A 72,089-nucleotide genomic window follows, 5' to 3' on the forward strand; every position below is an offset into this window, starting at 1 on the left:
TGAGGCTACTAGCTCAGAGATCTCTGAAGGCAAGATTTTCCCAAAGGAGTCAGGGAGTGAAGGCTTCTGGGTAAGTAGTCATGAAAGTTTTGAGGACTAAAAAGGGAAGAGTCCTTGCTTGTTGGCACTTTGGGAAAACAGGATAGTCTTTCCCAAGTCATATCAAGTGGGTTAAGGGTGAGGTATCCTAAACTGAGTGATTATAGGAGAAAAGTTTTTGCCTAAGCCCTGCCACACCCCGTAATTGAAAGGTAGAGAAGCAAATTATAGAGGGCTGAGAACAGCAGACTTGGCCAGCCAAGAAGGTTGTAAAAGAACCAAGAAAAGAACCAAGTTAGTAACAAGGCTAAAACCAGGAAAAAGAAAGTGAGTTGGAGTGAACTAAGTAGAGTCCAGGGTTCACTAAGATAAACATCTTGTAGTTGATACTGAGAAAAGATTAACTATAAGAATCTTTGTAATCTGTGAAATAGTATTTGTTCTTATAACACTCACTGCCCCTACTGCTGCCACCAGACCTGTGGTGCCTGCCTCATATAGTTGTGGTAAGGATCAAATGAGATAATGTATGTAAGGTGCTTTTCTGAATATAAAGCTCTATATAAATGTCAGATATTATGTTCTTCCTTATAGTACGTCTAGTAAATCCTCTTTTTAATCATGTTCTGGATTGGAAAGAGAGAGTAGAAGGAGGAAGTCCCTATGCCTTTCCTGTGTAGGCTATCTAAGGTTCAGGAAATCCAAGAAAGCTAGTAGAAATGATGGCAGCTATAATCATCAGCTGAGACACATCAGAGAGCTGAACCTGGAAGAAAATAGGATTATGGGATAAAGAGTATTGCCATTGCCCCTGTGGCAATACAACTAGTCATTTTAAACAGTTGAAAATTAGTGAGAAAGGTGATTCATCCTAAGGATCACTTTCCAGCTGTATATCTTATTTAAATATAATTCTGATTAATATTAGTTAATATTTATGCTTAGCTATTTTTAAATTTTAAAAATATATAATTAGGTGGGAAAGCATGCTAAGTTCTCTCCCTCAGCTTATGCCATAAGGAAGACACCACCATCAATCTCCTCACAGTTTACTTGCTGGCAAAATATAAAGAAGTAAATAAATAGCCTAATGTGGAGCTAAATAAACATCAAACAAAGTGCCCCTAGTTATTTTTTTCTGTAATTTACTTGCAAGTGATTTGAAAAAAAATCATCTTGTTCAGGGGTTCTTAAACCTTGGATGTACACATTTGTTTTTTAATATTTTGATAACTGTATTCTAATATAATTGGTTTCCTTTATATTCTTATATATTTTATGCATTCAAAAATATTCCAAGAAAGGGTTCACGACACACAAAAGGCTGGAATTTTTTATTTCATTCAATCCCCTCATTTTACAGATGAAAAAGTTGCAGCTCAGTGAAGTTTAACCAAGGTCAGGAACCTGAACTGAATAGAAGAAACTGAATCTGATATCAGTCAAATTGCACTTCAAGTACCAGGCTAAAAACAAAACAAAACAAAACAAAAAGTCTTCTTTACAAGACTACCTTTTTCCCAGGATCTCAGAAAAATAAAAATGACAGGTCAACTAAATGGCTCATAATGGGTGTTCATTGGCTGCACAATAATTATCAACAATAACTAATGTGATAGGCCAGAGCTCCCCCTCCACTTTATCATGGAAGTTAGGCTAGTTTTTTCCCAAAAATCCAAGAAAGCCATCCCCAAGACTGAATTGCCCCAGAAGGCCCAAGCTGTCTTAACTGTTGACAGCTTTCTGGTATACTCAGGCTATACTGATTTCACTTCCAGTTCATCTAAGGGCATAAATTTGGTTACCTACCCCATATTTTCCTCTTATTCTACTCTCAAAGGCTATTTCTGTCCCTGAAGGAATACGGATAGAAGATGAAGATTCTTATCTGCCTGTCAAAAGGAGCACACAGCTCGATTCCTCCTTCCAAGAATTTTCCAAGAAATTTGCCCCTGCTTAGTAAACTAGACCAAATATTGGAACAAGGAAAATGACAGAATCATAGAGTTAGAGCTGGAAAAGAACCTAGAAGTCATCTAGTCCAAAATCCCTCTTTTTACAGACGAGGAACCTAGTGAGATTGTGACTTACCCTGGGTAACAAAGCTATTAAGTGTCTGAGGCAAATCAGGACTTCCTGACTTCAAGAGCTCTATCCACAATACCATACTGCCTTTTCATTTGAAAAAAAAAAATAAAGCAAACTGGGAATTCTTTTTCAAAAACAAAAATTACACACCTAGAAAGGAGGGTGAAATATCCTATGGAATGGCTAAACTAGGGAAACTGCAGAAGGGGTGCCTGCTCCAAGCCATAAGCTCCCATTTCTGCAACATAGTAAGGAAAAATACTGCTTATGACCACCGGGAAATAGAGATTGAGGTAATGATACTGGGAAGTTATGAGGCCTAAAGTAGGGGAGCAAAGGAAATTCACAAATATTGATGACCTCAATCTTCTTAGTAAAATTAGAGGCTAAATTGCCATGAGTTTTGGGGTGGGGAACAGTGCAGTTAGGGAAAAGCCAAAAGGTTTGAACAATTACTGTCAGGAGTGATCTAAGGAACTAATAGGAATATAGGGAAAAGACTTGAGAATCAACAACAGGGCCCAGTTAATGATGTTGAAGTTGGGTTTTTTTGTTGTTTGTCCTTCCTTCTGAAAGGGAACCATGACATGGCACTGAGGTGATATGGCTTGCACTGAATTGGATTTAAGTGAGGGAGGGCTGTGCAAGGTCACCCACAAATCTCACTCTTTCCTCAACAGACTCCCTCTCCCTCCCTCTCCCCTCCCTCTCTCTCTCTCTCTCTCTCTCTCTCTCTCTCTCTCTCTCTCTCTCTCTAATATATATATATATATATATATATATATATATATATATATATATATATATATATACACTCCCAACTTCAGGGCCAGTGCTCTATGCACTGTGCAACCTAGATGCCCCTAAGGCCTATTAAGGTATTGAGGGGATCCCCAGAACTTCCTTTTTTGAGTTGCCGTATTTTTCAGAAACACTGGACTGAGAGCATGCAGGAGGCCCTGAGTGTGTCCAAGGATTAAGCTCCCCCTAAACTGACATAATTTGTTGTTGCACCCCAAGCTGGACTCCCTCTGTGTCCTTGGGAGGCAAGAAAGGCGCCAGCAGTATGTGCCAGGTTAGGATAATGCTTGTGCAGCTGGGGTCCTTTGCAGATAAGGGGACCCTCCTATCTTCTTAGTTTAGCAGTTCCCAAGGGAAAAGAACTAGGCTTTTGCCATCAGCCTGCTCCTCCCCATGGAGAGCGGTTTTGATGTCTCATGCCTTTGACAGTGCCTCCTCCCATGTTACATCCCTTCCTGGTATCCCCTCCTCCCTTCGTTCTATTATAAAAGTGTAAACTCTGTAAAAACTTCGAGCCCACTGGGTTCCCTTGCATGTTCATTTCTCTTGTAATAAACCTGGTTTTCACATGTCTCATGACATGATTGCCTATTTACAATCTTGAGGGGCATAAACTCATAATGGATACTATATCAAAGTTCCACAGTCCTGATGTGGGAACAAGGAAATAATATGTTGTGGGTTACCTAAAGAAGATGCTTTACATGTCTAGAGGCAGAGGATTCCAGTCTATTAACAGGTCGAACATTAAAGTAGCAGACCATGTGGTCATGCCTGATAAGGTGGCAAGGAAAATCAGAGCTGGACAAAGTTGTAATGAGAACCTTTTTAGTCCCCTGTGCTTGATTGCTGATCCTTCTCAAAAAGATACACAAGTAAACAAAAGCTGAGTGAATGCTAATCTGTATATTCACTAATATAGCAAGTTTTCAAGTTTAAATACTTAGCTCAGCGGACAGCTAAGTGGCGCAGTGGATAGAGCACCGGCTCTGGAGTCAGGAGTACCTGAGTTCAAATCCGGCCTCAGACACTTAACACTTACTAGCTGTATGACCCTGGGCAAGTCATTTAACCCCAATTGCCTCACCAAAACAAAACAAAACAAACAAAACAAAATACTTAGCTCAGGAGAGGTAAGAAATGTCATGTACCTAGACCATGGACAGAATGAATGACACCTTAAATTTTTATTTGCTAGCTGATTACACCTTACATTCCTGGCCTTTCTGAGTGGTCCTCTTGCCCAAGCCTTCCATTCCAAAAGTTATAGGTATAGCTAAACTACCTATAAAGCCAAGGGAGCAGACCCTCATCTCTATTTTACAAGGTCAGCCAGGAATTCAACCTTTCTCTCCTTCCCCTTTTTTAATTCCAATTTCACTTGGTCCTTACCCCACATTTTTGCTGATTGTTAAGAACTACTAGTTTTAAGCACCAGGAGAGTAAATATCCCAGAAAATTTTACTAACTTCTGTTAGTTTTTACAAACAAGTGAAAGTAACTTCCAAATTACAGCCATCCCTTTTCCCATGCCCCCATGTTGTCTTTCAATTAACTAATAAAACATTTGGGTAAAAAAAACCTTTCTCTTTGGCTTATTAAACTCTCAGTTGTCATCACTTTCCTGATCTTTTCTCCCTTCTGAGAGTTACTTGGGGAAAAAACAGCCCAGCAACAAAAACTGTGATTCATTATGCTAATTTGTTCTATGTATGTGTGTATAGTACCTTCATATTTAGTTGTTTTCCTTATTCATTCCCTTTGGGAAAGGCTACTGTAAACCTCCATTCAGGGGAGATCCTCCTTGCCTGAGATGAACATTATGTATATGTAAGAATTTCTGTGCTTACTCTCTCTTTCAGGACATCCTTAAGGAAAATCTTTCTATGCTTTTTCTGACAAATTTGGTTGCTCTAAAGTGTAGTAGAAAACCTATGAGCATCTTCTGCCTAAAAGAATGTTTGGTACAGATTACTCAAATAGGCAAATGGGTTCCTTGAAAAGATTTGTACTGAATAACTTTTGAATTCTATATTCTCTAAATGAAATGTATTTTGTTAGAAAGTCTTCTGTATTAGATGCTATTCATATTTAAGTGTATTTGTGTGTATGTATGTAGAGACAAGTGTATAGGGAGAGAGAATGCATATATAGATAGTTTTATACCCTGTGTGTTTCACAAAGTTTCTATGCAGATCTTTCCTGATCCCTCTGGTTGCTAGTGCCTTCTCATGCTCCAATTTAAAAATATATATATCTACTAACACACACACATATATGGGCAGAAGTGTAATATCATATATGCACATATATATTATATGTGTATGTGTAGTATGTTACATGTGTGTATGTATATGTGTATTATGTATGTGTATGTATATCTACAATAGGTGCCTCCACTACCATTCCTCTCCCTCTCTTAACTCTCTGCAGTCTGGCTTCTAACCTGATCATTCTAACTGCTCTCTCCAAAGTGGCCAAAGCTCTGTCTGGGGCCTTCTCTTCTCTTAGCTACTGCTACTCTAAATATGAGATTCTCACCCAATGAACTAAGTGGACATGGACACATAGTACTAGAAGAACTGAATCATATCAATCTTTATATTCTCATTCCAAATGATAGAAGGAAACTGTAGCTGACAAATTTTCCTGGGAATGGCAAACAAAGGAATCAGTGAGTCCAAAGGCTACAAGAAATACCACTTCACAAGGTGTTCAGTCATCTCATATTGCAGTGCTCACAGTATTTGCAAAAAGATAACTGTAGCTCTTCACTACTTGGACCTAAAATCCCTCATCTTTAAGATGGGGAAAAAGGAGGAAGAAATTGGACAAGATGTAAGGTCCCTTCTAATTCTGACATTTTCTGATTTAAAGATAATTTTTATCTTTCGTGTGAATCTCTGATTTTGTAATGTACAGTACTTCAAATGAAATGACTTTGCCATAAGAAATGATGAAATGGCCAGTTTCAGAAAAAACAGGGAAGACTTCTATGAACTGATGCAGAGAAAAGGAATAGAAATAAAATAATTCATATTACATTATAAAGAAAAACAGCTTTAAAAGACTTTAGAGCTCTGATAATGCAATAAATAAACCATGAGACCAGAAGATTAAAGATGAAACATGACACTCACCTTCTGACAAAGATGATAAACCTAAAAATACAGAGAGAAACATAAATTTTGGAACATGACCAATGTGCTAATTTGTCTTGTTGGACTTTGTATATTTATGTTTTGTTGTTCAATTGAGGAAAAAGAGGAAAGAGGTATGAGAGGGGCAGACTATAAATGCATTAAAAACATAAAATTCCTACTATGTGCTGGGCACTGTGTTGGGTGATAGGAACAAAAAGACAAAAATCAAACAGCCCTTGCCCCTTAAGGAACCATACTGGAAATGAGATGATGCATTTTAACATTTTAACATTATTGCAGCTTATGAATTTATAGAGAAATTCTCTTTAGAATTTAGTAAGACATTCAAAATATATACATACATATATACATATATTCTATATATCGACAGATATAGATATTTGTACTTTGATACTATGTGCCTTATATGCAATGTTAGGAAACAGATGAGGACGAAATGTATTGGATATGTGGCTCAGGAATAAGATAGCCTAAAGACATACACTATATAACCACTTGTTATAAATACCATCTTTTCTTGAAGAATCAAAAGGCACTGGACATGAAGAACACCAAAGATCACAAAGAATTAAACTAATTATATTTTAACAGAGAAACAAATCATTACAGATATAAAAGTAACCACTGACTTGTTAAAGTACACTTCAAAATTATCACAAAAGCTAGAATAAAAATGAAAAAAATACAGCATGTAAATAATTTCAAGCTAATCAATTTAGTCAAGTTATTGGCAGTAAAATGGAAACTGAATGAGGACAAGGACATTAACACTGATTAAAATAATTTCATAGAGAATTTAACCAATGTAAATCAGCAGCCACAGCAAGGTAAGCAAAAAAATTAAGGTCTGCCTTAGTCAGCAAACGCTTTACTTTCCAAGTAGAGAAATATGATATCCAAGAACAACAAGAGCTTAGAATAAAAGATTGTTTGTAAAATCTAATGGAGAAAGATAGTGAAAAATTTTTATGTAGTATCACTTCATGAAACAGAGAAAGCAAAGAAGGGAAAAAACAGAAAGTTTGGTTTAGGAACCAACTAAACAAAATCAAAACAAGGGCATTTAAGGATGAAACTGTAAAGACAACAAACAGATAAAATATGGAGAAGTTCTGTAAAAAGGGGTTTTTTTAAATAAACTTTTCAGCAGTAACAACAGCGAAGATACTGTGCTTAGACACTAACATCAGTCCTTCATGTGATTACAGAAGTAGTAATGGCACTAGAGAGAACAAGGATGGGAAACCAAGCTGGACCAGATCAAGCATACAGAGGGGAAGTTATCTTTGCCAGAGGCCATACAACTGTGACAAAAATTACATCAAATGAATATAAAAATAAAACTCTACCACATTTTAAATTGTAGACACATATGGACATAAGATATTTTAGTTCAAAGATAATTTGTTAGCAACAAACATTTAATAATGTACCCACAAGATACTAAAAGCTAATAGCCAATCACCAACAAAAGATTTAAAATTTAAACATTTGGATGAAGGATACAGGAATAAAGCGTAAATTCAAACATAATTCTTAAAAAATATTCTTTGGTCTTAAACAGAAATCAAAACAAGTAATAAATACTAATAAAATAAACCTTTATTAAAATGAAAGTCTGGAAATTTTTTACATTAAAACTAAGGTCACAACTAAAATAAACAACTTCAAAAGAATTTCCTAACATGATTTAGTTTTAAAACTGCATATAAAATTATAATACAAATGGGCTAGTACTCAAACATTTTAATAACTTAACATTTTTGTCATCTAATAAACTTAAGGATATATAAAATAATGAAATTTCATTACAATAAAGTTTTTATTTGGTCCTTTTAGAAAAAGTAACTTGGCGTTGGTTTTTTTGCATGGCTCCAGATATGAAACAGATTACAAGGTGAAAACTCCAACACATACAGTCACTGATCCTGTTTTTAAGTTTATGTTTTTCTTGCAATTCTCTAAATGTCTCCAGTCATAATAGCGATGAACTCCTCCTGATTTACTGTGAAAGACAATATAACAGTCAGAAAAATGATTAACTCATGACTTTTTAATAGGCTAAGAATAATATTATACAAGTAAATTAAAAAGCTATGTAATATACAAATTAAAAATAAAGAGATAAAGTCTTTTATTTTCATATTCTGTTAGCAAGTCAAACATGCCTATTACCAAAAAGATAAATAAATAAAATCCTGAGTGTAAAATTCAAACAAAAATTTTGAACAAACTGGATACACAATAAATCCTCACTTGATATGCCCTGTATAATAACAAGTAGTATGTTTATTCAAATTTAACTAGGGACAAATTTTTAAAAGACTGAATTATAGATTATGAAAATAAATGAAGTTAACAAATGCTCAATAGTTCACCTTTATACAATGCTTTGCAATTTACAAAGCACTTGCACATATATTATCTCAGAGAATCACTGATAGGAGCTGGACCCAATCTTAGTAGTCATCTATCTAAAAAACAAATTCCCTTTAGGTAGCTCAGTAGTACAATGGACAGAGTGTTGGCCTGGAATCAGGAAGACCTGAGTTCAAATCTGGCTTGTGTGACCCTAGGCACATCACTTAACCTCTTTCAGCCTCAGTTTCCTAATCTGTAAAATGGGGATAACAATAATACCTACTTCTCGCAGTTATAAGGATCAAGTAAGGGACTATTGGAATGTGCTTAATATAGAGCCTGGAACATAGCAGGGACTTATATGCGTGTTCCCTTCCCTTTCTATCCATCTAAATTCTTAAATACCTCCAAATGGTGACAGAGAACTCTCTAGCTCATGATGCAGTTCATGCTATTTTTGGCAGCTATCATTGTTAGGAATTTTTTCTTTATACTGAGAAGAATTAGATTATAAAACTAATATACTGTAAAACTCCTTGAAGTCAAAGATGGCATAATTTTTCACCTTTGTATTCCTAATTCCAGGCATACGGTACTTTTGCAAACAGTAGGCATTTAATAAACTTGTTAAAATGAAATTTACCCATCTATAACTTGAAAATAAAGCCAAATATTTTGTTTTAAATCACCTACATTTCCTAAAGTATCCCTCAGGCATCTTCTATAATAAAGGGTGGGAGGGAGTCCAAAACCAACCAAGACATAGCAAAAATCCGATCATTCATCATATGCAGTATTCCATACCCACAGCCCCCAACCTTTACAACAAAGGACGTGGACACAGGGGTGGGAGAGGAGGAGTTACTTTCTTATATCTCTTATTTAGAGTTATTACAATTTCACAGCATTGTTCTAATAGTTTTGTTGGTAGCTAATCAGTGTATATTTTCCTGGTTCTACTTACTTCACTCTTGTATCAGTACATAAGTCTTTTAATTATTTTCTGTATTCATGATATGAATCACTTTGGGGGGGGGGGTGAGGCAATTGGGGTTAAGTGACTTGCCCAGGGTCACACAGCTAGTGTCAAGTGTCTGAGTTCAAATTTGAACTCAGGTCCTCCTGAATCCAGGGCTGGTGCTCTATCCACTGCGCCACCTCGCTGCCCCCTATTCATCACTTTTTATAGCACAGTAATATTCCATTATACTCATGTACCACAACTTGTTTAGTTACTGCCCAACTGATAGGCATATACTACTTCCAGTTCTTTGCTACTATAAAAAGTAATACAATACTGCTATCAATATATTGGTACATATGGTACCTTTCTTTTTATCACTGAATCTCTTTAAATTGAATCTCTATCAAGAGGATCTCTGGGATCAAAGGACAAAAATATAATTGCCTTCTAAAACAATTAATCCAATTCAGAACTCAGTGAACAGTGTATTAATGTGAACATCTTTTCACATTCCCTCCAACTCTATCCCCCAATCTTTTATCTTTTCCAATTTGTTGAGTTGTGAGGTAAAACTTCAGATATGTTTTGATTTTCATTTCTCTTCCTTTCATTTCTCTTAATTGAGGAAATACTGAAAGAGAAAACTGAAAAATCCATTCATATGGTTACTGCTTTGCAATTCTTCTTTTGATAACTGTTCATTTATATCTTTTAACCACTAACCTATTAGGAAATTGTTTTTATTCTTAGATATTTCTGTTGGTTGCCTATATATCTGGGTTTTCAGACTCTTATCAGAAATATCTAATATCAAGGTTTTCCTACAAATCCAGTTTTCCTTCTTATCCTTATTAATTTTGTTCATTTTCTATATCTAATTAACTGTGTTCATGAAAAAAATTTTCAATTCATATGACCAAAATTATCTGTTATATATTTTATGATCATCTATCCCTGTTTGGTTAAGAAGTCACATCTTATGCATAACCCTTTGACCCAGCAATACCACTATTGGGTCTTTTTCCCAAAGAGATCATAAAAAAGGGAAAAGGACCCACATATACAAAAATATAGCTGCTCTTTTTGTAGTGCCAAGGAATTGGAAACTGAGGGGCTGCCCATCAATTGGGGAATGGCTGAATAAGTTGTGGCATATGAATGTAATGGAATTCTATTGTGCTGTAAGAAAAGATGAGCAGGCAAATTTCAGAGAAACATGGAAGGACTCGCATGAACTGATGATGAGTGAGATGAGCAGAACCAGGAGAACATTGTAACGGTATCATCAACATTACGTGTTGATCAATTGTGATAGACTTGATTCTTCTTAGCAATACAACGGTACAAGATAGTTCCAAAGGATTCATGATGGAAAAGGCTCTCCAAATCCAGAAAAAAACAAAGAACTGTGGAATATGGATGCAGATTGAACCATACTATTTCTTTTGTTTTGGGTGCCATTGTTTTTCTTTTTTGAGGTTTTTCCTTTTTGCTCTGGTTCTTCTCTTATAATGTGACTGATGCAGAAATATGTTTAATGTTATTATACATACATAACCTATATGAGATTACTTGCTGTCTTGGGGAGGGGGGAAGGAAGAGGAGGGAGGGAGAAAAATCTGAAACTAGAAATCTTATAAAAACAAATGTTGGAAACTATCTCTACATGCAAATGGAAAATAATAAAATGCTTTTATAATTTAAAAAAAAGTTTGTACTATCACACATATGTTGCATGTAATGCCCACCTGTGATCAGCATATTAGTATATTGTTTCTGGTTTTAAATTGTATCCTGGGGCAGCTAGGTGGCACAGTAGATAGAGCACCGGCCCTGGATTCAGGAGGACCTGAGTTCAAATCCAGCCTCAGACACTTAACATTTACTAGCTGTGTGACCCTGGGCAAGTCACTTAACCCCATTTGCCTCACCAAAAATAAACAAATAAATAAATAAAATTGTATCCTGACAGATTATATTATATATTATATTGAAGGCCTTTGATGCCTTCAATAAACATTGTTTTATTAAAAAAAATTAAAAAGTCACATCTTACTGTTTACATTCCTACTTGGGAAGGTGATACCTGTAACTCACAAGAACACTCTCATTGTTAGAGCAGTTAGAAGGAGTATGTGTATAGAGAGAGAGAGAGAGAGAGAGAGACATAGGGCAAAGGTGTGAATTGAATATGATGGGATGATATCTATAAAAGTAAAATTAAGGGGTGGGAAAGAGGAATGCACTGATATAAAGGGAATAGGAGAGGTAGAATGGGGTAAATTATTTCACATAAAAGAGGCAAGAAAGAGCTTTTACAGAGGAGGGGTAAATGGGGGAGGTGTTGGGTAACACTTGAACCTTATTCTCATCAGAACTGGCTCAAAGAGAGAATAACATACATACTCAGTTGGGTATAGAAATCTATCTTATCCTCCAGGAAAGTAGGAGGGGAAGGGGATTAAAAAAAGAGGGAGCAGAGAGCTGACAGAAGGGTGTGCAGATTGGGCGAGGCAGTAGTCAGAAGCAAAATAATTTTGAGAAGGGACAGGGTGAAAGGAAAGAGAATAGAATAAATGGGGAGGAATGATGAAGGAAAATACATTTGGTAATCATAACTGTGAGATAATTTTTGAAGCATTTCTCTGACAAAGGCCTCATTTCTCAAATATACAAAGAACTGAGTCAAATTTTAAAAATAAGATCTATTCCCCAATTGATAAATGGCCAAAAGATATGATCAGCTAGTTTTCAGATGAAGTAATCAAAGCTATCTATTGCTATATGAAAAAATGCTCTAAATCACTAGTGACTGGAGAAATGAAAATTAAAACAATTCTGAGGTACTACCTCACACCTATTAGATGGGCTTAATAGTAAAGAAAAGAAAATGACAAATGCTGGAAGGGATGTAGGAAAACTGAGACACTAATGCAGTTGTGAACTGATTCAACCATGCTGGAGGGCAATTTGGAACTATGCCCAAAGGGCTATAAAACTGTGTATACCTTTTGATCTAGGTCTGTATCCCAAAGAGATCATAAAAAAGGGGAAAAGACCCACATGTACAAAAATATTTATAGCAGCTCCTTTCTGGTGGCAAAGAATTATAAATTGAAGGGATGGGGCCCAACAATTGGGGAATGGCTGAACAAGTTGTAATACATGTTTTTGATGGAATATCATTGTGCTATAAGAAATGAGCAGGATGACCTCAGAAAAACCTAGAAAGACTTACATGAACTGAAGCAAACTGAAATGAGTATAACCAAGAAAACATTGTACACAATAACAGCAATATTGTAGGATTGTAATATTGTAACTGTGAATGACTTAGCTATTCTCAGCAATACAGTGATCCAAGACAATTCTGAAGGACTTAGGATGAAAAATGCTATCTATTCCCAGAGGGGAAAGAAAAAAACAAAAACAAAAACAAAAAAACCTGATACAGTCTGAATACAGAGCAGAGCATTTTTTTTTAACTTTCCTTATTTTTCTTGAGTTGTTTTTTTTTTTTTGGTCTGTGTTTTCTTTTACAACATGACTAAGATGGAAATATGTTTTGCCTGACTACATATGTATAACCTATATTAAATTGCTTGCCTTTTAGATGAGTGAGGTTGGGAGGGAGGGAGAGAATTTGGAACTCAAAATTTTAAAAACAAATGTTAAAAATTGTTTTACATATAATTGGGGGAAAACAAACAAACAAAAGGGGCAACTAGGTGGCACAGTGGATAAAGCACCAGCCCTGTATTCAGGAGGACCTGAGTACAAATCCGGCCTCAGACACTTGACACTTACTGGCTGTGTGACCCTGAGCAAGTCACTTAACCCTCATTGCCCCACCAAAAAAAAAAAAAAAAAATCATGTAATTAGGGAGAAAATCAAATACTAATTGTATAATTTTTTAAAAGAAAAAAAGTCATGTGCTAGCCAAAGCTAAAAGTTTCTCTAGTTCTCTTCTAGTATTGTTGTCCTTGCTATTGTTTTTAACAATATAGCTTACTATTCAGAGGTTATACATGCATTTTGAATTTCTGTGATATACAGTATAATATGCTGATCTATACCTAATTTCAGTTGGTCTATTTTCCAGTTTTCCCAGCAATTCTTGTCAAATATTTAGTTCTTGCCCAAGTGATTTGTGTTTTGGGGTTTACTGAACACTACGTTCAATTTTTTTTTTTTATTCTTCCTTATCTACTTATTTTCCATCTTTGTGCTCAGAGTACATAGCATATATTAGGTGCTCAACAATTAAGGTCTGTTAAAGGAAATAGTTGAAAGTTGCAAGTATCAGAAGTTTCCATTTTATTTCTTATTCTTAATGCCATCCTATGAAGCAGGATAGGTAGGTATTTTAAAATAAGGACTCAATTTCATAGGTGAGGAAGCAAAAATTATGAGAAGTAATTTGTTCCAAAGTAACTGGGAGCACTTGGACAAGAAGCCTAAACTAGTACTCTTTCTACAAAACCATGCTTCACTACCACTTGGAAAAAATATACTGGATTTAATAACTAATAGACAAGAATTAATTTGTAATCAGCACATTATATGTATATGTGAATATGTGCTGCTAAAAATGCTAGAAAAAATCTGATTTCTTAAAGAAGCCTAACCATCCATCTTACAATTTCTAAACTATCAAATGTGTTCAGCAAACTCTTCATAATTATATTTGAACCTATCATGTGCCTAGATTAGTGAGGTCCTAATTACTGAGATTTTCCTCTCATGAATCACTGCCTTCTAACGGCAGAGACTTGTGTAGTTCAATGAAAGAAACCATGAACTATGCCCTACAGGATTACCCAAGGTAGACAGGTCATACTAGAGAGTTTGGACAAAAGGTGATCCACTGGAGAAGGAAATGGCACACCACTCCAGTACCTCTGCTAAGAAAAGAGCTATGGACAGTATTAAAATGACGAAAGATATGACACTAGAAGATGATTCAGCCCCTCAGGTCAAAAGGTGTCCAACACATTACTGGGGAAGAACAGAGGACAACTACAAGTATCTCCAGGACTAATGAAGCAGCTGGATCAAAGCCAAAAGGAAGTTCAGCTGCAGATGTGTCCAGAAAAGTTCAATGATGTAAAGAACAATATCACAAAGGACCTGGAATATAAGATCTATGAAACAAGGTAAGCTGGATGTGGTCAAACAGGAGATAGAAAGATTAAACATCCAAGATCTTGGGTGTCAGTGAACTTAGGATGGGAGTGGGTTAATTTAATCGAGGTGATCATTACATATATTGCTGTGAGCAAGAATCTCTTAGAAGAAATGGAGTAACCATTGTAGTCAATAAAAGGGTGATGAAAGCACCCTTTTATTGGGTATAATCTCAAAAATGGGGTATACTGGGGGTATAATCTCAAAAATGACAGAATGGTATATATTTGAATCTAAGGCAAATCATTCAGTATCACAGCAGTACAAATCTATGATCCAACCACTGCAACCAAAGAGGCCAAACTTAGTTCTTTAAAGACCTACAATATCTTCTAGAAATAACAGCCCCCAAAAGAGCTCACATTCACCATAGAGGATCAGAATGCTAAAGTAGGAAATCAAAAGATAATAGGAATAACAGACAAGGTTGGCCTTGGAGTACAAAATGAAGCAGGATACAAACTAATAGAGTTCTGTCACAATAACTTACTGGTCATAGCTAACACTCTTTTTCAACAACTCAAAAGTCAACGCTACACATGGACATCACCAGATGGTCAATAAAGAAATAAGATTGATTATATACTTTGGAGCCAAAAGTGGAAAAGCTCTATGCAGTAAGAAAGACCTAGAGCTGACTATGGCTCAGATCATGCGCTTCTTACTGCAAAATTCAGACTTAAATTGAAAAAAAGCAAGAAAACTATCAAACCATATAGGGATGATCCAAATAGCATCCCTTATGAACATGAAGTGGAAATGATGGCATTAGGTCTGATAGAGACTATGCCTGAAGAAATATGGACAGAAGTTTATAATACTATACAAGAAGAATCAACAAGAAAATTCCCCACCCCCCAAAAAAGAGCAAGAAAGCAAAATAGCTGTCTAATGAAGCTTTACAAATAGCTGAGGAAAGAAGAAAAAGTCAAAGGGAAAGAAAAAGGGAAAGATATACCCAACTGAATGCAAAATTCCAGAGAACAGTAAGGAGAGATGAGGTTTTCTTAAATGAGCAATACAAAGAAATAAAAAGCAACAGAATGGGAAAGATATCTCTTCAAGAAAATTAGAGATAACAAGGGAATGTTTCTTGCAAAAATGGGCATGATAAGACAAAAATGGTAGGGACTTAACAGAAGTAAAAGAGATTAATAAGAGGTGGCAAGAATATACAAAGGAACTATACAAGAAAGATCTTAACATCACTGATAACCACATTGGTGTGATTACTGGTCCAGAGCCAGACATCCTGGAAAACGAAAGCAAGTAGGCCTTAGGAAGCATAGTGCTAGCAACAATAAGACCAGTGGAGGTGATGGAATTCCAGCTGACCTATTTAAAATCTAAACAGATGATGCTGCTAAAGTGCTGAACTCAATATGCAAGCAAATTTGGAAAACACAACAATGGCTACTAGCTTAGAAAAGATTGGTTTATTTCCCAATCCAAAAAAAGGGCAATACCAAAAAAATGTTCAAATTACCAAACAACTGGGCTCATTTCATATTCCAGCAAGATAATGCTCAAGATTCTGAAAGCTAGCCTTCAGGAATACGTAAACCAAGAATTACCAGAATAGGCTGGTTTTTGAAGAGGCAGAGGAACTAGAAACCAAACTGCCAACATTCTCTAGATTATGCAGAAAATAAAGAAGTTCCAGAAAAACATCTACTTCTGCCTCAGTGACTAAACTAAAGCCTTTGACTTTGATCTATAGATCATGACAAAATGTTGCAAGTCCTCAAAGAGCCATGGGAGCACCAATCATCTTACCTGTATCCTGAGGAACCTGTGTGCAGGCCAAGATTCAACAGTTAGAGCCAAGCATTAAATAACTGATTAAGATTAGAAAAGGAATATGACAAGGCTATATGTTGTCACCTTATTTAACTCATATGCAGAGTAAATCATGCAAAATGCCAAGTTAAATGAATCAAAAGCCATAATTAAGTTTGCTGGGAAAAAATATCAACAGCCTCAAACAATACTACTATGGTGACAGACACGAAAAAGAATTAAGAAGCCTCTTGATGAGCATGAAAGAGGAGAATGTAAAAGCTAGCTTGAAGCTTAACATCATAAAAACTAAGACCATGCCTAAGGACTATAAAACTCTGCATATGAACTTCAAACTTTAAATAAAAATGTTTATTAAAAAAAAATTTTTATACCCTTAGACCCAGCAATACCACTACTAGTTCTGTATCCTAAAGAGATCATAAAAGAGAGAAAAGTACCCACATGTACAAAAATATAACAGCTCTATCTGTGGTGGCAAAGAATTGGAAATTGAGGGAATGTCCATCAATTGAGGAATAGTTGAACAAGTGGTGGTATATGAATATAATGGAATACTATTGTACTCTAAGAAATGATGAGCAGGCAGATTTCAGAAAAACCTGGAAAGACTACCATGAACTGATGCTGAGCAAAGTGGGCAGAACCAGGAGAACACTGTGCATAGTAATAACAACATTGTACGATGATCAACTGTGATAGTTAGCTCTCCTCAGTAATACAGTGATCCAAGACAATTTCAAAAGACTAAGGATAGAAAATGCTATCCACATCCAGAGAAAGAATTATGGAGTCTGACTGAATGCAAATTGAGGCATGCTGTTTTCAATTTTTTTGTTGTTTTTTCTTTCACATGATTTTTCACTTTTGTTCTGATTTTTCTTTCTCAACATGACTAATTTGGAAATATGTTTAACATGACTGTATTGTATAACCTAAAACAAACAAACAAACAACAAAAAAAAAAAACCCTAAGATTTTAGCAACTAGTCCTATCACTTCTTGACAAATACAGGGAAAAGAAATGGAAGCAATATACAATTTTATATTCTTGGTCTCAAAGACGACTGCTGACAGTACCTGCAGCCGTGAAATTAAAACGCACTTGGCTCCTTGGAAGGAAAGCTATTGCAAATCTGAACAGCATACTAAAAAGCAGAGACATCACCTTACTAACAAAGGTCGATATAGACAAAGCTATGGTTTTTCCAGTAGCAATGTATGACTGTGAGAGTTGGACTATAAGGAAAGCTGAATGCCATAGAACTGACACTTTTGAATTGTAATGCTGCATAAGACTTTTCAGAGTCCCTTGGACAGCAAGATCAAATCAGTCAGTAGCTAAAATAATTAATTCAGACTATTCACTGGGAGGTCAAATACTGCAGCTGAAGTTTAAATACTTTGGCCACATAATGAGAAGACAGGACTCAATGGAAAAGACCCTGATGTTGGGAAAGATTGAAGGCAAAAGAAAAGGAGATGGCAGAGAATGAGATAATGTCATGGAAGCAAAGAACAGGAGCTTGAACAGACTTCGTTCGAAAGTGGCGGACAGAAGGGCATGGTGTGCTATGGTCCACGGGGTCACAAAGAGTTGAACACAACTAAACAACAAAAAAAATTAATGAGATTTTATTATACTTTGTAAAACTTCATCAGAGTATTATTGTTTGACAGTGATAGAAAACTAATGTTTTAGTTAAAACAATTCAAAAGTGATTATAGCCTAAAACTGAATAGAGAAAATAATTATAAGATTTTCTGAATACTAATTGCAATTAACATTTTACTTGATAATTACAATGATGTTAAAGAAAACAACCTGGAAAAATTTTAGAACTCTGTTCAATGCAGTGACTCCCAACTCTTGCAAAGAGGAAGCAGAATAGAAATAAGGAATGAAGTACATATTTTCAAACATGACCAATGAATTACTGGTTTTGTTTGACCACATTTATTTGTTATACAGGAGGATTCTACTGAAGAGTGTTAAAGGGCAGTGAGTGACAACGATCTAAAAAACACTACATCAATAAACTTAAAAAACTAATGATTACTGCAAAAGTAACATGAAAATTATTAATTAAGGCACATGTAAGTGAAGTTATTTGTAAATAAGAACAAGACAGCAATCTAGGAATAAGGTGATAACAGCCTTACTAAGTTTAACCAAAATATCTGCAGTTAAAAGAAAAATTCAGAAACAACCAATTTCATAGGATGTCAGAGCTGGAAGGGACCTGAGAAATTATCTTTGTCCTATCTCTTCATTTTATAGATAAGGAAACTGAGCCTGAACAGTAAGGTAACTTGCTCAAGATCACATAGAACACTGCAGAGCCAGGAATAGAACCAGTCTCCTTTAAGACCTATTATTTCAGGCAGCTAGGTGGCACAGTGGATAAAGCACGAGCCCTGGATTCAGGAGGACCTGAGTTCAAATCGAACCTCAGACACTTGACACTTACTAGCTGTGTGTCCCTGGGCAAGTCACTTAACCCTCATTGCCCCACCCCCTCCCCCAAATAAGATTATTTCTAATATACTACTATTTCTCTATTCAAAAAAATTCATAAAAAGGAAGCCCATGAGAGTAAAATCGCAAATGAATTAAGTAGTATATTCCCTATTGTCAGAATACTTGGTGTTTAATGAACCCTAAAAAACAAGATTTAGTCTTTAAGACATAGCACATCACAAATTATTCACAGCAATTATGGTATAGTAGAAAGAATACAAGATCAGAGCTGAGGAACCCTGGTCCTAATCCCAAGATTGGAGAGAAAAGTAAAATCAGCTGTAAGACATCATTCCTAACTTAAGGAGCTTACAACCTAGTGGATACTAGCCTGAGCAGTATAAATTTAAATAGGGTAGAACAATAGACTTTTAAGGTGGTGAAGAGCATGATATTGTTTTACATATCAAACAGATTTATGAATAATTTATTCAGCAAATAAAAAAGCAAAGCACAAATCCCTTCTTACTCAAAAATCAACTTCTTTCGATCTTCCATAATGAGAAATCTTCAATATTTGGATTTAAATAAAGTTTGGTATGGGAAGTTCTAAATTAACAAACATTTCCACAATGAGTTTAAAATACATTTTTAAGTTCATTTAAAACACTGTAATGTATTAAATGAACATAGACAGCAAGGTAGTATCATGGTTAGAGCTTTTGATCCAAGATTTGAATCCTGCCTCAAACACTTACGAGCTACATGACCTTGGGCAAGTTACTAAACCTGTCTGCCTCAATTTTCTCATCTATTAAACTGAGATAACACCACCACCTACTTCAAAGAGTTATTCTGAGGATTATATAAAAGTAATATATGTAGGGGCAGCTAGGTGGCACAGTGGATAGAGCACCAGCCCTGGAGTCAGGAGGACCTGAGTTCAAATTCAGCCTCAGACACTTAACACTTACTAGCTGTGTGACCCTGGGCAAGTCACTTAAACCTCAATTGCCTCACCAAAAAAAAAAAAAGATAATATATGTAAAGCACTTTGAAAATCATGAGGAACTATATTTAGCTATTTATTTATTTTGTAAATAATATTTTTACTTTTTTCCAATTACATATAAAAATAGTTATCAACATCCATTTTTTATAAGATTTTGGGTTCCAAATTTTTCTCCTTCCCTCTTCCCTAAGAAAGCAAGTAATCTGATTTAGGTTATACACATGCAATCATATTAAACATATTTCCAAATTAGTCATGTTGAGAAAGAAAAATCAGAACAAAAAAGGAAAACCATGAAAAACAAAAAACAACTGAAAACACTATGCCTCAATCTGCAGACTCCATAATTCTTTCTCTGGATGTGGATTGCATTTTCCATCCTGAGTCTTTTGAAATTGTCTTGGATCACTGTATTACTGAGAAGAGCTAACTCTATCATAGTTGATCATCATACAATATTGCTATTACTATGCACAGCGTTCTCCTGGTTCTGCCCACTTTGCTCAGTATCAGTTCATGGTAGTCTTTCCGGATTTTTCTGAAATCTGCCTGCTCATCATTTCTTAGAGTACAATAGTATTCCATTATATTTATATACCACCACTTGTTCAACCATTCCCCAATTAATGGATATTCCCTCAATTTCCAATTCTTTGCCACCACAAAAAGAGCTGTTATAAATATTTTTGTACGTGTGGGTCCTTTTTCCTTTTTTATGATCTCTTTGGGAAACAGACCTAGTAGTGGCATTGCTGGATCAAAGGTTTTGCAGTTTTATAGCCATGATTATAGGGCATAATTCTAAATTACTCTCCAGAATGATTGGATCAGTTCACAACTCTACCAACAATGTATTAGTATCTCAATTTTCCCACATTTTCTCCAACATTTATCATTTTCCTTTTCTGTCATGTTAGCCAATCTGATAGGTATGAGGTGTACTTCAGTTGTTTTAATTTGCATTTCTCTAATCAATAGTGATTTAGAGAATTTTTTCATATGACCAAATATAGCTTTAATTTCTTCATCTGAAAAGTGTCAAATTATATTTATATATTAATGGCTAGTAATAGTTAATGAGTTTCATTGCTCAATGAGAAAATATACTTATTTCAAAAAAGGAAATATTAAGGAAAAGTAACCCCAAAAGGAAAGGAAATTTGATTACTACCAGAATCACCCATGGTGTCTTTGCATATTTGATATCATACTATTTTTATGTGAAAACTGCTTGTGTTTTCAGATCTTCCTATTGCTAATATGTCAGTGTTTTCCCTTCTTCTTCCTTCACAATATTTTATAAATTAATCATTACAATGGTTGTTAACTTAATAATGACTTATTTATATACCATTTTTCAGTGACCCAATGCTTTACATATATTCTCATTCAATCCTCACAACCATAAATATGAAAAACATTTTCTCTATTTTATACAGGATGAAGAAATCCATAACAGTTCAATGGACTGTAACTGAATCTTAGAATTTTAGAGCTGGACAGGTCCTTAAGATTCATCTAGCCCAAGCCTTTCATTTTACAGATAAGGAAATTTTATTATGCCACAATGTAAAGCTCAAACAAATAATAACCAACAAATATTTAATCATTTTATACCACAAAAGAGACACTTGATTTCAATTTTTTTTTCACTTGCTTTCAAGATTAAATTATCTTCGAGAGGAATTATACAGAGGCATGCTATTCACTCTCCTGACAGAAGAGTGGATGATGGACTCAAGATGCACAATTAAACATATATTTTTGGATGTGACAAATGTGTGGATTTGTTTTGCTTGACTGTTTATTAATTACAACAGGTATGGTTTTCTCGATTTGGCAGAAGAGGGGAGCTACCGCCCCAAAAAAGAAGAAAAGATGATCACTGAAGTATTTTTTTTAATGCAAAGAAGAGAGCTGAAGGAAGTTCAGAAAGAGAGAGAGACAAGGACAGCTTTGAAAATAACACACGGCATTCATTATAGAGTTTTTAACAGCAAGCATGAACATAGAGATTTGTTTTTTTCACAAATAATCTTTTTTTCTATACTATTTTGCATATGGAAATTATTTGAGAGTATGTTAAATTCAAAAAATTTTAAAATAAAATTTTAAAAAAGAATAACCTTTTTATTTTATACAACTTTGGGGGGAGATTCTGTGTCAATATCATATATTTTATAATTATAACTTGTTACTCTGTGCTAAAAACAGATTTTTTGCTTTACTTCACTTAACTCCTCATTCACCATCCTTTTAACACCCTACAAGAAAAAAATAGGAAAAACCCACTATTTTTAAATTTCCCAATATGTTATATATTTTAAGAAATTTTTTAAGGATAGAGAAAATTGGGAAAGAATATATGGAAAAACCAAAAACTGGTTTAGTGATTAGTAAATAGAATATATGAGGAAAAATTTTTTTAAAACTTGGATTTTGTTTGCTAAGAATTGATTTTATCAACTTTACGCATATGAAGCATTGTTATAAAAAAGATGTCTAGATCTCCATCTAGAGAAAAATGCACTAAATGTACAGTAAGAAAAATTCATATTAGATATTAAAACTTGTCAGTGAATCAGATTCCTAAGTCATTATGGAATTTTATTCCCTGAAGATCTTTGAGAAGAAGCAGGCATCCATATACACACAGCTATCTGTTTAAATCTGAGTTCAGGTCCAGTGAAAGAAGGAAGGACTAGACCATTCCAGTTTATGATGAGAATAAAGATATAAGAATCAATCTACTAGGCAATAAGAATTTATATCTGTGTTTCAGTTGCAACCAATGGCTTAGAAAAAGTAGAATGAATGCTATATGCCTTTTAAGTCATACTACATTGAAAGAAATTATAAGGGACCTACAGAAAAGAACTTTTTGGTAATATCAATATTAAATATTTTAACATGTTTATCATACTTTAAAAATCACAAAAGAGCTCAAGCCTACATTTAAAATAATTAAATGTTAACATTGTCTCCTAATTTTTTTTCTAACTTTGTTACAATCAAAGAATCTGAGTTGAGACTTGAGGCCATCTAGTCCAACCTGTAATTTAACAAGAACGCTCACTACAATATTCCTACAAGTGGTCATCCAGACTTCATTTGAAGACTTCTACGAAGGAGACAGGGATAGGTGGGCAGGAAGACACCTTCTGAAGCTAACTCGACTCCACAATTGGACAGCTCTGTTAGAAAGTTTTTCCTCACATAAAGCAAAAATTTGCCTCACTGCAAATTCCATCTGCTATTACTATTCTACTCTCTGAGTAGAACAAGTCTCACCTACCTGTGAGAAAATAATTATTAATAAACTTCTTAGGGACCCAGGGATCAATCCTTTCTCTCCCCCACCCCCCACCCCTACCCCCTCACTCCAGAAAATCAAGTTCTCCTAGACAAATTTCATCCAATCTCATCTGGGACAAACCCAAGAGAACCAAAAAAATGGAGGTAGATTCTTTTGTCTAGATTGCTGAAGGACTGATGGGATTAAACCACACCTAGATGACTTTGGCTTGAGCAACTTGAGGGGTTTGGGGTTTTTTTGCATTCTTTTCCCTGATGTGCACCTTCAAGTCATGTCAAATAATAGAGTTGAATGATGCTAACCAATTAGATCTGTTTGATATATAATGACCTAATTAGCTTTGATCAATGTTTAAGGACCCACCTCTACCAAAAGAAGATAAAAACCCTTGGAAAAAGCCACATGAGGACTTCTGGGACACCTTCTGGGTCTCTCTTGGTTCTCTGAGGCCACATGGTCTCTGTCTCAGTCTCACTGGCTCCCTTGGCTCTCTGAGACCATTTGGACTGTCTCTCTTGCTTTCTCACTCTCTCAGAAACCCAAGAGACCACATGTTGTCTCTCTGGGAGACCACATGGATCTTTGGGGACTTTTCTCCTGCTTATGCTAACTGGCATGCTGAAGCTCTCTCCCTGCTTTCTCTACCACATAGCCTGAGATCATGAGAAGTTAGGGAGACATGTGGTCAATCCTTTACTGGTATAATATTGATAAATTAGTAATGTACTTACCCAAAACTGGTGTCTATAGTAATTGTTTTCAATGCAACATGCCTTATACAATTAAATACAGATAGCTCTCAATTTCCCATACCCCAATCAAGTCTTCTCCAGGCTAAAGAAACTCAAGAGTTCCTTCCACTAATCTTTGTATGATATGGTCTCAAGTAAGTCAGTGAACATGTATGTGTGTGTGTGTGTGTGTATATACACATACATATATATAAGAAAGTTCTAAATTAAGTTTATGAAATTATATCTATTAAACATGGCTGGTTTTAGAATTTAAGTGAGTTAACAGCATTATCCTTGAGTCTTAAGTCACTAATTTTTAATTTCAAATTTAAGTTTTTTAAATCCATTATGGCATTTAAGAATTGCATTGTATTTCCATGGGAAGAAAAAACAAAGCCCCAAGGCCTATGTGCTCAGAACAGAAATACTTTCAGAAGACAGTGGCATTTCTACCCTCCCAAGTCTTTTGAGAGCCTTTGGGCATATATATGAAAAAATAAAAAATACAGGGAATTTCAAAATAAGGCAGTGATGTGGTAGATGAAATTCCTGAATTTTTTTCATGATAGGCATTATGGATGGGTTACAAAATAACCCAACTGAACATTAAGCAGCAAAGGCGAGATCACTAACAAAGCATACTGACTTCAAGCAATAAAGCAATGCTCCTCATGACAACTCAGTTGGGTTGGACCTAAGGAAAGAATGGATGACAGCAGGATACCCAAGCAGCTGTTCTATAGTGAGCTGAAATGGGATAATCACAAGCAGTGAGGGCAAAGGAAATGCTTCAAGGATGTACTGAAACTGAGCTTTAAGCAAAGGAGCGTGGCTGTGACCTACTATGAAACAAAAGTAGGAGACAGTGACAGAGAAGCCTAGCATGCACTCATGCTATATAATGAAAGAAGTTGCTTTTCTTTAAGCAAAGGCTTCGAAGCAACTTGGAGTCTAAGAAGCAGTCTCCCAATAATCAGGCTCTTCAAATAACAAATGGAGCTACCAAGCAAAAATCATACTTCCAAGTGTTCCTAGTGTATAAAGGACACATTTATCTTTTCAGCCACTGTTAGAAGACTCTGGAGATATTTGAGGATGTCACTATCATCATACCTCTTGGCCAAGCGAGCAGGAGAGTATGCCACACTGCCTCACTTACTGACCAATGCTTAAATTCAGATTCACAGGTCAGTCTATTTCACAATGAGATAAAATTTTAAATAATCCTCAGAGAGGGAAAATAATAACCAAAATTCATTGAGGTATAATATATTGGATCCTTTGGAGAAGAGATAGCCTTAATAAAAAGGCACTAGACTTTTACAGAAAAAAGAAGGAATGCTACAGGGGGAAAAGATATGGAAAGGGAAGGCTCTGGGAAAACAAAGACAAATTTAGTAAAATTCATAATTTTGCCAAGAGTCAGATCTTAATACCAAAAGTAACAAAAAAATAAACTAAGGATAGTTGGACAAAAAGTCATGTAGAAAATTATCAGCAGCATTAAGATAAAATCTGACAACAGGTTTTGCTCTGAACTTACTTTCTCCATCACCATCTTTATCAAATTCTTCTATCATGGCTCGAAGCTCTTCATCACTCATGTTTTCACCCAACTCTCGAGCAACCCGGCGCAAGTTTCTCAAGCTTATTTTGCCTGAATCATCATCATCAAATAATTTAAATGCCTTCAGTATTTCTTCCTGTGGATCTCTGTCCAAAATCCAGTCCGTCACTAAAGTTTAAAAGAAATTTTAAAAGCTTTTAGAACAAAAATATTCCACTACAGTTATGTATCCAATTTTACATTATTATTCTTTGTTCTCCATACAAATCAGTACGATCAACTATGATCAATGTTTCTTTATAGTTGGAGGATTAAAATTTAGATAATTTGAGAGTTTTATAACATAAATATTTTTTCATAATAGATCCTATTATAAAATTAGACCATATAATTTCTCTAAAGGTTGTGAAATGGGAAGGAGTAGTGTTTATTGAGACTTGATAATCAATGCAATGGGCACAAAAATATAAGACATGCTTCTAGACCCTCTAGTTTGTTTTGTTTTGTTTCGGTTTTTTTGTGGGGCAATGGGGGTTAAGTGACTTGCCCAGGGTCACACAGCTAGTAAGTGTCAAGTGTCTGAGACCGGATTTGAACTCAGGTACTCCTGAATCTAGGGCCAGTGCTTTATCCACTTCACCACCTAGCTGCCCCCTACATTCTAGTTTTAAAGGCAGAATGACCATAAAACAACTTAATGGAAAATATGGCTCTGAATCCAAAATCAGTAAAACAGTTATGACAAAGGTTTGCAGGAAGCTAAGAAAATAGAAAATGTCTGTAGCACACGCAAGTTGCTCAGGAAGAAGGCTTTACTAATTTATGTATATGGAAAACACCTGTCATAAATTCTAAAACTATTTGTAAAACTGTATTAGTAGGGGGGCAAGTAGGTGGTGTAGTGCATAAAGCACCGGCCCTGGATTCAGGAGGACCTGAGTTCAAACCTGGCCTCAGACACTTAACAATTACTAGCTGTGTGACCCTGGGCAAATCACTTAACCCCAATTGCTTCACCAAAAAAAAAAAATTAATTAGTAGCTCATTCTAGTTAACAAGATAGTAATTCAGGAATCTGACTAAAAATAAGTATGAATTTTATAAAGTTTTAATCATTTTTATAACCCGCCAAATCATTATTTTTGAACTGGACCTACAATTTCATCAGTAAAGGAATTTCCAAGGATGAATGATACCTGCTCTGCAAGTTACTATCTTAAGAAAGTTGCATGGCAGCACACTGCCACCCTACAGTGGCTTACTCAGGATCACTCACTGCGTGTCATGAACCCATGTCTTCATGACCTGGACCCTCACTCTTTCTGCTATACCCCACTTATATTACTGCAAAATTTAAATGTGTATTTCAGCTCTAGTTTTCAAAAAGTATTTTGTTGTTATAGTCGTTTCAGGTATATCTAGTATAAAAAACTTAAAATATGGTTTACATGTGAATGGTTGTTTTATTTTTCACATCTGTCACTAAACGCACTAATCAGAAATGCAATAAATATGTGGTGTGAAAATATTTTACTTCATACATAAAATTTTGAAATTATCAAAACAAACATCTTTGGTTTCTACCTATTAGTCTACATACTATATATGGCTTTGTATTTTGGACTTTCATTGTGACATTAAAAATAACTCACTCCAGAGGGAATTTATAGACCCAATATGAACGTGCAATTATATAAAGAAATACTGTGATGCTTAGTGAACAAAAAAAAAATTTAATTTGAGTGTCCCACATGCTCATTATTGTTTTACTGATAATTTCTATCCTTGTTTAGTTGGATAAGCTTTTTTTTATTACCTACTCATGTTAACATCTTATCACTTAAGTATTTATTAAAGTTTTCTTTTTCCATCAATTTTAAATCTTTTGTCCAACATGCCTTCCAAAAAACTAATTGAAGTATATAACTATAAATATGCAGAACACCAAAGCTCATAAATATTCAATCAAAAAGAAGTTGGCATGTATACAACTAGAACACTAAAATAAAATTACACATTTAACTATGTGGCACATACTCAACTTTAAAAAAAAATTACTTCCAACAAAAAGCAGAACAGGAAGAAAAGGAATGTTCTTGCCCAATTAAACAATTTACATGACAGGTGAATCAAAAAAGCAGCTTGCCAAAAGTAGTAATGTACTTAAAGAAGCAACAGGGTGATTTGGGGAACAGATGGGAATCCAAGATGTATAAATTCTTATCCCAATGGAGCTTTAATGGTGTGACTGTAAATTATTTAAGATTTCTGTAGCCATATAATCCTTTTACAAATGTTCTGTTTTGAACTGTGCCCATACTTGATTAATAAGGAGTTGATGTCTAAGCATATATGTTTCCTTTATTCAGTTAAAATTTTTAGGTGCATGATGCTAGGTATTCTAATTGATTTATAGCTTGGCCTTTTCTACCACTAAGTTGGATCTTAATTTGAATGATATGATGCTTATCAATGAAAATAAGAAAATTACTACAAAGAGTTGACAATGTGATAAAATAAAGGGACTTTGCAGACGCCCAAGAGCCCCACCTGAAGACTGATTTGGAAGTGATTGAATTGGGTGAGACTGAGAGACTGGGAATCTACTTAATGATGATTAAATCAGGACCACACCTGGCTGGGTGTTGAGAGGGTGTTGTTCTCAGAAGTTGAACCTAGATAAGGTTGATTAAATTGAGACGACATATGGCCAACCCCAGTAAAGTGTGTTCTCAGAGGCTGTGGACTGCGACATCAACAGGAGACCACTCTCAACCAATCAACTTAAAGAACCTCCCATTTTGGGGAGGAGGACAGGAAGTAGGAAACTGAGGCTGGCAGACTGAAGCTTCCTTTTTTGATTCAAGACATCACCTTGGTGTCAGAACTTCACGTAGGCTGCTAGGAAAGCTAGGATTGACATGCTATGAGGAATCTGTTCTCAGTCTTTCTCTCTCTTCTCTCTTCACTATCTTATATCTTTTAATAAATCCTTAAAAGCCTAAACTCTTGCTGAATTTATCAGTGACTTCAGCCAGTTTCCCCCCAAAACTGAGGGGGGGGTACAGATTAGAACCCACATTAGATTTTAAACAACACAACAATATTTGTTGAAGAGAGACTACTCTTCTATGGGCTAATATAATTTTATCTTCATTACATAAGAACTCTTTCAAAATCAAGAATAGAAAACAACATGATACATTGCAATAATGTGGAAAACAATGTGATGGAAAAAACAGTCCATACTTTTAAAAGCATTATTCAATTCAGCAACTATTTATTGACTGTGTAACGATTGGAATGACACCACCTGCTGGATACTTACTGTAGAAGAGTTCTGCCCATGAAGCGAAGGTCTTTGAGGGCAAGACCAGGAGTCTTTTCTTTGGCAGGAGGAAGTGACGCGGACTAGTGGGAGGAGGAAGGAGGAGACTGGCGCTGACTCTGGGGCTCTTTCCTTTGGACTCAGGTGGAGAGTGGAGCTAGAAATGTGCTCTCCCTTTAATAGATAGGAATCTAGGCCTTTCTCTCTCTTTACCAAATTCTTATTCTCCTTAATAAATGCTTAAAAGTCTAACTCTTGCTAAAGCTTATAATTTATTGGCGACCACTCATTAGATATTTTAGACAGTTTAGCTAGAATTTTAGCCCTTAACAACTGTATGCAGAGGACATGGCCATTGGGTGATATAAAAAGTTTAGCTCAGACTCCCTCCATTCCTCTTCCCTAAAGGGGCTTATAGTCTAATAATAATAATAATAATAATATAATTTTAAAGGAATTCCCTATTAGAGACAATAAATTTAGGAAGACATAGGTGAGAGTCTTTAAATGCAACTGTTTTCAGATAATATGGTGCTGATTACAAGACCCAGAACATCCTAAATGAGATCCATAATTACTCAAAAGAATTTCACCTAACTATCCACATAGAAAAAAACAAGCAGAAAAGTTTACCTGTTGTCCAGATTATACTATATAGCTAGATGGACAACAGAGTGAACTCATCTATCAACACATACATCTTGGAGATAGAGCTCAAATGTACAATGAGCAACCCAGAATTAAACAGGAGTTAGAGAATGGGCTAAATTTCCACTGGGCCACAATTTTAATTGCCCCTATACTTCTCTCTGAAACAAAGTCAATTTTTTTCAACACCAGTATTCTGGTGATGTATATGTCTGTGAATCACAGTATATTAGAGTATCCAAAGAAATGAAGGTAAGGTTCACTCAAAGAGCAACAGATATATGCATAGTGGGTTCAGGAGACTGCAGCATATGATAAGCAGAAGCAAAAAGTAATAGATAACATTTATATAGTATTTTGAAGTTCACAAAGTCCTTCACATAGTATAACTCATTTATTTCTAACAACCTTGTAAGGTAGGTGCTATTATTATACCATTTTATGCATGGGGAAACTGAGGCTGAAAGAGGTTAAATGACTTATCCAGGGCCACACAGCCAGTAAGTATCTCAGGTAAAATTCAAACATAAGTCTTCTTTACCCTAAGCTATCTATCTAATATACCACCAGAATAGCCCGGGGGGGGGGGGGGGAAGATAATCACATAACTAGAATAAAGGCTGACCAATGGACAGCCCACATGATACATTTGTATCTATATAATGTCAAGAAAACATAAAGAAGGTTCCAGGCATGCTGGATGAACCATTTGTGTTAAGTAAATGAGATGACACAGATAAAAATTCAACCACCTCTGTACCTTAAAAGCCATGCTTTTCCTAATTCTAAAATGATCACCCACTTGACTTATTAAATTGCTATCCTTTAAAGTCCAGGTGGTACAATGGAGAGCGCCAGGTCTGGAGTCAGGAAAACTTCTTCCAGAATTCAAATCCAGCCCTCAGATACTCACTGTGTGACCCTGGGCAAGTTACTTAATCCTGTTTGCCTCAGTTTACTCATCTGTAAAATGATCTGGAAAAGGAAATGGCAAACCACTCCAGTATCTTTGTTAGGAAAACCCCAAATGGAGTCATAAAAAGTTGGACATGACTGAAAAACAACTATACTGAAAAGTCCAATAATACCACTTTGGAATTAGAAAGCTTTTTCATGAATCCTCTCCCTAGTTAGTAATACCTTTCCTTTGCAACCTCAAATAGTGCATTATTTATATTTCAAGGTACAGAGGTGACTAAATGTTTATTAAATATAGAGGACAATGAGCAGTACAATTTTTTTCTAGCACTTAAATATATAAGATAAGAGCAGTATAAAATAAGGATGGAATTGTAAAACAATATAAAGGGGGGGGCAGCTAGGTGGCACAGTTAATAAAGAACTGGCCCTGGAGTCAGGAGTACCTGAGTTCAAATCTGGCCTCAGACATTTGACACTTACTAGCTGTGTGACCCTGAGCAAGTCACTTAATCCTCATTGCCCCACCAAAAAAAAAAAAAAAAAACCTAACCCAATATAAGAAACACAAGTAATGTGGTATAAAGGGAAGAGCACTGGACTTAGAAAAAATGGATCCAAATCCTGAACCTGAAACTTTCTTGGTGTATGATTGACTAGGAAGTCAACTAACTCTTCTCGACCTCAATCTTATCTGTGAAATTAAAGGATTAGACTCTTCTCTGAGGACCATTCCAGTCTCTATGCTCTTGAAAGATTTAAGAAGAAAGGTTCATACATGATCTATACATGATAAAGATATCTGTCAGCAAAGGTGAAGAAAAGATAGAAATGATGAATTGAGAGCAGAAATTAGAAAACCTATTAGGAGTGTAAGAATTGGAATGACACCCCCTGCTGGGAGGGACATTGTGAGCTTTGGCCTGAAAAGAAAACATGTGACTTCAGTGTCCGGAAGTGACCTTTCTGGGGTTTCGAAGGACGGGTTGGCATCCGGAACTTGTGTCTCCCACCTGTGTGATTTAAGATTCTAAATGTGGATTCTAATATGTTACCCCAGTTTGGGGGAAAACTGACTAAAATCACTGATAAAACGAGTTTAGGTTTTTAAGGGTTTATTGAAAAATAGAAAGAGAAAGATTGAGAACAGAATTCCAACAGCCTGGCATTCCTATCTTTCCTCAAATTTCCCGTGAAGTCCTCTGCCGCCGCCACCACCACCATCAAGTCAGGAACCCAAAAGAGACAGCACTCTCCGCGCAGGCCTTCTTTCCTCCTTCCTGTCTCCTCTCAGAAAATTGGAGGCTCCTCAAGTTGATTGGCTGGTAGCCTTGATTGACAGCACCCACGAGCAAACGTCACTTCTTGATGCCAAGGAAAAGCCACATGGCCTTGCCTTCTGAGGCATCTCCTCATGGTGGAGCTTTCCTATAGCAAGTCTCCAGTAGGCAGCATCATTCCAATCATTACACACCTGTGGGCCCTTTCAATCAGTGTTACCAGACAATTAGCTTGGAGGGTGTGGGGGGGGGGTGTGAGTGTGTGTGTGTGTGTGTGTGTGTGGGGGTGGGTGTGGGTGTGTGGGGGTGGGGGTGGCCCTGTTTCCTGTTTCACAGGGGGCTTCTGGAAGAAGTCACAGAGAAGCAAGGTCTTTTGGTTTCCGGACTTCGGCTTGGCGGCAGGGGCAGGCAGAATAGAGAGAGTAGACAGATCTCATTCTTTATTCACATGTTTCTCTTTACTAACCCCTAATATACTTTAGTAAATACTTAATGCCCAAAGATTGGTGCTATATGTTTCTAATTTAAGGCAACCACTCATTAGATTTTAGACATCACAGCTAGAATTTTAGAGTTTACAGGAGGCCACTACAATAATATTAGCAGAATAAAATAATGAAGGCCTATGCTATAGTAAATAAGAATAATAATAATAGCAATATGTAAAGAGGAATTAAGTCTTTCAAAGTACTTTTCTCACAACTTTATGAGATAAGTAATATTATTATTCTCATTTTAGAAATCAACACTATGCGAGGTTACATTACTTCTCAAGGGTCACAAGCTAGTAAGTGGCTGAGGTGAGATGGGATTTGAACCCAAAACTCCTGACTTAAAATTCAGCATTTTATCCCCTGGGCCACATGGCAATAGTCAATGAATGGATACTAAACACCAGGAAGAAAATTCAAAGATTAAAAACATAAAGGACTAGAAGAACAACAGAAATGATAAAGATATAAGAAGCAGGATTTAAGAAAAATATGATAAGCTCAGTTTGGGTCAGGTTAAGTTCTTTTTTTTTCTTTTTTTTAAAGTGAGGCAATTGGGGTTAAGTGACTTGCCCAGGGTCACACAGCTAGTAAGTGTTAAGTGTCTGAGGCCAGATTTGAACTCAGGTACTCCTGACTCCAGGGCCAGTGGTCTATCCACTTCGCCACCTAGCTGCCCCAGGTTAAGTTCTTAAACACTGATAAGTCATCTAAGTAAAGATGGCCGATGATGATGATGATGATGATGATGATGACGACGACAATGATGACGGTGATACGTGGTATTGTATATGGTCTTTTAAAATCTTCAGAAAAGATTTACATCCACTGTCTCATTTGAGCCTCACAAGTATGAGTTTTTTAAAATAATAATTTTTTTCTCCATTTTTATGGAGAAGTAAAGGGATTAGAAAGGTTAAGTAGGGAGGACAAAGTGTCCTGACACAGGGACCAAAGGCACCCGTAAAGAAGAGCCGTGAGTTTGGGAATCTGATATGGGTGAGGAACATCATTTCCTACAGCCTGTCCCTGTTCGAGCTGAAAGCCTTCCCCAGTTACTTCACGAAGGGCATCCCGAGTATGTTACGCAGGATGCAGGACTCCATTCTATGGGTTACCGCCCCCCCCCCCCCTTATAGGCTTTTACTTCCTCTATACCTGGGGAACCCAGGAGTTTGAGAAGTCAAAGAGGAAGAAGCCAACCGACTTTGAAGAAGAAAAATAAGCTACACAGAGGGAAGTGCAACAATGTTGATTACCTGGTGGTCAGCTCTGTGATATAGAAGAGTGTATAAAGAGAGTTTAAAGATGTAATAAACTTCACATTTCACATACAACAAAAAAAGAAAGAAAGGTTAAGTAATAGTAGACTATTATAGTTAAGGATATATAGCTTGGGAGGGAGATCAGGACTCTAGATGATGATATGCCATAGAAATAGATGGAATTGGCAAGAGCAAGTGTTCTGAGGAAAAAGAAGAAAGAAGCCAAGAAAATCATGAGAAACATCCACCTCATAGGAACCAATGGAGGAGACAGAAAAAGAGGTGTAGAAATAACGAGGCTGTGTAAGTTTCTATACATAAGGGAGGAGAGGTTGGTTATACAAGAGAGGTGGCCTACCATGTCAAATGCTACTGAATTCAAAGACAATTACAGCAAAAGAACACTTTCTTTAGAATAATAGGAACAGAAATTAGACAGCAAGGGATTGAACAAATGGTTATGTTGGTGAGGAAATAAAAGCAAATTGTAAATTTTGTGCCTGTGAGTATATGCTCCAGGAACAGCACTAATTCTCAAAATCTACATAAGAGAAGGTGACTCTACTAGATCAATCACACCTCAATTTTTTTTTAAACTGAGGCACAAAAAGGAAGTTGTCAAAGCAGGGAGGGACTCCCCTCTACCCTACCTCCCACAGCTCCAGCCACTCTTGAGATTTGTGTCCTTTGCAATTCCAATTCAACTCAATAAGCATTAATCAAGGAACTACTATATGCCAGGAATTGTGTAAGGGCATATGAAAACAAACTATACCAAACCCTCAGAGAGAGTACATTCAAAGAAGAGAAAAAACAGATAGAAGATATTTTTACACAAAAATATAAAGTAAATTCTGGGTGGAGGAAAAACAACTAACAACTAAGGAGAATCAAGATTTCCTAATTTAGAAACACATTTCTCTGCAGGGTTTTCTCTTATTCTCTCTAAAATGACTTCATCCTTAATTGTGACTCAAACATCTGCTCTTTGTCCACAAAGATTTAACTTCTATTTCTCACATAACATTTTCTCTTTTTCCCACCTCTCACTGTTCTGCCTCTTACTTACTGAATATGCTTAAAACAAGGGATGCCTGCATATACAACAAATTTGTTCCCTACTTTAGAAAACGTGTAAATCCAAAAATGACTAAATGAATATGCTTAAAAACATGAGACATCTGTAGTGGTATGAAGTCAGTTTAGAAAATGATCAATTTAATCTGAATAAATGTGTTTATATAAAGTATCCACATGTAAAGAGCATATAGTTTTTCTTCTCCCAAAAATCAATGCTGATATTGATATATATGCTAAACAGCCCGCTTTTGTTGTTGTTCAGTCATTGTGGTCATGTTCAACTCTTCACAACCCCATTTGAGGTTTTCTTGGCAAAGATTGGTTTGCCATTTCCTTCTTCAGCTCATTGCACAGATGAGGAAAGTGAAGCAAAAAGGGTTAAGTGACTTGCCCAGAGTCACACAGCTAGTAAATATCTGAGGCCAGATTTAAACTCAGGAAGATAACTCTGACTCCGAGCCTGGTACTCTATCCCCCTTACCACCTAGCTTCCCCAAAACAAAAACAAAAAAAAATCCACCCTGCGACATGAATTACAAATACTTTACAAATAAGTGTGAGGGCCAAAATTTGATATACGGAGCATTATTTGGGTGACTCGCCTTAATATTGGGGTCCCAGAAATGTGAGGGACCTTTTTAGGTTTAACCTCCCCTCTAAACTGCCCTTTTTAGATATTTCTCCCAGGCCAATAAGAAAGGAGTCTCTAAGCTTTAGTTCACAAAAGGATCAGATTTTATTTCTTGGGAATTAATTAAACAACAAAGGTGACACTAATAAAAATCAAAGATAAGGAAATAGGAAAATAGAAATACAGAGAAATGCTCTTAACTCTAAACTTAGCCTATTAGGATTTTCCATAATTAAACTCACCAAACACCTAAACAGCTCGCCAGTCTAAGGTTGCTTGCGAGCCACACCGAGAGCACAAACACGCGCCTCCAGTGCAAGAGCCCAGCAGGAAAAAGGCCAAGTTCCAGAAAATGCCTAGTGTTCTGGAAGCAGCCTGTCTCCCTTCATTGGGCATTCAATCTCTCCTCTTACAAAAGGGGAGGTCCTTCAAAAGCTGCCTTTCTGAGCTCAGCAGCACACATAACCTCGGGATGGGGGTGTGGCCCCTCCCAAATGAGTTAGCTAAAAACGGGAATCTTAATCTTTACCACAAATAATTTTTACCACATACCTTATTTCAATAGTTCATTACTTGAAAGAGCAATCTAATATGTGGGAGGACTCTCTAATATTGCATACTTGCACTATACATATCTTTCTGTAAAAGCTCCACAGAAAACCTACCCAAAGGACTAGGATTCAACTGCATCCATCTCTCTCTCTCTCTCTCTCTCTCTCTCTCTCTCTCTCTCTCTCTCTCTCTCCATATATATATATATATATAGCACTGTGCTAAGTGCTGGAGATACAAGACAAAATGAAGTTCATTTAATATTTTATAAAAACCAGAGTAGCATACAGGTTCTTATCCTTCATTCTTGACACTCAATAGGAATGCCACCTTTTCTGCCCACATACAGTCTTTTTTTTTTTTTTTGGTGAGGCAATTGGGGTTAAATGACTTGCCCAGGATCACACAGCTAGTAATTGTTAAGTGTCTGAGGCCGGATTTGAACTCAGGTTCTCCTGAATCCAGGCCTGGTGCTCTATCCACTGCACCACCTAGCAGCCCCCCACATACAGTCTTAATATCTTTTACATTACTTTAGGCATTTCATTGTTGTTAATACACTGAAGCCTATTTACACCTCATCATGCAACTTTCCACTAACCTTTGGGCCACATACAATTTTGATTCTTATGAAGTAACTGCTGTTCAGCCATGATTCAGAGCCGAGTATCATTATTGGGAGCATATCAGTGCTAAAAATATGGGTTTTGTGACAGCAAGCAGACCAGGATCATGAAAAGCACTATGAATTTTCCCAAATTTGATCCCATTCAATCTTCTATTCAAAAGTAGGCTGGGCTCACTGTCCCTTTGCAGCACATGACCAACATTTAACTTAAGTATGTAAAAACCACACTGCCTAGTGCACTCCTTAGAAGTTAGATAATCTTTCTCTCCTCAGGCACTATCTGCCATTCTCAAAAGAAAAACTTCTCATCTCAATGACAGAAAAGCCATTCATCACATATTCCACCATAACTAAAGGGTCTCAGCCTCATTGCCAATGGTACCAAAACCAAAAAGATCCTTTTTCTTCCACTAAAAATACCTTGGCAAGATTTCTGGCAATCTGTCTACTATCTGTTCTTCCAGAGTATATTCTCAGGGTGAGGTGTGAAGAAGATGCCCTGGTATAGGTTAAGGAGCCATCTTTTAGTGATGGAATTCTCTTTTGGTTATATAGATAATTGAATTTGTTGGTTTTAATCAAACATTAAAATGGGTGGTGAGATACTATTTTGGAAAATGCATAGAGTTAAATGAAATTAATGCAAGGATCAAAGGTTTCTTCTACCTTGATCTCAAAATGAAGACAATTATAGTTGGCAATCTTTTAGATTAAGATTTCACAAACTAAGTTCAACAAAACATTAGTGTTTCACATGATATAAAGGACAATTCTGTGAGAATTTCAATGTTGACAATATTTTTCCCCTATGAGATATTGTGGGAAGACTTGTATGAACAGCTCCAGGTTGAAGTAAGCAGAACCAAGAGATGAATTTACACAATGACCACAATGTTATAAAAGAAAACACTGAAAGATTTCAGAACTCTAATCAATGCAGTGATCAAACATAACTTCAAAAACCCTATCTCCCAGCTCTCAGGAGAGGTGGTAGCCTAGAAGTGAGGAATAAGGTATATGTTTTCAGATATGACCAATGTATATTGATTTGTTTTGCTAAATTTTATTTGTTACAGAGTTCCATTAGAGAGTCTGTGAGAAGTGACATAAAGTGTGGGAAGTGATATTTTTAAAAGCATCACTAAAACATTAAAAATACAATAAAATGTTTTAAGAAAATATGTACAGGTATATATTTACATTCTAAATTTTGCTGTATAAAAATTGGGTTAACTTTTTCTGTCTCATGACAAAATTTCTTCAACCATCCCTTATCCTCAGGGGAGAGAGGATAATCTATACCACCACAACTCCCTGGAATAGCAGTTATGAGTTCTGTCAAAACGTTTCAAGTTCAGAAGTAATTTATGGTCAAATCAGTTTAGCAAGTATAGCTCTAAGTCATCATAGTAGGATATTATTTCTAAATCATTTATCCTTTTTTTTTAGTCAATGGTCTGTACACAATGTGAATATAACTGTACCTGTGCACAAATGTGAATTTAAAGTTATAGTGCAAATAAAATATCCTTCCACCACTATACAATGCTATAGCATCTTCCATCACAGGGATTCATAATCTAGGGTTTGTGAAGTTTTTTTTAAACATTTTGATAACATTTCAGTAATTGGCTTGCTTTGTAAACCTATATATCCTAGGCTTAGTATCCTGCCCCCAGTGCTTAGCATAGTACCTGACACAAAGTGCTTGTTATTCCGAGGAGTCCGTAAACTTCACCAGCCTTCCAGCAGGTCCATAACACAAAGAGGTCTATAACACAAAAGAACTTCTTTGTCCTTTGCTGACTTCTTCTCCTCTTCCAATCCATAACAGCAGGTCTTCTTGGACTGAGTTTCAGTCAAGTGTAAGGCTCTTCTATCTCTATTCTGTCCTCTTCAGAGTTCACATGTTTTGACTGCTCCCATTCCCTAATAGTCTTCTTTTTTGTTTTTGTTTTTTCTTGAGAGGCAATGGGGGTTAAGTGACTTGCCCAGGGTCACACAGCTAGTAAGTGTTAAGTGTCTGAGGCCAAATTTGAACTCAGGTCCTCCTGAATCCAGGGCCAGTGCTTTATCCACTGTACCACCTAGCTGCCCCCCCAATCATCTTCTGTGTAGGTCTTCTTGAATATCTCTAGTTTTCTATCTCTAGATTCATACTGGACATTTTTGCTTCACAGTCCTCACTTTTTCATAGTCCACTGACCTCTCACCTTCAACATGTCCCAAAACAAACCCAGGTAGGAATAGCAAGACTTGTTTTATGTAGGTAGGACGGGTCATTTTGTCACTAAAGAGAGCTGAGAGGCTGTTTGCCTTCTTTGTTACCTGAGGCACAAGAATCCCATCCTTTTGAGTTGTGTCCAACTTTAGTCTTAGTGCTAAGTTTTAGCAAAATTCCTACTTTTACAAGGGACTCCTTTCTGACCTAGTTCACCACAATGAATGCAGAGCCGAGAAAAAATAAGCCATTTCATCTGAACTGCTTTCTTTTTAACATTAGGAACTATACCCTTTCCAACTCTTCTGTTTTGAGTTGTCATTTTTATTGCATTTTATGGATCATAAGTGTCTTAATGTATTTGAACCCAGACCATGAATCACTGTATTGGCCTAAATCAGGTCTGGCCCAGAATATCCCCCAAACTTACTATCTCTGTTGATGATACCATTCTACCTATTATTCAGGAGGCCATTTGCCATGAACTCCCTTTTCTCACCTTTTCCTCATCTGCTATCATTCAGGTGCCTTCTGCCACTTTTTCCTACTACACCTGTTTCACATGATAAAGCAACCTGATTGTTTACCAAGGTTAAATCCTCTACTTATTCAAGTGATCTCCTTCTATCCCCTCTCCTCCAACAGATCATCCCTTCTGTCACCCCCACTTAGACTTAATTTTATTCTCTCCCTCTCTACTGCCTTATTTCCTATTGCCCACAAACATGCCCTTTGTGTCCCCTTTCCTTAAAAAAACCTTCAATTGGGGCAGCTAGTGGATAAAGCACTGGCCTTGGATTCAGGAGGACCTGAGTTCAAATCCAGCCCCAGACACTTGATAGCTGTGTGACCCTGGGCAAGTCACTTAACCCTCACTGCCCCTCAAAAAAAAAAACTTCAATTGCTCCTTCCATCCCTGCTACCTATCATCTTCTATCTCTTCTGCCTTTTGTAGTTAACTCCTCAAAAAGGTCATTTTAAATAGGTGCATCCACTTTCTTCTCACTCTCTTCTTAACCCCATCCACCAAAACTGCTCTCTCCAACTAATGATCTAATAATAATAACTAATGATCTTGGTTGTCAAATCCAATGGCTCTTTCTCAATCCTCATTCTCCTTAACCTCTCTACAGCCTGAAACTGTTGATCACTCATTCTCACCTCCTTGATTCTCTCTTCTCTCTACATTTTTGGGACACCACTCTCTCCTGTTTCTCCTACCCATCTGACCTCTTGCTTTGCTAGATCCTCATCCCAATCATGCCCTCTAACTGAAGGTGTCCCCCAGGGTTTCTGTCCAGGGTACTCTTCTCTGCTGCCTCTATACTACTTCACTTAGTGACCTCATCAGCTCCCATGGATTTAATTACTATCTCTAAGCTGATGATTTTCAAATCTAACTTTCCTGTCCCAATTTCTCTGCTGACCTCCAATTTTGCATTTCGAGTTGCCTTTCAGGCATCTTGAACTGGATGTCCAGCAGACAACCTGAACTCAATATGTCCAAGACAGAAGTCATTATCCTTCCCCCTAAATTCTCCCCAACCACCTTCCCTGTTACTGAAAAGGGTAACACCATCCTCCCAGAACTTCAGGCTCTCAACCCAGGAGTCATCCAGGATTCCCCACTATCTCTCACCCCACCATATCCAATCTGTTGCCAAAGCCTGTCCATTTCACTTTTGCAACATCTCTCCTATACATCCACTTCTGTCCTCTGACACTGCCACCACTCTAGTGCAGGCCTTCATCACCTCACACTTTAATTACTGCATCAGCCAATGGTAGGGCTGTCTCCCTCAAGTTTTTTCCCCAACTTTGATCCATTCTCCATTCAGCCACTATAGTTTTTCCCAAAACACATACATTCCAATGGCTTCCAGTTGCCTCCCAGGAGCAAACAAAATACTATGACATTAAAAGTTCTTCATAACCTTACTCCCTAATAGGTACTCTTCAATCCAGTGACACTGGCCTCCTGGCTGGTCCATGAACAAAACATTCTATCTCTCAGTTCAAAACATTCTGGAATGCTCTACCTTTTCCACTCTAATGACTTCCCCAACTTCCTTTAAATTCTAATTAAAATTCCACCTTGTATAGAAAGCCTTCTCTTGCTCCTCTTAAATCCAGTGCTTTCCTTCTTTTGTTTCCTATCCTGTATATAACTTGCTTTGTGTACATGCTGTCTCCCCCATTACAGGGTAGGCTCCTTAAGAACAAGGACTGCTTTCTCTTTTTGTATCCCCAGTTAGCACAATGCCTAACACATAGTAGGCTCTTAACACACGTTTGATTGATTTGCTTTTAACTTTTACTTCTCCATCTCCTATTAAGCAATCAATCAGCCATGTAGAAGTGCCTCTTCTTCTCTCAGAGTGTATCTTCTTCATCCTTTCTTCTCTGGTCACACTAGGATCTCTCTAGTTTGGGTCTTCATTTTCCCATACTTGGATTTTTAGAATTATCACTTAACTGGCCTCCCTGCCCCCAGTATTTTCCTCACCAATTAAAGCTATATCACTTTTAAGATGTCACTCTACTACTAAAAAACTTTCAATAGCTCACATATACCCACCATACAACACAATAAGCCAAGCAGTATATTTTTCTATTGGGAAGAAAGGTAACAACTTGCTATCAAAAGGATTGAAAAAGGGGGTAGCTTCTCTCCCCCTCTGAGACTGCCTTTGGCCAGCTGATCAAAACAAAGGTAATAGCTCAGGCTTCTGAACTCATGTCTCTTAAAATGGCTCTTAGGTAGCAAAGCTGACTGCTGAAAGGAAAAAGAAAAAGAGAGCCAGATGGGACCTTTACAGCTAAACAGTTTAGCTCTGGGGTGTCTGATTACCTACGTGGCTTTCCAGGGTGTCTATATTAGTATTTTCCTTGTGTTGTATGTTTCCCTGGAGACAGTCTTGTGCAGTTAGCTGTACTGTAAGTTGCTAAAAGTATTAAGGCATAACATATACCACAGAGCTAGGCAGTGATAATGCTGTGTCACAAACATCATTTACATTTTTAACATTTTCCTAGCCCTTCCTTATTCATATAGACACACCTGGCAAGAGATCATGGAATCCTGACACACACAAGATAAAATCCAAACTCCTCAGTTTGGTTTTTAAGGTCTGCTACCTTTAAAACTTTACTTCCCATTATGCCCCATTAAGGAACCTTCTACTCCAGCTACTTTTTTCCTCATTTGGAATTCTCCAACCACATCAGTTTTAATCTATACTCTTCTCCCAATGTTCATGTGATACTCTTTCCTTGGAAATACTTTAGTCTCTCAGTTCATCAACAACTCCCATGAGTTGCTCTATTTTTAAGCTATCCACAGGCATGGTAGCATTGGTAGTCTCACATCAACACCTAGACCTGTGCTGCCTTCATGATCCTCAAACTCTGAAATTCCTCCCTTTGATCATATCTTTGAACCCCATTATCATCCCTCATATTCTCATCTCTGAAGAATAGATGGTTAAACCTTCTATTTCTGTCCTAGATCCTATTCTACCCCACATAACTCCCTGTCTCATCCTCAATCTCTCCTTATTAACTCCCTTCCATGCCACTTAAATACATGCCTAGGTCTCTCCTATCTTAAGCCTTTTCTTAGTCCTGACATTCTGATCATCCTATATCTATTTCATCTCACTTCAACAGCTAAACTCCTATAAAGAGCCATCTACACTGTTTGCTTCTATGACCTCACTGCCTACTGACTTCTTAGCCCCGATTAGGTTGCCAGATTGTAAATCTGACATCCAACTCCGCTACTGTTTTCTCATTTTTAAATTAAATTTTCCTCATTATTGTGAATTTAATCACCAAAACCAAAAATTCTCAAATAGCTTTTTCTAAGGGTTCCAAATCTTTCTTCGCTCAATTGCTATATGGCCCTTTCTCATTCCTCATCCTAAGTGACCTCTTTGAATCTTTTGACACAGTCAACCACCCTCTCCCTCCTTTGGTTTTCATGACACTGCTATCTCCGACTTCTCTGTCTATCTGTCTGATCTTCTACACCTACTTTGCTGTATCACTCATCTCCTACCTGGTAAATTTGGGGGTCCTCACCACTCTGAACCACGATACTCTCTCTATTGGTATGTTCTCTCTCTGTCATCAGCTTTATCACCTCTATGCAGATAGATCATTTGTATAAGTCCAGTTCTAATCTCTCCCCTGAATTCCAGTCCCACATTACCAGCTGCCTTTGAGTTGTACCATTGGGATTTGCTGAATTTTAGATGCCAATTGCATCTGAACTTCTCTCTCCTTCTAAACTTGCCCTTAACTTCCCTCTGCTGAAGGAACCATTCTCCTAGTCACCCAGGTTCAGAACCCTGGAGTCACACCTTCATCTATATCCAATCGTTTGTAATATGTTTGTTGGTTTTACCACTATAATATGTCTTAAAACTATCCTCTTTTTTCTATTCATTTGCTTCCCTAGGTCAGTCCATCACCTCTAACCTGGACTACAGCAGCCTCTCCTAAATAGGCATGCCTGTTTCTAGTCTCTCTCTTCTCCAATTTATCCTCCATAAAGTTGCCTAATTAGGTGGCAGCTAGGTGGCAGAGCAGATGGGTTTCTGGCCCCAAACAAAGAAAGACCTGTTTAAATTCTACCTCGGACACTTACTGTGTAATCCTGGGCAGGTCACTTAACTATCAGCCTTAGTTTTCTCCTTTGTAAAATGGGATAATAATAGCACCTACCTCTCAAAGTATAATGAGGATCAAAAAAGATAATATATGTAAAGCACTATGCAAATCTTTAAAATGTTATATAAATGCTATTATTAGTATTTGAATATTATTGTTTATCATCAAAAATATAGATTTGCCCATGCTACTCCCCTGCTTACTCCTCCGGATAAAGTATTAAGGTATGGTAGAAAAACCAATAATGCTTAAAAGTAATTCAGGGGGGCAGCTAGGTGGCGCAGTCGATAGAGCACCGGCTCTGGAATCAGGAGTACCTGAGTTCAAATCTGGCCTCAGACACTTAACACTTTCTAGCTGTGTGACCCTGGGCAAGTCACTTAACCCCAGTTGCCTCACTTAAAAAAAAAAAAGTAATTCAGGCATAGTGTACTCAGCGAGAGGTAAAGGAAAGAAATATCTTTTTCAAAATAAAAGAGTTCAGTGGCTCCTTACTGCTTCTAAGTAAAAGACTTCTAACATTTAAAGCACTCTATCATCTAGCTCTAGGCAGGGAGGTGGCACACTGGCCAGAGTTCTGGGCCTGGAGTCAGAAAGACCTGAATTTAAATCCAGCTTCAGACACTTATTAGCTATGTGAATTGAGCAAGTGCTTCAAGTGCCTCAACTGCAAAATCAGGACCTTGGAGAAGGAAACTGCAAATCACTCTAGTATCTCTGCCAAGAAAATAGAACTGAGGTCACAAGTGTACACAGCTTAACAATACCAATCATCTAGCTCCACCTACCTTACAAAGAATGATTTCAAATTGATTCTGTTGATCGACATTTCAGCTAAAATAGCCTAATGGCCTACTTACTGGGCCATTTCTTATTTCTGGGCTTTTGCTGTCTAAAATATATTACCTCCTCACTTTTGCCTCTTAGAATCCTAGTGTCCTTCAAGGCACAGCTTGCATGCTACCTCTGGTGGGAAATCTTTCTTAATCCCCTCTATCCCAGCTGTGAATGTTTGCTCAATCATTAAATTATCATCTATTTACTTAACTGTGTAAATGGTGTAGTAACTCCCAGTAGAATATAAATTCATAGAGGGAATGACAAATTTTATTTTGTCTTTGCATTCTCAGCATCTGGAACAGTGTCTTACACATAGTAGGTACACAATGCCTGTTGCATTGATACTTTCCAAACTTCCCTGTACCTAGCCAAATCTTCACTAATCAACCAGCATTTTACATCTCAGTTTATCTATAAATTCTCACTAGTTAAACCAGCCTAAGAGAGCCTTTCCCCTTAGAATGTCTATAGCTTAATGATAGATCTATACCACTTTAACATGTAATCATATTCCATCTTGACCTGTTACTAAACTATTTAGTGGGTATTAAGTCTTGTCTCTAACAAAACTGTAAGTTCTTAACAGTGCAGTTTGTAACATACTATTTTTTTAAATCTCCTACAGGGCTTTAGCAGTGTTATACCTGTAGTGGATACAAATACTGGTTAATTAATATACTGATTACTACTATATTCAATAACATAAACCATGTATTGAGCACCTACTACAGGGTGGACCAAAAGTCATGAAGGGGTCTGATGTTTTAAGAACTTTTTGAAACTTATTTTTTCTTTATTTGCCACCATTTATGAGATTTGATTTTCACATATAATGTAAATTCATGTCCTATATATATATATAGTATATGATGCTACGGTGTTATAAATTTTTAAAAAATAAAGGAGTTATTAAATATTCATGACTTTTGAACCACTCTGTATAATAGGGCAATTATCCCACTTTTTTTTAAAGCTTGTTGGGAAGGGATGAGAAGAACAATTGCTAAAAAACAACTTCAAGGGAGTTGAGTTCAAAGTAAACTAGTATTTCATTATGAAAAATATCTATATTTCCAAGAGTTTTGGAATTCTATAGTCAGAATCAAAGTAAACAGATTAAATATTTTACTCTAAGAATTTTTTAAGAGGTTATTGTCACAGGCCTAATGCCAATTATTGTCTCTAGGTGTCAAAAAGTACTGAGTGTCAACAACTAGCCACCAAACCATCTGGAATATTTTTTTTTTTTTTGCGGGGCAATGGGGGTTAAGTGACTTGCCCAGGGTCACACAGCTAGTAAGTGTCAAGTGTCTGAGGCCGGATTTGAACTCAGGTACTCCTGAATCCAGGGCCGGTGCTTTATCCACTGTGCCACCTAGCAGCCCCCTGGAATATTTTTAAATGTCAAGTAACTATCTTTACTTAGCATATTTAGTCTAGTATATAAAATTATCTACTATGTAACTTTTGAAAAAAATTTCTTTCCTCTACCTCTCACTGAGTTATACTACACCAAAACTACTTTTAAGCATCATTGGTTTTTGTACCACACCTAATACTTTCCCCCACAATTAAGAGTGAGCTTTTCCTCAAGCCTTCATATCAACATTGTGTCTTTGAAAAGTAGAGGCTAGAAAAGACCCCTAGATTGTAATGGCAAGACAAATGTTAACAAAGAATCAAGAAAAGGAAGGGAGGGGGAGGGGGAGTCAGACAATATTTCTGTTTTTAAATATTCTAGAAATTCAATGTGCCAAATCCAAAAGCAAAGGATAACTATTTAAGATACTTCTGTTATTTAATTACACATAAAATATACATTATAAAAATTGTTTCTTATGCATTTTGAAATTTCCCTATATATTAATTTTATTACAATTTAGTCTTCAGAATAAAACAGACCAAAAAAATTTTAAATGACCCACAACAAAACTGCAGTCTTCTTACAGAAAAAAAAAATTAGTAAGATCACTTCATTCTTCCACATAACTACTTAAATTAAAAAATATTGCATTTTGTAACAACAACAAAATTAACAGAAACGAGAAAAATAACAAAAGATCTCTTTTCCTGTAAAGTTCTGAACCAGGCTAATTTCTTATTCATTTCTGAATATAAATAATAAAATACATACCAACTTCATTAAAATCTTCAAAGGTGATTTTTCCTGTGGATTCTCGGTCATAATCTTTAAGAATCTTTAGTACATCTGCTTTTTTCACATCAAACCCCAAGGCTCTCATTGCCACCTTTTGGAATAAAACAGAAATACAAACTACAAGCTACAAAAATGAAAGAGGTATACATTTTTCTTCTCCAATCCTTTAAAAAAAACAAAGATTTCTAATTTTAAAAGACAAAAACTACACATAGATGAATATCAGACCAATAAAACAAAGAAAAATAAAATATAGATAACACACTTTTAATTCCAAAAAATTAACTAATAAAACTGTTTTAACAGTTGCTTCCACTAGTGAAGCAACATGACATCTCATGATATATAAGTTTCTCTATAACTCTACCAATAAATACTTCTTGCTTAACTACTGTGTTCAAAAACACTGTGCTAGATATATATCTTCCTCCCTTCAAAGAGCTCATAAATCAGGCAAACATGACAAATTGAAAATTAAGTTTAAAAAGTAAATAACAATAATAACACATGTATATACCACTTAATCATTTAAAAAGAGCTTTCCTTACAAATATTATTGTCCCTATTTTAAAGATGATACTAAGGTTTACAAAGGCTAAGTAATTTGTCCAATAATCATAAGAGCCCAGGATATATGCTATAAAGTTTACATGGAGGACAGAACCATCTTAGTTGAAAGACTGGGATAGGGAGGGATTTTAAGGTCATCTAAGGTAAAGAGAAGAGAGCAAGCAAAGGTAAACAGACAGAAAGGCACAAGGTTTATTTAGGATATAAAAGGATAAATATGCCTAAAAGGGAGACTTGGGGGAGGCGGGAAAGGTTGGGGAAGGGGGGAAAGGATGGGGAGGGGAATGTGGAAAAAATCTGGGAAAGTAGACTGGAACTAAAAAAGAAAAGATTTTAAATGCAAGACTAAAGAGTCTACAGTCTGTGGGGGCTCACTGAAGGTTTTTGAGTAGGGCTAGTTTCATGACTAAATGTAGGGACAGCTAAGTGGTGCAGTGGATAAAGTACCAGCCTCGGACTCAGGAGGAATTGAGTTCAAATCCAACCTCAGACACTTGACACTAGCTGTGTGTCCCTGGGCAAGTCACTTAACCCTCACTGCCCCCCCAAAATGAATGAATGAATTAATTAGTTTTTAAAAATTACTAAATGTATAGCATTTCAGAAAGACCATTTACTGATGGCAATAAACAGGGCAGATAATAAAGGGCATGTCATTATTGAAGCATCCTCTTGAGGCAACCTCCTCAAACTGAAGTCCAAAAAGGGTAAGAGTGGGCTTGCCAAAGGTCATACAGTGTCATAGCCAGGACTAGAACTCAGGTGTACTAGAAGTCAACTTAATGTTCTCATTCCAAAAGTTATAACTTTTCTCAATGAGAATATGGAAAGCTCCCTAACCTACTCAAAAAAATAACTGTCCTAAAATTGTTTTTGCAATTATTTACTATTTAAAGTGATTACAGTAATCATATTTAAATATTTGTGCACAATTTTACTTTACTTTCCCATAAGACTATGACAATACAAGCACCCAACAAATGCCATTTTTCCATCTCTTCAAGCAAAAGATTCCCCCCCCCCCACACACACACACACACACACACACGCACAAACACATAATTCCAGATTCCCTTCATATTTGTAAATTAAATTAATGAAGGGCTACGAAGTGGCATAATGGATAATGCTGAGGGGCAGCTAGGTGGTGCAGGGGATAAAGCACCATCCCTGGATTCAGGAGGGCCTGAGTTCAAATGCAGCCTCAGACATGTGACACTAGCTGTGTGACCCTGGGCAAGTCACTCAACCCCAAATGCCTCACAAAAAAAAAAAAAATGGATAATGCTGAACTTAGATTCAGTTAGATATGAGTTTAAATGGTGTTTCTGAAAGTTGCTAGCTGGTGATCCTAGGCAAAACTCCTAGCCTGTCAAATGGGCATAATAGTAGCACCTACTCCACAAGATTGTAGAGGATCAAATAAGATAATGTATATAAAATGCTTTGCAATGTTAAAATGCCATAAAAATGCTATCTATTATCAATTCATATTTAAACATTTCTTTCCATAAGCATCAATAATATTAGTCTTTACTCTTTACTAGAGTGTGATGCTGAAATCATATACATGCATGTGTACATGCACAAGGGTTCAGTATACCAAAAGTCAGACTTTTAAAATCCCATATACGCACGAGATACCGTGTTCATGCCGGTGTATAACTGCAAGTGTGTGTGTGTTTGTGTCTATGTGTGTGTATCAGACTTTCAAAAGCAAAATATCCAAGAATTTAGGCTTAATTAAGAGCAGAGACTTTGAAAACAAAAACTTTTTAACTGCCAAAGAATACTTAAGTGATAATCTCTTGCAGATTAACATTTTAAAATCCTCTGATATTATTACTGAAAAGTATGTACTTTTAAATTGTAATGGTCTTTTATAATTTAAATGCTGTTAATTTGTATATCCCCAAGGCCTAGCATATAGCCTGATACATAGCAGGTGTAATACTAAATGCTTGCTGAATGACTGATCTCACTATGTAAAAATTACTTCCTAAAAAACAATGTGTTAGGATACCATTAAATAACATGGTGCAATCCTTCGAAAGCTATATCTTAATGGTTGAGTTCTAAAAATAGTATAAATTAGATAGAAAGTAGTTTTCAGGTCACTGCCAATAGATACAAACCAACTTTAAAAGAATTACTTTTACCTTCAATTCATGATAGTCTATTGCTTCATCTTTGTCTGTATCAAATAATTCAAAAGCATCTTTTATTTCTTGCTTCTGTTCTTCAGACAGCTCTCGTCTTTTTTTTCTTTTTGTTTTGTCTACTGCAAGCTCATTTCTATGACATGAAAAAGAGAAAACAGAAAATCTTGTGAAATAAGAATGGGGGGGGGGGGAAGTAACCAAATAAATATCAGGATGATTTCCCAAATTTCTGAAACCATTTTGAGAGAATGAAGATAGAAAAAATTGCTTTTTTAGGACTTCATTGCCTTCTCATACCCTCTCACATCCCTGCTATCAATACAGCCTCCCAAAATAAAAGTCAAGAAAACTGGAGGTCACAGACCATACTAAGAATTTTCCTTCTCTCCTTAACACTGCTGCAAATAAAGCAATGCCTTAGAACTCATATGATACAGTTGCTTTTCTGAAGCCACGATAAAAAACTGTCCAAATTTAAACTCTCATCCCAGCCTTCTGTAGTATTAATTAATATAAAACTAATTCTAAGGACAATCAAAAGAAACTTAGATATTGAATCACTTTTGTTTGCGGCTAAAACTAATTTCTATTTTACCTAAGCAATATAAAATAATATAAAGGGAACCATGAAATCAACTAACACCAAATATTTTGGCATACTAGCCTACAAAGTTAATTACTCATCTTTGTATCAAATAATTTAATCGAATAATTTTGTTATTCCCTGAGTAACAGAAATCAACTAAAATGTTATTATGTCCATGTATTTAATATGTAAATATATATGTACAAAAAGCAAATAAAACCTGAGATATTAAACTGAAGGACAGTATCTTCTTCTGGAAAGGCTGATATGATAAAAAGGAAATTGGGTTTATCCTGTTATGGAAATGAAGTATCAAAAAAGTCTAAACTGACTTTTTAAAATGTCATTCAAAACTTCTAAAATTCCAAAGAAATTAGACTGTAGCATTACTATAACAAGCAAGTTTTCAAAGGATAAAGAATTTTCAATAAAAACTCTAAGATAGCTAAATTAGTACAGCTTCTAATCCTATAGTACAGATAATTTTGTTATGACTTCTACAGTGTAGGTGTGATTACAACAAGATCTCACAGGAAGATCAATCATAGTTTTATGTATCTGAGGATAGTGCTACCTTCAAAATTAAGGCCTGAAAAATTTCTTGACTTAAAAGGTCAAGGTGATAGCTCCCTTTGACCACTGATAACCCATCAAAAGGTTTCTGACTATTGCTCTGCAGAACAGTTGATAAAAACCAGTAAAAATCTTTGATGTATTAGGGTGGGGAAGACAGAGAAAGGCAGAGACAGATGGGAGATCAGAGATCAGGTTTCTCTGAGGATATTAGGAGAGATGTTCTTTTTAATAAAAATAATAAAGAAATCGAATTTGTGGAGTAAACGATGGAATATGGGGAATCTGCCACTTTAAAAAAAAAAAAGCTTTTGTAACTCTAGTGCCTTGCACACAGTGAAAGGCAGAAACTGTCAAGAATCCGGGATTTCCGATTAAAGGTCCCAGGTTTAAAATTCCCTTAGCTATTAACACGAGTGAGATGGGACTTCACCCCTCTGGACTTGTTTTTCACCTTAAGAATGAAAGGATAAACTAGGTGATTTCTGACGTCCCTTTTCACAAAGGGTTCTTAACCTGGGTAAGGAGTGGGGAGAGTATCCATTTGCTGACATTTTGACAATTATTTCAAAATTATTGGTTTCCTTTGTAAATCTTAAGAACTTTATTTTATGCCTTTACATTCAGAAGGGGTTCACAGGCTTCGCCTCATTACCCTCTGGGCACAGCCCCACCCCACCCCCAAAAAAACTTATCTATGAACCTCGACTTTAACATCTGACATTCATGTAACAGGTTAAGGCTCAAGAAGCGGTTTTTCCCGCTTCGATTCTTCAGGTTCTGAATGTACGGCTCCTGATAAGGCCATTAGCTGAATGGGGAAGGAGGGAATGAGAGGCGGCCAAAAGAAAAAAAAAAAAAGACTGACAAGAGAAAAATCGGGATGGAGATGGCCAGAGGACAGGAGTTCTACCCGAGGCAGGGGCGGTTTTGTTTTTGTTTTGTTTTGTTTTTTAAAGGCCGGTTGGCCAGACTGTAAGATGAAGCGTCTGTAATGCTATCCGAGGAGGAGGCCCAGGCGTCTAACGGCCCCGGGGCCACAAGTTCTCGCGATACTTCGCTCCCTTCCCCACTTCGGGGTCGGAGCCTGGGCCTCTGTCCTGGGCGCTTCGCGGAGAAACCAACAGGCTCCTGCATCGCCTGCAGCTTCTCCTCACCCAGCTCCGGGAGAAGAACGGTCTAACCGTAGGGGGCCTAGTCACAGGTTTCTTGGCTTCCTCGGGCTGCCTGGCTTCCCGCCCCCTCACTCCCCTCCCTCCCTTCTTCACGGCTCCCCTCCCCCCCACACACAAGTCCGCCGGTGGAACCCCGCTCCGGGGTGGGGGGGTGGGGGGATAGGGTGGAGCAAGGCCGCCCCCTCTTTACAGACCTCAGAGCTAAACTCATTTTCTCCTCGGACAAAGGTTTTTGCCACGAACGAAATCACCCCCCGCCCCTGGCAGGGAAGCTTCCTCCAGCCCTTCCACACAAGACCAAACGCCCTCCTCAAAACACCACGGCCTCCGGGAGGTCCCCACAAACACCACCCCCGCCCCCGGCCTCGATTGGTTTAAGTCCCTTTCCCTCAGGTCTACTTGGGCGGGAGCCAAGCTAAACTCTGGTTTTCATTGGTCAGGGTTGTGTGTCAATCCCAAGGATTTCCCTACTTTCCTATCTGCACCCGCCTCCCTTCCCTTTTAGATTGGTTGGATCAGAGTCTGGATGTGTTTTCCCAAAACTCTTTGCGGGGGCGGTCAGAACGGGGAGGTGGGAGGCAGTTACAGTGGGGAGCGGGAAGGTGCTGGGGCAGGACGGAGCGTGGTGCTCGCGACCACTCGGAAGAGAATGCGCGAGGCGTTAAACGTGCCTGGTAAATTCGCCCTCACGATTCCATCCTGCAGACTTGATAAAGAGGAAGAAGGAAAGAGATTCTGGGTGCACAGCATGGTTTCTTTAAGCATTCAACCCCAGAGTGCGATGGGGCCTCCAACATCTTAGGAATAGGGCCTAAGGAGAACGTTGTGTAAAGAGAGGAAAGTTGAAGAAGACAACGCCAAAAGGACTCCCATGAAGGAAGCCTTTCAGTGAAGAGCTTCACAAACCTTTCTCCAAGTGACATTAATTGAGTCGTTTTTCAGTCGTGTCTGAATCTGGTTCTTCTCGGCAAAGATATTGGAGTGCTTTGCCATTTCCTTATGGATCTATTTTGTCAATCAATCAGAGGTTAAGTGACTTACCCAGGGTCACTACAGATAAGAAATGTCTGAGGCTGGATTTAAACTTAGGTCTTCCTGATCCCAAATGACATAGCTCAGACAAATCTGCAAGGGGATTTCAGTTCAGTTCAATTTGACGAGTTTTAAGTCTACAGGAAAAAGTAGATATAGTCTTGATCAAACAATAAACATTCATTAAGTACTGGTCAAATAGGCAGAAGACAGGCAGTCCCTGCTTACCGTTTTTTATTGTGCACCTTAGTGGATTAAAAAAAAATGAGCAGGCACCAATAGATATATATGCTTATAAATTATATACAAGTGCTACTGTACTAATAATTACCTAAGATATGAAACTTAGAAATAAAAATTTTAAAGGATGGGATAAATATGATCCTAGAGTCATTAGAAAGCCAGTGTATTGTATTGAGTAGAGGAGTGACATGAGCTCTGGGGAAAGCATTGGCAGCTGTAGGGACCAATTTTTAATTCGGGAGTGTTAGCTAGGCAGCTTGCCACAATATTGGGGCAAGGAAGGAGACCAACAGCCTCCCTCAAAACAGAGCAGGATTTATTTAATAAGAATGAACTTAAAAAACCACAAACAGGATCAGTGGGATTAAGGGAAAGGAAATAAAATGGAGAAAGGGAAATTATACAACCTGAACAACACCACTGCCCCCCAGGAATCAGCTGAGAACACACAGCAGGGTCCTGTTGCCTTCCAGCTTCAAGCTAAAATGGCAAAAAACCTCCCTTCTTCCCAGAAGACTCCAGGCTGACCACACATAGCCCCTAGCCAATTGGCTGGCAACTCTGACAGTGACATGACTGCCCTCACTGGGCTTCCAATCATGATTTTGCCAGGCCCATGTAGGTGTCAGGGAGTGGTGATGATGTGAGGTGCCAGCGCCATGGTGACAGCTACAACCTGTGGGTGGAGCACCATGCTGTTTGCAGAGCCCCAGGACAGTGCAAGAGCTAAGGTTTTTTTAAAATTCTAGCCAAAAGATGGGGTCATAAAAAGCTCAAATAACAATTAATTCTTTACACAGCTGTAGAGTTGGACTGGACAGAGACATGGAAGGGGGAAATTAGAAAATGATTGCAATATCCTAGGCATAAGGTGCTGAGGATCTGAACTAGATTGGTGACAATGAGTAGAAAGAAACTTGGAAATGAGAGATTTGGAGGTAGGTCGAGACTAAACAATTGGTTGATGAGCTAATCATGGTTAGCCTGGATAAGAGAAAACTCAGGAGTTATAAAATAGCTGGCTTCAAATATTTGAAGAGCTATCATGTGTAAGAGATATTAGACCTGTCTTTTTCATATTTGTTATCCCCATCGAAGCGCAGTGATGGTTGGTTGGTGTCCTTCAGTTTCAAAGAGAACCAAAATGACATCACTATGTTAGTCACATTGCATTGTGTATCCCTGTGACTAATCAGACCAATATAAGCTTGGAAGGCTCTGCCACAGGTTAAGTACAAATAATCCATATGAATACTTGGGATGGATGCTCTTAAGTCTGCACATTCCTCAAGTTTCTTTTGAGCTACATCCTTTCTTCTTTACTCATAGAGCACAACACCTGCTCTGATGAGGGCACACCATGCTGGGCTGTCTGTCCTATGACAATGTCTCCCATGTCTCACAACTGATTCCAAAGTTCTTCAAAGAGAGCTTGAGAGTGTCCTTGAATCACTTCTTCTGACTTCTGTGTGAGTGCTTCTCTTGTGTGAGTTCTCCATAAAATAATCTTTTAGCCAAGTATATGTTTGGCATTCAAACAACATGGCCAACCCATTAGAATTGTGCTCCCTGAAGTAGAGTTTGAATGCTTGGCAGTTTTGTTTAAAAAAAAGTACCTCAGTGTCCTGTACCTTATTGTACCAAGTGATCTTCAGAATCTTCCTAAGACAATTCAAATGGACTTGATTCAGTTTTCTGGCATGGCACTAGTATGCTGTCCAGGTTTCATAGGCATACAACAATGAGATCAGCACAAGGTCTGTAGATCGTCAATTTGGTAGGCAGTCTAATACCTCTTTTCTCCCACACTTTCCTTTGTAGCATCCCAAATACTGAACTAGCTGTAGCAATACATGCATTAAGCTCATCATCTATATGTACATCCCTGGAAAGAATACGAACAAGTAATTGAACTTATCCACAATATTCAAAATACTCCATTTGCTGTAACTGATGGGTCCATGGATGGATGGTGTGGCTCAGGCTAGTGGAGCACCGGTGCTTTTTTGGTGTTAATTGTTAGGCCAGATTTAGCACAAGCATCAGATAATCCCTACTTTATTGCATGTCAGCTTCAAAGGCTGCATTGAGTGCACAATCATTGGCAAACAAAAAAAATCATGCACCAATACTCCATTTTAGTCTTGGCCAGTAGTGCTTTCAAGTCGAATAATTTATCATCAGTTTGGTGGCTGACTTTGATGCTGTGTTCATCCTCGTTGAAGGCATTTGACAACATTGCTGAAAATATCATGCTAAAAAGCATGGGAGAAATAAAGAACACAGCCTTGTTTCACTTCATTGGTAAGTGGGAAGCATGACAGCATCATCCATTATCCAGAACCCCAGGCAAGCATGGCCTCATGAAATTGACATACCATGCTGATGAACTTCTCTGGACAACCAAATTTTGCCATAATTTTCCACAAGCCCTCACAACTGATGGTATCAAAGGCCTTGGTCAGGTCGAATAACCATTGAGTACAGACCTCTGTTCTACTCCTGACATTTCTCCTAGAGTTGTACGGCAGCAAACATATCAACAGTTCCTCAGCCCTTTCTGAAAACACACTGACTCTCAGGTAGATAACCATCTTCCAGATGAAGGATCAGCCTATTAAGGAAGACTCTAGGGGGCAGCTAGGTGGTGCAGTGGATAAAGCACTGGCCCTAGAGCCAGGAGGACCTGAGTTCAAACCTGGCCTCAGACACTTGACACTTACTAGCTGTGTGACCCTGGGCAAGTCACTTAACCCCCATTGTCCCGCAAAACAAAACCAAAAAAAAAAAAAAGGAAAACTCTGGAAAGAATATTGGCAACAATGACTAAGAGAGAAAAGCTCCCCTTCCTCTGTGATTGTCACAAAACAATCTCCTTTACTTTTGTAAAAATAAACAGAGATGTCTTTGAACTCTGGCGGGATAACCTCCTCTTGTCATATAACCCAGAAAATTTCAGTCAGATTTTATATGAGCAATGCACGCACACGTGCACACACACACACACACACACACGTACACCCCTTATAAAGCTCAGCTGGAATAGAATCAGCACTAGATGTTTTGCCACAGAAGAGTCTAATGACATTCAAAACTTCTTCCACTGGAAATTTGGCTACATTAACTTCAACCTGAGGTAAAAGGTCAGTGGCTTCAGCATTGATTGATGACAGTCTGTTGACAATACTATGGAATTGTTCAGCCCATCTCTTCAGGATCATGTCCTTATCAATAATCAATGTGGCTCCAGGGGGCAGCTAGGTAGCACAGTGGATAAAGCACTGGCTCTGGATTCAGGAGTACCTGAGTTCAAATCCAGCCTCAGAAACTTGACACTTGCTAGCTGTGTGACTCCAGGCAAGTCACTTAACCCTCATTGCCCACCCCCCAAAAAAATTTAACAACAACAAAAAAATCAATGTGACTCCATCAGCCCTGAGTAGTCAAGATGCACCATGTGTCTGGCCCATAAATAGCTTTTAGGGCATCATAAAAGTGCTTTGGATTGTTACTATCTATGTAAAACTGAATTTCATCTGCCTTCTTAACTGAGTCAAGAATCCATATCTCTAAGCTTTGCTTGTACTTTGTCTTCTTAGAGATTATTGGGGGAAAAAAAAGAGAGAGAGAGGTGATTGAACTATCCTGGTAAATCCTGTGGAGTTCTCAGCTTTTTTTATTTAGCAGCTTCTGAATTTCCCCATCATTTTTGTCAAACCAGTCTTGATGTTTCTGAGTGTTCTGACTCAGATGAATGAGTAAATGCAGTGCTGTACACCAAATCTCTAAAAGTTTCCCACTCCTTTTATGCTCCACTGTTGCCAACTGTGTGTTGGCTCAACTTTCTCTCCAAGTTAGCAACCAACTGTTTCTGTCCATAGAAGGGCTCTAGTCTAGCACATAGTAGGCACTTATTAAATTACTATAGGCCACAGACTGAAGGACTTTCATGATCCGCTGGACCCTCTTCAACTTATCAATGTCCTTCTGTGGAGCCCAGAATCTGATATTCCAGATATTGTGTGTCAAGAAGGAATGTGGTAGACTACCACCTCCCTGTTCTTGGAAACTATGTCTTTCTTGATGTAGCCCAAGTCTGTAAGGTTTTTGGGCTGCCACATCAAAATGCTGAAGCATATTGAGCTTTTAGTACATGAAGACCCCAGATCTTTTTTCAGAACTAGTCTGATTGTATCTCTCCCTTCTTATACTGGTGGAGCTGATATTTTTTTCTGCCAAAGTGTAAGACTTTACATTTATCTCTATTGAATTTCATCTTAATAGATTCAGTTATGTTCTTTTGGCTATGGGGAGGGAGGGAGATTTGGGAAGGCAGCCAGAGGTTAGTATAAGTTGACATTAAGAAAAATAAATCAGTTCCTAAAAAGAAACTTTTAACTGTTAATGGGAGTTCTAAAAAAGAAAAGCTACGTGATTCTCTGTACTGTGCACTCTGGCGGCCAAGAGGTTTCAGTGCAGCATTTTCCCCAATATTTAAAAAAAAAACCTTCATTAAACTCTAATGCAGTAGTACATTTAATGTCGAATTATGGAGCTTGAAGGAAACTGATGAGAATACTTATTATCTGGTGGTAATCTGATGACTGTCATTATTGATGTTTGATTGATGCTTAGTTAATCCTAGGCTTAAAGAGTACAGAAAAGTAAATGTTGTAACCTTTCCATCTCACCAGGTTTTATACTCTATTAAGGTCAAACGAGTTTTACAACTATTATGTCAGGTCCCAAAACAGCTTCAAAGCATCTCCTTGAAATTATAAAGTGTTTCTCCTACCAACAATCAGGAATGGAAAAATTTTTATTATTTTTTTGATGAATTCTTATTAGTAATGAGGCATTAAACATGCTAGTGAATACAATATAGAATGAATTTTAATAAGGTTATTTTTAGTAACCACCCACATACTATAGGCAGTCAAAATCAAGAGCAGGAGAGAAAGAATGATTCTTTTAGTTTAATAAATCATAATGTGCTTAAAAATCTTCTCACTCCTGCCAAAATTGGGGTCTCTAATTATCTAAAGTGATTACTATTACAACAGCTTAAGCATGAAAAGTTAAAAAAGAAAAAGGAGACCATATCTTAGAAAAGATTAAAAGGAAAGTATAATCTCAAATACCAAAGACAGAAAATATAAAATAAGGAACAACATGAATTTATAGCTTAGCTCCTCTTCTCCTCCCCCCCAACATATGTGGACCCACTGCTACCCAAAGTTCAAGGCATGCTTTGGGTCAGCATCCTCTTGGAACTGAATTCCTATGGAACTTCTTTTTATCAGATGAACCAGAAAACAATTTTTGTTTTTACTTTGTACACAGAAGACCATTTAGTCTAAATGTGGTGGCGCCACAGCTATTGATAGAGAAAAGAATTTGTGCTAAACATTGTACAAATATCTCATTTGAACCTCACAACAACCCTGGGAGGTAGATGTTATTATCATCCCCATTTTACAGTTGCTGAAACTGAGGCAGGCCGAAGTTAAGTGATGTCTAAGATAAGACATCTAGTAAGTGTCTGAAGGTAGATTTGAACACAAGATTTCCTGACTTCAAACCCTATCAACCTAACCAACCTGACTGTTTTAGTATAGGAGTTATTAAACTGGGGTCTGTGAGCTTAGGTTTTATATGTGCATGTGTATAAAAATATTATTGTATAAATTATATATATGTTCATTTTGAATATATTATAAAATTAAATGTCTATCTGAGATGTTACCTCATACTCATCAGATTGCCTAAGAAAACAAAAAAGGAAAGAGAAAATAGGTACCTTGATGTACTGTTGGTTAAGCTGTGAACTTGTCCAACTATTCTGAAAATCTATTTGGAACTATGCCCAAAAAGCTATAAAACTCCACATACCCTCTGACATAATACTAATACTACTAGGTCTATACCCCTCCGCACACAAAGATAAAGAGGAAAAAGGCCTATACATATACAAATATTTATAGAATTTATTTTTGTAGTGGCAAAGAATTGGAAACTGAGGGAATATTGATCAACTGGGTAATTACTAAATGAGTTACAGTATATGAATGCAATCTAATACTATTATGCTATAAAAATGATGAAAGGGATGGTTTAAGTAGACTTATAAGACTCATGCCAAGTGACTCAAGTAAAGCCAGGAGAATAATTTATACAGTAACCAGCATTATTTATTTCAAAGATAATCAACTTTGAAAACTTGGAAACTATGATCCACCCAATAACCAACCACAATTCCAAAGGACTAATGAAGAAATATGCTCTCCCACCTTCAAATAGAGAGCTAATGGACTCAGAGTACAGATTAGAACAGAGCCATGTAAGTAGTTGACCAATGGAGTGAGGAAATATCCCTTGAAGAAGAATCAGTTAATAAATATTAAACTCCTACTCTGTGTTAGTCACTATGCTAGGTGCTGGAGGGCACAAGTAGTTAAATCAGAGTCTAATAAGGGAAATCCAAAGAAAGAGAGACCTGGGCGCTGTCATTCTCTTTGGGAGTAAACAGAACAAAGCCTTTTATAAAAGTTACAAAGGAGGGGCAGCTAGGTGGTGCAGTGGATAGAGCACTGGCCCTGGAGTCAGGAGGACCTGAGTTCAAATCCGACCTCAGACACTTAACACTTAGTAGCTGTGTGAACCTGGGCAAGTCACTTAACCCCAGTTGCCTCACTAAAAAAAAAAAAGTTACAAAGGGGAAAAAAATACCTACAAAGTTATAAGCAGCTATGCTTCAAAGAAAACAATATTCAAGCAAAAAGGATTACAATAAATCATACTTAAAACATGCTTCATCTTGTTGGGAAAGGAGTCTCCCAAAAGGGAAGTTGTACTTACAGTTTCAGTTTGCAATAAGTAATAATCAAGAACAATAATAGGTGACACAGTGGATAAGGTGCTAGACCTGGAGTCAGGAAGACCTGAATTCAAATGTGATCTCAGATACTTACTAATTATGTCATCCTTGGCAAGTTACTTTTACACCTTCTGTTTTTAGTTTCCTCATCAGTAAAACAGGCATAATAACACCTTCCTCACAGGATTGTTGTGGGGATAAAATGAGATATTTGTAAAATGTTTTGAAAATCTTAAAGTGCTATATAATGCCATGATGATGGTGGTGGTGGTGGTGGTGGTGGTGGTGGTTGCAGCAGTGGCTTGATTTAACACTCAGTCTTAGATCTACAGGTTTCAGAAATCAGTAACATCTCAAGTCTCAAGGTAGGTCTCAGCTGTCAAAAATAAGGCACTGGCTAATGAAAACAGCCACCCTGGGGCAGCTAAGTGGTACAGTGGATAGAGCACCAGCCCTGGAGTCTGGAGTACCTGGGTTCAGATCCGGCCTCAGACATTTAACACTTACTAGCTGTGTGACCCTGGGCAAGTCACTTAACCCCAATTGCCTCACAAACAAAAAAAAAAGAAAAATTTTAAAAAAGAAAAAGAAAAAAGCCACCCTGGACACTTCTCTCCTCATACCACAACCATTCTAATTCACACTTTTATTGCCACTGGCCTAGACTATTGCAAAAGAATCTTAATTTGTCTCTTTGTGTCTAGCCTCTCCCATCCCCAACCAATCTTTCAAACAGCCCCTAATTGACTATTCCTAAAGTAAAATTTAGATCGTGTCACTTCCTGCTTCAAAATGTTTCAGTGGCTTCTTATTGCTTCTAAGATAAAACACAAATTCTTCTGTTTGGCTTTTAAAGCCTTTCCTAGTTTGGAGCCAACCCATAATCCCAGGTTCATTACTGCCTCACATGGCTTCTGTGTGCCATCTAACCTAGTCTACTTGCTGTTCCCCATACATGATTCCATCTTCTGTCTCTTTGCATCTGCACAGACTTTCCCCTATTCCTGAATACCCACCGGTCTGCCTCTTCCATTTCTTGGAACACCTAACTCTTGAAAGTTTAGCTCGGTTGCCATTCAAATGTAGAAGATACCACTATCCTTCCACTGTCTCAGGTTTGTAATTTCATTGTTATCCTGGACTGCTCACTATCTCCCTTCTCACATATTCAATCAGTTGCCAAATTTGCCTGTTTCTATCTTTATTCACACATCCACCACTTTAATTCATCTCCTCTCACTTAGATTATTCCAACAGCCTCAGAATTGTTCTCCCTGCCCCAGATCTTTTACCTCTCCAGTCCATCCTACATACTGCTGACAAAATAATTTTTTTTTTTTTTTTTTTTTTAGGCAATGGGGGTTAAGTGACTTGCCCAGGGTCACACAGCTAGTAAGTGTCAAGTGTCTGAGGCCGGATTTGAACTCAGGTACTCCTGAATCCAGGGCCGGTGCTTTAACCACTGCGCCATCTAGCTGCCCCCAACAAAATAAATTTTAAAGTGCAAATTTGACCCTGTGACTCCCATAGTCAATTAATTCTAGTAGCTTCCTATGCCTCTAGGATAAAATAGAAATTCCTCTCTTTAGCTTTTAAAGGCCTTCACATGATGGTACCAACCTACTTTTTTAGCTTAACTGGACATTCCTCCCACAGAGTATGGATGCATACTCTATGATTCAGCAAAATTTGGTATCTATTTTTTACAAATGACATTCCATCTCCCATTTCCATGCCTTTACATGGACTGTCCCACATACCCAACATGAACCTCTTATTTCTTCCTCACAGAGTCCCTCTTTTCCTTTAGAAGTAGTTCAGGTACCACATAAACCCTTTCTGATCTCTCCAACTCCCAATGTTACCTTGTATTTAAATGCATATATATATATATATATATGTGTGTGTGTGTGTGTGTGTGTGTATGCATATATATTTATAAATGTGTGTACGTATTAACTTTGTTTTATGCCTCATTTATTTTTACGTGTATTTGTCTCTTCCATTCAAATATAAGCTTAAGAGTAGAGATTATTATTTTTTTATACTTATATCCTCAGTACCCAATACATACAGTGTCTGGTGTTGTAGTAGGCACTTACTACATACTTGATAAATTGCTTTTCTTCATGAGATATTTCCTGATTCCTCCAGTTATTATTCCTCCCCCCACTCCCCAAAATTACTTTATTCTTTTATTTTTTATTCATTTATCTGGTACCACCTCTCCACTCCCTCAAATAGAACGAAAGCTCTCTGGGTCAGGTATTATTTTCTTTTTGTCTTTGTATAGTCAATACCTACTACAGTCTTTGGCACATAGCTGGTGTTTGTTAAATAGAATCCAATTGAACATTGTTGGGGGGGTTGCTCCAAAAAAGCTCTTCTTAGGAGCTGGCAGAGGAACACAGCTGTTCTTAGTTGCAAGTTATTTAAGAAGTGACAGGAGCTATTCTTGTCTCTGGTATTCAAAAGAGGCATGGGGGTAGAAACTAGACCTAGATGTGTAGATGTGTAGAAGAAGGTTCAAGAAATAGAATGTGTTCATGAAAGGAAAGTATGAGTAAAAAGTGAGATAGGGAGGGAGAGGAAGAGGAGGAGGAGAAGACAGAGAGAAGTAGAGGTAGTTTATATAGTGCTTATTATGTGCCAGGCATTGTGCTCTGTGCTTTCCAATTATCTCATTTGATCCTCACAACAACCCTTTAAGGTAGGTGCTATTATCCCCATTTTAGAGATAAGATTATTTGGAACTTAGGGGTTCCAGGAATTTATAGAAGAGGCCAGGGGCAAGATATGTTATCAGGACAAATGGAGATAGCCCCAGATGCTTAAGCCAACTGGGGTTAAGTGACTTGCCCAGGGTCACATACCTCCTGTGTCTGAGGTCAAATTTGAACTCAGATCCTCCCAATTTCAGGGCCAGTGCTCTATCCACTGCACCACCTAACTGCCTCGAAGGACTAAACTCTTGAGAAATTTATAAGTACTGAAGGACTTACTTGTACCTCTCGCAGAGTACAGCAAGGGAGGAAGGGGATTTCTCTTTCTTCCATTCCTCACTGGCAATGGTATCTTGCAGCAGAAATATATGACTATAGGAAACATGTATAGGCCTCAAAGCTGTTTCTCCAAAGGAGGAGAACTGGTCAGGCTTACAGTTTCTAGGGTAAATATTCAAGTTCTAACTGAAAAAGCATAGCAGTGCCATAGCCAGTGACTTCAACTGATCCAGACAAAAGCTGGAGGCAGTGGAGAGACTCCAACCAACAAGGGAGAACGCTGTGCCCTACAGAGACCAGGATATTGAGTTCAGTATAGTGACAGGTCTAACAAAGAGCAGGCCCAGTGGGCCCAGTGAGCGCAACAGAACAGCATGCCCAGATAATGGCTCACATAAGGAGCAGTTCAGTGATCTCACCGAAGGATATTGGGGCCCAGTAGTTCCATATTCTCTGATATATGATTTGCCCCTTCTAATACCTTCCTTGGCCAAATATATTTCCTACTTAGATGTCTCCTTATTCATGATTTCTATGTGTGTCCATTTTCTCTGATGATCCTGAGTGTACTTTTAGAGGAGTATGCCCAAGTTTATGTAGGTGTTTGTTACTACTTTCATTACCAGGTCATTTCAGTAAATAACCTTTGCTTTGAGTTAATTATGTCCTTTGACTGACTGTTTTTTGTTTTGTTTTGGTTTTTTGGTAAGGCAGTTGGGGTTAAGTGACTTGCCCAGAGTCACACAGCTAGTAAGTGTCAAGTCTCTTAGGCCGGATTTGAACTCAGGTCCTCCTGACTCCAGGGCCGGTGCTTTATCCACTGTGCCACCTAGGTGCCCCTTGACTGACTGTTAAAGTGAACATTTCAGTATGGAAGGGAAAAAGATGTTAAGTTACATGTAATCATGTTAGAAGCATCATGGAGATGAGAGATGCTTCCCCAGAATCCATCAACACTGACATTGCAGAAATTAGAGGAGAAAGATGCCAGAAGGAGGAGAGTTAGGAGACAGGTTCAGAGTTTGTGTGCCCATCTTTCACCTTGGTGCTATGTAGAGAGATGCCCTTCAGGTGTTTTTCATTTTCCACCCTCCGCCCAGATCTTCTTATCAAAGAGACTATGAGAAGCCACTGAAATGCAACCACTGAAGCTATTGAGGGTGCTTCTATGCTGGACAAAGATTGGTGAGAAACTCCTCAAAGGTCTATCTTTCCCTCCTACCCACAAGAGGAAAGCAATTGTAAGCAGAAAAAACATTTTATTCTCCTGTGATTGAAGCGCTGGTGCTGACCTTTCCAATGGGTTACATCCCTTTGCCCTTTAGCTCTCCCCTGTACCTAATTGTCTACTCCACTTTATATAGCGTTCACTAATCCTTGTGTTGTCATCGCTAGTTTGGCAGACAGAGGCTGATAAAACTGGTCAGTCTGAGAAAATGAGCAACACATCTCGCCCCTAGCCAGAGGCATCCCTAAAGACAGTCAGGTTAATTATGTCTCTCTCAAGATCACAAACCTTTGCACTTAGTCAGTAATCGTATCCATTGGCCAGCCTGAAGATGATTTACATGAGACTGTAAATAGAGATTAAAAACCTGAATTGAATTTAAATCCCCTAAACTAAAGAGTGAAGTTAGCTGGCAGCTAATGGGTGTACTGAATATAGTTCTTAGCTTGGGGTCAGGAATCCTTAATTCAAATCCAGTTACCTATTAGCTGAGTGACCCAGAGCAAGTCACTTAATGTCTCAGATTTAGTTGTCTCATTTGTGAAATGATGGCTAGGCAACACAGTCTATAAGGTCCAGCTCTAAATCTATGTCTATAATTACATGATAAAATAATCTCAAGATACATGTGAGCCAGCCAGGGAGATGAAGAGTTTTAGAGAGGTACACACCTACAGAGTACCTTGAACCTGGAGTAATCATCTTTCAGGGACCCTGACAGAGTATAGAGGAGGTACCCTATGAAGGTATACACACACACACACACACACACACACACACACACACATATAAATATATATATGTATACATATATATCCGCATATATAAAAATGCACACATACATAAAAATACACATATACCTATCTAGAGACCTCAGAGAGGAAAGAAGTTCACAGAAAGTGGAAAGACAAGTGGGTAGAGGGGGGGGGAATACCCTTTTATTTTATTTTTGGTGAGGCAATTGGGGTTAAGTGACTTGCCCAGGGTCACACAGCTAGTAAGTGTTAAGTGTCTGAGGCCGGATTTGAACTCAGGTACTCCTGACTCCAGGGCCGGTGCTCTATCCACTGCACCACCTAGCTGCCCCGGGAATACTCTTTTAAATCTCAAGATTGAGTAGGAGTGTCACTGTAAGCTGGAGGAGCACTCTGGATTCGGAGGGAAGAGGAAGACAAATAGGACTGGCTTACTAGGAATACAAAACATACTTAATGCACTGGAGTCAATTCTTCAGCTGCCTGAAGTGATCCTTTGAGTATGGTGGAAAGCTGAGGGAAAACATCAGAAGAATAAAGGCAGTCTTGTCTAGAGGTCTGGTTCTGAGTTGGTTGAGACCAAGCACTGCAGTCGTCTCTGCACAGGGTCCAGCTACCAGACAGTGAGTTTTGTGTGCAAGGAGACAAAGCAGAATTGTAAAAGCAGCAAAAGGAACTGAGGAGGACAAAGGGCAGTGGTGCTGGCAGCTAAGTAATGGGAAGCAGAGCTACAAGGAAGATTGGGGCAGCCTTGAAAGGACTGGCTGCTGGGAAGACCCAGAGAAGAAAGCAATGGGGAAGAGCAAATCATGGCCTACTCAGAGCCCCACCTAGGGTAGTGCTCCCAATCAAAGATGCTGTACAGAGCTGAGGAAAGTGTGAGCTCCGTCGTGTCCGGAAGGTTCTTAACGTTATAGAATCAAGTTAAAGTATCAGTTAATTTGTAACTAAAACTGTCATATTCTGAGGCAGCTAGGTGATATATACTGCTAGACTGGTAGTCAGGAATACTGGAGTTCAAATCCATCCTCAGACTATTAATAGCTATGTCACAGGGGCCCCTCGGAAAAAAAAAAATCACTTTCTGCCTCAGTTTCCTCATCTGTAAAATAGGAATAAAAAATTACACTGCAAGGCTTCGTTGTGAGGATCAATTGTGATAAAACTTCTAAAGTGCTTTGCAAACCTTAAATGACTATATAAATGCTAGTTGTTCATATTATTATTATGAGTTTTTGTGAATCTACATGCTTAGAAGAACTATAGCTAATCATAGGGTGCAGGGAGTGCTGCAGGAGTTAACCCTTAAGCCCATGCCTGGTACATTGTAAGAGTTTAATATATGCTCATTGACTGACTGACTGATTAGAAGTGTCAGTATCTAGTATATATAGCCCAGTATCTAAGTCCTCTCCCTTGATGACCTGCATTTCAAGTCATGTATGAACCACAGATATTTTCTAAGTCCTCCTGACTCTTCATGGAACTGTTGTATAATGGAAAGATCACTAGGCCTGAAGTCACAAGGCCTCAGTTTGCATTAAAGCTCTAACCCTAGCTATATAGTCATGGACAGATAAATAATTGTCATTTTCAGACTTCAGTTTATTCATCTCTAAAATAGATAGGAGTGCCTGATTCAGAATTGGAAGTTGTTGTTTAGTTGTTTTTCAGTTATGTCTGACTCTTCCTGACCTCATTTGGGGTGTTCAGGGGCAAAGGTACTGGAGTGATTTGCCATTTCCTTCTCCAGCTTATTTTACAGATGAGGAAACTGAGAAAAATAGGGTTAAATGACTTGCCCAGCATCACACAACTGATAAGTGTCTGAGGCCAGATTTAAATTCAGAAAGAAGAGTCTTCTCGCTTCCCAGCACTCTGTCCACTGTGCCACCTAGTTACATTCAAATCTTGGCTCTAACACTTCCTATCTATGCGACCTTTGGCAAGTTACTGAACCTCTCTGGGCCTTAGTTTCCTCAACTGTAAAGTGAGGGGGTTGAACTAGACAATCCCAAAGGCCCACTTTATGAGCCTAATACTAGTACTACCTACCTCAAATGGCTATTGTAAGGAAAGGTCTTCGTAAGCCCCAAAGCTCTCTAGAAACGTGCGCAATCATTATTATTTCTATTCTGTGTTCCTGACCTTACCTTGGCAACCTAACTCAAGCATCCTGTTTTACAAGCTGTGTTTCTGGTCTGCTGCCTCTGCTTTACCTCAGATATAGATAATCCTGAAGGCTCTTCTCTTAATCATCTGGTGTGAGCATCCTTGACCCTGCACTGCACCCAACTATGATTAACTCAGATCTTGTGGCTTAGCAAGAGGGGCCTAAGCTGCTGCTTCTGAAACCCTACTTCAAAAGACAGGCTGGGAATAAGAATCTCTGCAGCATCTTCCTCAGTGAAGTCCAGGAGAAGTTATTTATTAAGCCTTTCTGCTATTTCCCTTCTATCCCTGAATACAGTCTCTACACCGTGACCATAGAATGGCTCCCACCTATTTTTTATCTATTGCTTTCCTTTCTTTTAAAAGACTTAAAGTAACTCTTTGTGTTATTGCATTGGAACCTCTTATAAAGCTCTTTACAGACATCTGATGAGTGAACTGAGAGTAGAATTGAAACTTTACACACAACCAGCCGGAAAAGATATTGGAATGGGACACAGAGCAAATAAAATGTTATTATTTTGTGGAAGTATATACATATGCTTGCATGTGTACAAATAGAATGGAAATTTCTTTTGTCATAGTTACCTCTAAGTCAACTCTCTTTGGTAAAATGTTCATTAAAAACCTAAGGGAGGGGGCAGCTAGATGGCACAGTGGATAAAGCACCGGCCCTGGATTCAGGAGATCCTGAGTTCAAATCTGGCCTCAGACACTTGACACTTACTAGCTGTGTGAACCCTGGGCAAGTCACTTAATCCCAATTGCCTCACTAAAAAAAAAAAAAAGATGATAATAGCTATTTAGATATATGAATAATAAAAATTACACATTTCTAACTTGACATTATTGTCACTACCTGGTCCTAATCACAGCAAACATGACTGTCTCCCAACTAAGCTCACATTGTAAATTCAAGGAGCCCAGCTTTCTGAGTGGCTGCTTTATTATGTTTGACCAATCACTACCTGGTTAATCAACTACTTTGCTTCTTCAAGGAAAGAGTCATCTCGAACTGACCCCAACAAGTTGATCAACCACATTTCTCCATGGTCATAGTGTCCTCCTTAGGGCCAGAGCATGCTTCTGGACCCAGGCCTATCAGGCTGCTTTTACAGTATGGTACAGGGGAAAACACATTGTCTATAGAAGACCTGATTCAAATCCTGATTCTGACCACCTGTGGCTTTAGCCAAGTCACTTTACCACCCTAGGCCTCAGTTTCAGCATCTGTAAAATGGGCTAGATTACCTCTGAGCACCTTCCAGCTCAAGAGATTCCAGCACTAGGATTCAAATATGCTAGGATATGGGGCAGCTAGGTGGTGCAGTAGATAGAGCACAGGCCCTGGAGTCAGGAGGACCTGAGTTCAAATCCGGCCTCAGACACTTAACACTTACTAGCTGTGTGACCCTGGGCAAGTCATTTAACCCCAACTGCCTCACTAAAAAAAAAAGAAAGAAAACAAATATGCTAGGATACAAGATATAAAATACATCAAAATAAAAATATAAAAAGCATCATTTTGACCTATATCTATCTTATAGAGTGAATAGCTTCAAGACATAGAACTGGAGTGACTACATCTACTGTGCACTCAGTATCATGTCTTTCTTTTTTTTCTTTAATCACTCTCTTTCTTAGAGAAGTTACATAACAGAGCAGATAGAAAGCTAACCTCAATATCAAGAAGACCTGTGTTCAAGAGCTGCCTCAGATACCCTACTGCAAGGTAGGGTGACTTAATCAAATTCCACTAGCTACTGACCTTTTGACCTTTGAAAAAGAGATAAGAAAATGTACCTCACTCCCTGCTTTAAGAAGCAGAAAAATTTTATATTATATATAATATAAAAGAAGTAGAAAAATATGGGTATGGAACATTTTGTGATAAGAGAAAGATAGGTAAGATTGCCAACAGGTGTCATCTTCTGCATGACACCTTTCCTGATCCCCAAACTACTACTTGTCCTCTTTCCCAAACTATCTAATATCTTTGTATTTATTGTGTGTGTTTGTGTGTGTGTGTGTGTGTGTGTTTATATGTGTGTGTATATTGTTGCTGTTCTCAAGAAATTGTTTTCCTGGTTCCTAGTTAATAGACTTTTTTATGAGGCAAGGGATACTGGTAGTCTACAGCTCAAGTATGCTATAGAAAACCCTGATGTACTATTCATAAACTACACACACCTATTTATTATATAAATGTCCCTTTGTTATAACCTATGCATAACTTTGTTAAAATATATTATTATTTGACCTTCAATTTTGAATATAGTCTTTGATTTAGGCTATTAGGATTTTTGGTATTTTTTTCTTAGAGAAATTTCATCTTTTATTAATCTTCAATTATGAAGAGATTGTTGCCTGTCCTAATTTATATCCTACTGAGAATACTGGAATGAAAAAAATAACTGGGAAAGAAGGATGGTAGCACAGTGAGAAACACTTAATTGGAAATGATTACTTATGAAGTATTTCTCTTTTTTAAAGGTGGGGTGGTGGTGAGATTTAGATTCAAGTTCAAATAAACTTAAAAAGACTTTGGGAGAGAAGGAACTGTCATTGACAATGAATATACTCAATTAAACCACCAGATGGCACTGTCTTTGTTAACTGTTAATTAAATAGTCAAATGAAGGTTTAAAGGGTACTTTTTGTTGAATTGACTGTATCCATGACCACAATTAATAAATCATTACTCCATGATTGAGAGAGGATAAATCTAATAAAAAGATACAGGATTTTTGAGGTTTCTATTTCTATTTGTGTTATATTTTATGGGGTTAGCAAAGTGTACTCTCAATATCTAAAGAGACTTGGACCATACCAGTAGGCATGAGTTGCTTGTTTTTTTTCACTAATGGGTCTTCATACCTGATAAGCAGAGAAGATAGACATCTATGAAGTGGAAAGCAAGAAATTCTCCCCTCATAGAAAATATCTCCTCTGAACCAATCATAGTTGCCTGAAATTCCACTATTAGAAATTCAGAAGAAAGCATGGCTTCTTAAACTTTTTTCACTCATGACCCTTTTTCACCCAAGAAATTTTTTCATGACACTAGGTAAATAGGTATATAAAATAAGTGTACAAATCAAACATTACTGCCAAATTTTTCATAACCCCCACATTCAATTATGTGACCATATAGGGTCTTGACCCACAGTTTTAAAAGCTTTGGTGTAATGTACCAAAGTTAGAGGAATTGAGTTTGAATTCTGATGTTGCTACAAAATATTGTGCAGACATGGACAAGTCACAATCTCTCTTTGGTTATAAAGTAAGGGGACTGGATTAGATGAAGTCTAAAATCCCTTCTAGCTCTCAAGCTATGATTCATTCCTTTGGATATCGAAGTGTTTATATCCTTGAGATTAAATTTCAAACATATCTGGGAGAGAGAAACCTTTATCAGCTAAAACTTTTGTTGTTCAGTTGTGTCTGATTTTTCATGACCCTCTTTGGGATTTTCTTGGCAAAGATAGTGGAGTGGTTTGCCATTTCCTTCTCCAGCTCATTTTACAGAAAAGAAAACTCAGACAAATGGGGTTAAGTGATTTTCCCATGATCATACAGCTAGTAAGCATATGAGGCTAGATTTGAAGTCAGGAAGATATCTTCTTGACTTCAGGCCCAGCATTCTATTCACTGTTCTATGTAGCTGCCTCCACTAAAACCTTATCACAGTTTAGATTAAGATATTAAGAGAATTGGGGAGGTAAATGGGATACTATATAGGCACCCAACTGGCAAGTGGGCCTTTGAGATTTAGGGCTGGAAGGGACCTGGGAAGCTATTGTCTCCAACCCTTCTGTTTACAGATGAGGAAACTGAGGCTAAGAGAAGTTAAATAAATTGCTGAGGGTCACATAACTAGTAATGACTAAAGCAGAATTTGAACTAAGCAATTTCTGTCTCCAGACCCTCCTCTTTGTCTAATTCACAATTGTGCTTCCAGCTGGTCCTGACTAATAGTGATGCTAAAAATTCCTGCCTTCTATTTTTCTGGATTGTTAGGAGAAACAAATGAGCTGATGGATGTTAAAAAGCCTTTGTAAAATGTAAAGCCTCTAACTATTAGCTATTTTGTTATTATTGGTGTTAAGGGGTAAAATTCTAGCTATACTGTCTAAAATATCTAATGAATGGTCGCCAATAAATTATAAGCTTTAGCAAGAGTTAGACTTTTAAACATTTATTAAGGAGAATAAGAATTTGGTGAAGAGAAAGAGAAAGGCCTAGATTCATCTATCTTTTAAAGGGAGGGCGCATTTGTAGCTCCCTTCTCCACCAGAGTCCTCAGAAAAAAGCATGAATCAGAGCGCCAGGCTCCCCCTTCTTCCTCCCACAAGCAAACATCACTTCCTGATGCCAAAAAAAAGATGCATGGTCTTGCCCTCAGAGACCTTCACCTCATGGCAGAGCTTTTCTACAGTAAATCTCCAGCAGGTGGCGTCATTCCAGTCATTACAGTGGGAAGGGTAGTCAGGATTAATTCAGATAATTCCCAATATTCAGTCTAGAGCTCCTGAAAGACTATAGCTAGACTAAGTCCCATAGGAAGTTGTCAGAAATTAGGCTGAAGTGTAGATCAGGTGATCCAATATTGGGTCTGGCTAATAAAAGTAGAAGGGGGGTGGGGGGAGAGCAGGGGTGGAGAATTGTGTCTTGAAGTCTTAAAGAGTGTATATGTAGAGGTGGGGCTGAGATTGAGATTCCCTAGGCAACTGTGGAGAAAAGTCTAGTCAGATGGATTAGCAAGTCAACCTCAATAGATACTTCCTTTTCTAAGATTGAGTTACTTAAATTCTCAATTTCTTATTCTGCCATCCTAAGCATTTGGTATTGTGTAAATATTCATCCATTCCACATCAGTTTTGGGAGACACATAATTGGGCAAAATAGTTTTCAATTATTTCTTTTATTATTCATTTGTTGTGATGTCTCCTTTTTAATTTATAATGTATTAGAAGTTCTAGAGGGGCAGCTAGGTGGTTCAGTGGATAGAGCATCAGCCCTGAATTCAGGAGGACCTGAGTTCAAATCTGGCCTCAGACACTAAACAATTACTAGCTCTGTGACCCTGGGCAAGTCACTTAACCCCAATTGCCTCACCAAAAAAAAAAAAAAAAGTTCTAGAGACATAGTTTCTGTGTAATTAATCATTTTATTAATTATGCTAGCAAATAATTAATAAAAGGATTCAGTGGCACTCTAGAATGCCAAAGACCCTTCATGAAACCCACTCAACATTTATATTCCTTTGGAAGAGTGGTTGTTCTCGAGGGTGGAAATCAACTCTTATTGGTTAACAAGTAATGAGAGAATGAATATTATAATGAAAGTCTGGGGGATGTGACTCTGATTGCTCAATCTTGGTCAAAGAGACTTATCAGGGAATCTAGACAAAAGGGTGAATCCACTTCTACTCAGAGCTATCTGACTAAAACACAATGGGCAAGAATACACAAATTAATCTACACTAAAATTTCTTTACCTTTT

At 37.5% G+C, this 72,089-nt stretch overlaps 1 protein-coding gene across 1 annotated transcript; it reads right to left on the reverse strand.

Annotated features, from left to right (window-relative positions):
- Positions 1 to 6,648: 6,648 nt before the first annotated feature.
- On the reverse strand, positions 6,649 to 51,615 carry CETN3 (centrin 3). Its single transcript, XM_043971768.1, has 5 exons — positions 51,470 to 51,615; positions 48,939 to 49,074; positions 46,186 to 46,300; positions 25,472 to 25,663; positions 6,649 to 8,097 (listed from the first exon to the last, which is right to left on the reverse strand). Exons 1-5 carry the CDS (start codon positions 51,484 to 51,486, stop codon positions 8,054 to 8,056), a joined length of 504 nt encoding a protein of 167 aa, XP_043827703.1. The 5' UTR covers positions 51,487 to 51,615; the 3' UTR covers positions 6,649 to 8,053.
- Between the last annotated feature and the right edge of the window lie 20,474 nt (positions 51,616 to 72,089).

The sequence above is a fragment of the Dromiciops gliroides genome, chromosome 1 (assembly GCF_019393635.1).
Source record: "Dromiciops gliroides isolate mDroGli1 chromosome 1, mDroGli1.pri, whole genome shotgun sequence".
In the NCBI taxonomy this organism is placed as follows: Eukaryota; Metazoa; Chordata; class Mammalia; order Microbiotheria; family Microbiotheriidae; genus Dromiciops; species Dromiciops gliroides.

Excerpts from the sequence above, each read along its gene's own strand:
- CETN3 (XM_043971768.1), bottom strand. Across the intron at positions 25,664-46,185 it reads TGAAGATTTTAATGAAGTTG|TGACGGACTGGATTTTGGAC; the intron begins GTATGTATTTTA and ends TTTAAACTTTAG. Across the intron at positions 8,098-25,471 it reads TAAAGATGGTGATGGAGAAA|TAAATCAGGAGGAGTTCATC; the intron begins GTAAGTTCAGAG and ends TGTCTTTCACAG.